At 29.3% G+C, this 72,089-nt stretch overlaps 5 protein-coding genes across 5 annotated transcripts in view; 2 read left to right on the top strand and 3 right to left on the bottom strand.

Moving 5' to 3' along the window:
* Positions 1–13,423: 13,423 nt before the first annotated feature.
* Positions 13,424–21,139, top strand: LOC114169714 (protein NRT1/ PTR FAMILY 5.4). Its single transcript, XM_028054981.1, has 5 exons — positions 13,424–13,680; positions 13,970–14,187; positions 16,834–17,076; positions 18,782–19,065; positions 20,146–21,139. Exons 1-5 carry the CDS (start codon positions 13,581–13,583, stop codon positions 21,023–21,025), a joined length of 1,725 nt encoding a protein of 574 aa, XP_027910782.1. The 5' UTR covers positions 13,424–13,580; the 3' UTR covers positions 21,026–21,139.
* A 13,467-nt stretch (positions 21,140–34,606) lies between these two features.
* LOC114170064 (two-component response regulator ORR9-like) lies at positions 34,607–36,494 on the top strand. Its single transcript, XM_028055540.1, has 5 exons — positions 34,607–35,068; positions 35,206–35,306; positions 35,391–35,471; positions 35,846–35,916; positions 36,137–36,494. Exons 1-5 carry the CDS (start codon positions 34,966–34,968, stop codon positions 36,321–36,323), a joined length of 543 nt encoding a protein of 180 aa, XP_027911341.1. The 5' UTR covers positions 34,607–34,965; the 3' UTR covers positions 36,324–36,494.
* Positions 36,495–39,736: 3,242 nt separating this feature from the next.
* LOC114170063 (pentatricopeptide repeat-containing protein At5g38730) lies at positions 39,737–44,796 on the bottom strand. Its single transcript, XM_028055539.1, has 3 exons — positions 44,556–44,796; positions 41,775–44,033; positions 39,737–40,120 (listed from the first exon to the last, which is right to left on the bottom strand). The coding sequence occupies exon 2, from the start codon at positions 43,907–43,909 to the stop codon at positions 42,146–42,148; it is 1,764 nt and encodes a 587-aa protein (XP_027911340.1). The 5' UTR covers positions 43,910–44,033; positions 44,556–44,796; the 3' UTR covers positions 39,737–40,120; positions 41,775–42,145.
* A 2,840-nt stretch (positions 44,797–47,636) lies between these two features.
* On the bottom strand, positions 47,637–61,656 carry LOC114169692 (flowering time control protein FY). Its single transcript, XM_028054955.1, has 18 exons — positions 61,223–61,656; positions 60,374–60,465; positions 60,159–60,227; positions 59,886–59,990; positions 59,026–59,121; positions 58,853–58,935; positions 58,626–58,697; positions 58,454–58,551; positions 55,458–55,517; positions 55,306–55,366; positions 55,139–55,226; positions 54,550–54,613; positions 53,188–53,266; positions 52,237–52,326; positions 51,702–51,787; positions 50,871–51,376; positions 49,116–49,352; positions 47,637–47,924 (listed from the first exon to the last, which is right to left on the bottom strand). Exons 1-18 carry the CDS (start codon positions 61,440–61,442, stop codon positions 47,883–47,885), a joined length of 2,148 nt encoding a protein of 715 aa, XP_027910756.1. The 5' UTR covers positions 61,443–61,656; the 3' UTR covers positions 47,637–47,882.
* Positions 61,657–71,952: 10,296 nt separating this feature from the next.
* LOC114170585 (cytosolic sulfotransferase 15-like) overlaps positions 71,953–72,089 on the bottom strand; it is a 1,165-nt gene continuing 1,028 nt past the window's right edge. The window contains exon 1 of the mRNA XM_028056094.1: positions 71,953–72,089. This exon is cut by the window's right edge and continues 1,028 nt beyond it. The gene's annotated coding sequence lies outside the window, so the exon portion shown is untranslated.

Here is a 72,089-nt window from a genome sequence, read left to right as displayed (position 1 = left end):
CGTCTGTGTTACCAGCCCCGACGTTGGATAACGTCAGACTCCTAAAAGACCGACGTTAAGTGACGTATGCTATTTTTCCGACGTTATTTTGACCTCACCCGATACGACGTCGGTGTTTGGGCAGACGTCAAAGGTCGAAAATGTCGGACGTTAAAAGGCTTTTTTGTGTTAGTGAATGCGAGAGTAATGCGAATTGTTGGGTATTGGGCTCCCTTCCTATGTGGAGAAAATGCCCAAAATTTGAGAAGCCCATGTCTCACTTAACCTAGTGGAGAGGAGGCTATAAAATAAAGAGAGAGGCAGAACAATAGAGTCAGAACACACTGAAAGTCCTAACACATAGAGGGAGAGGTAGAGGGAAAATTCTGTTCACGTTTTTCACAGAGCTGTCACAGTAGAATTGGCGGTGCGGATTCGTTCACCGTTGGATCGGGCTGAAATTTTTACAGTAGGTTCGGGACTCATTGATCTTCATTCTGACCGGTCGGATCTTTGATACGAGGTCTGAGTTGGGAGATATTAATTTCGCACTGCAACAGTGATTTTTAGAGGTTTTCCTCTCTTGTTCTTCTCTATTTGAAAGCTTTGTTGCTTTGTTATTTGGTTGGGTGTTGGCACTAATTTGTGCTATTGATTGAGACTCTTTTGTACTCTTGTTGATCATAGTGAAGCTATTTCTTTGGTCTGGACGACTCGTGGTTTTTACCCTTGATTTGAGGGGTTTTCCACGTTAAAAATCTTGGTGCCTTTATTTGTGCTTTTGGTGATTTATTATTGCTGCTCTTTGATTATTGCTCCTCATAGATTCTTGCAAGTTAGGGGAAATTATATCCGCTGCATTCTCTGGTATATTGTTTGTTGTTGTTTTATCCATCACGAATGCAGGGTGGATACTTCGACATGAGCGAGGCAAGCGACAAAGCGGCAAAAAGGGGAGAAGAAGTGTAGAAGAGCAACAAATGGAGGAAAGTGAAGTGAATTGCAAAAAGGGAGAGATGAATATTTAAGAAATTATGTCGGTTATAGTGTCGAACTGGCATACGAAGTCATATATACTTTATTACAAAAGTGTCATCGTTTCACTTTTTATACCGATTCTAGGTATAATCAACATTGAAAGTTTTATACTTTATTACAAACTTGTCATCGCACCAACTTTCTATTAGAATAATTTGTATATAAAGTCTTATCATCTTTTCGAAATTGCCATTTTGTCACTTATTATGACAAGTGGATTATAAACAACATAATAAGTCGTCATAAGAAACTACTGTTGCATTAGTGTATAATTAAAAAAAATAAATTCAACATTTAAACTATTTAAATATTAGTGAGTAACATCCAAATTTTTTAAAATATTATATTTTAAACATATATAATTAGAACTTGTAAATAATAATAATAAAAGATTATCAACGAAGGGTAAAAAAAAATAAAGAGTTGTTCTTGGCAGTTACAAGTCAATCCACTCTCAACTCAACTTGAACTAGGGATGACAAATAAACTTGCCCCCATGGATAATGCCCGAACCCGTCCCTGTTTTGAAAGGGAATCCCTATATACGAGTATGGGTATGTGGATGGGGATGTGGATGTACATATTTGTTCCATCCCCGTTTAAATTATTAAAATACTCATAGTCTATTAAGTACCCTCTCTATTTTTTTTATTTCTTCTAATTGTTTGACTTGTCAAGAAATTCATTCGCATCTCCAAAATATTTTTCGTCTTGTTAAACATTTTTGCAATTATGTTCAAATGATGTATATCAATTAAATATTTTTTATGTCTTACATTTGAGTGTTTCTTTTTTTTTCTTTTTTTATATTTTATTTTCATATAAGAATGTTTAACACTCTCAATTTATGTGTTCAATAGCATAAAATTTTCATTTACTTTGTAATATAAAAAAATTATCTTATTTATTTTATAATTATTAATTTTTGTTTCATTTGAATAACCTTTTTGTTTCACTAAATTAATTTTTATTATCTCGCAATTATCGACTATGTTGATATTTGAAACTTAGATAAGTTATTTTTCATTTTATCATATACCCTTAACTATACATTTATTTTCTTTTGTACGATTTCATTCAATGGTATCTCAAATTGTTTCTAAGAGAAACATTTGATCATTTTTTTAACAATTTTATTTGTTATTTATTTTTATCATGTAGAATACTATTTTGATATTCTTTATATAATTATTTTTATTTTCTAACAAATTATCATTCGTGTAACTTTATTACTATAATTGTATAAATAAAATTTATTTACTATAATATAATAATTTAATGTAATTGTCATTAATCTTTTTTATCACCATCCAACATATATTGAATTTCAAAAGATGAAAGGTTTATATTAAAATTCTATTATCATTAGTTTAATCTTTGTTCTTTGTATGATTTTGATCAAGTGATGTATTATAACTTTTTAATTTAAATATTTTTTTCCTTTCATATTTTTTAAAAAATATTTTTAAATTTTATTAACTAGGTTTCACTAGTGTTTGCAAATTTAATTAATGTTTTAGTTCTCATGAAATTTTATTTCGTATTCGAATTTAAAATGTATACAATTATAATTTTTTTCAATATATTTAATATTGAAGAAACAACCCTTATTTTAATATTAAATATTTGATAATATTATGTTTCTTTTACGTAATTTTTTTGTTTTATAAAAATTAATTAACTCATATATAATAATTAAGATTTATAGAATTTATGAATTTAAAAATTATGATTAGGAATGATGAAATTTTGTTTGGCCAATGAAAGATATTTCTAAAAATATTTATCGAGGTTATTAATTTCTTTATCATATTGAACGATTTAGTAAATGTAATATGATGTATTTTCTTCAGTAAAAGGTTCATCCTTACTCGGAGAAGTCATTTTTTAATTTCTTCCATGAAAACGTTTATCAGAAAATTTGATTAAAATGTTATATTCTAAAAAAAAAATGATCAAACATGAAAACTATACTTTTCTAACTTTAAATTCATGAGAAACTATTTTTTTTAACTTTTTGAATTTTAAACTTTCGAAAAACTAAATATCCTACTCTAAATTTATTTCCTATGGCCACTAAAAATAATTTTAGTATTTTCAACCTGGAAAATCCACCATTTGGGAAGAATCAAAATGTAAAAGAGTAGTGAGTAAATAGAATTTACATTGGTTGCTCAGAAACTTTACTACAGTATGGAAAAAAGTAAAATACCAGACTGTATTTGACAAGTGTGTGTACTTCAGAATCGATACACACGATGAAGAGGAGGGTGTACAGTTTTTTCACCAATTAATCTCTTTCTGGGTATTTGTTTTTTTATCCAAATTTTTTCTTGATTGAACAACACTATTCACATTGGTTTGGCAAAGGCAAGTTAGAAAAGTAGGGTTTGGTAAAAGAGTTGTACAGATTCCTAAAGTAAAACCATGATCAGGTCAATTATGAGAAAGTCAGTGAATGGTTAAGTTTTATTGGTTAAACCTTTAAATATTTATTATAAAAAAAATATTATTTGTGTAATAAAAATGTTTATATTTTTTTCTATATGCATCAATCGTTCGTTTGGTTCATTTTCTAAAATCAATTTATAGATTAAAAATTCATATACTTAGCGAAATCATTAATTGTAGTTTCTCCGTCCACCAAACGAATGATACAGTGATAGAAAAGATAAATAAAAATAATATTATGAAAACATGTTGATTTTTTATACTAAATATGATTAAAAAGATAGTTATGTATAAGTTAATTTTGTAAACGTTTCTTTTATTGAAATCTAAATTATCACCATACACTAAAATTATCTTAACTTTATAAAGGTAAGAAAAACGCTTGCACATGCCAACATTAATTGATGGAGTTAATGATTTTCGCACTTCAAAGTATCGAAAGATGGAACATATTGATTAAATGATATATAAGCATTAAAAATAATTAAGTTAAGTGGTACTAAGTTATTTTATTACTAAAAAGTCAAACTATAAATATAATTTTTTATTAATTGAGTTTCACTTTATAAGAATTAATATTTTTTTTTATATTTTATAATTTTTGTGTGTGTTTCTTTTTCTAATTCTTTGAGTACGTTTCTCATTCAATTAATGATTAGGGACAACAAGTAAATTCAAGATAGATAGGTCTACATTTCTAATCCATCATAATTAAAAACAAAATAAATTAATTTTTTGTTCTATTTTTGAGTTAGTTTAACATTATGAGGTACACATAGGTCTAAGATCCATACATGCAACTCAAAATAGTTGAAAGTAAATCTCTATTTACTTGTGATTGTAACGATATACTTAGATAGATAGTTAGAACATCTTGTGAGAATTAGAACTCTAGAAATAACTTTGAGTTAAAAGTGTTTTTTACAATAAGTGAGGGAATGTCTGATACAATTTGAGTTATATTATCTAAATTGAGTGTCTGATAATTTGTGATTGAATTGTTGATTTGGTAGACGTGTAGGCTATGGCTGAATGATAATATTTGATTTGATTAATGAATTGTTATGATTGTAATTTTTATTTTTGGTTGATGTGTATAAGCAATCTAAGTTTGAATGTTTAAATTAATCTCTAAGTTGGGAAATTGGGATTGAATCTATGTAATGGTATCTTTGGCTTCTAATGTCATTTTAAACGAATTGACATTGTTTTTCACTTAAATAAAGGATGCAAACACTCCTTAGAGCCAAAGGAACTCATTGAGCAAGTTCATTAATTTCGATAGATGATGTGTAGGTTGAACTTTTGTAGATAGACTAATTGAATAATTAAATTGATCAAAACTTTTGTAGATAAACTAATTCTGAATTTCACTAAAACTTAAGAATAAAAACATATTTAACCCTTATATTAATTCATTAACCGACATAAAAAAATATAAAAAAATCTAAAAGAATTGATAGAAAAAGTTTTTATTATCTTTGCGAAACTTTCTTCATCTTTAAATAAGGTAAAAATCTTTATAAATTGATTAGAAAAATAACTACTATAAAAAATAATAAATTTATTTACAGCGTTTTCTAATGTATATGATTTATATTAATCATATATATATATATATATATATATATATATTAATTGTTATTATATAAGACAGATGATGAACAAAAAAAAGACAATATTTTGTTGTAGAACTTTAATTTTATTTTTTCTGGCATTGCATGTTCTTGGCCCTCGGAATCGATTTTTAAGAAATTAGGATGAATAAATATCTTGGAATTGAATGGAATGCTCCATCATTTGATTAGCTCATTCATATATAATCTATTTTATTCTATTCTCATGTTATCTACATTTGATACACAAACACTTAAGAATAAAATTCTAATTAAATATAATGAAAACTAGCACACAAGAAAAAGCTAAACAAGCACTAGAAGATTATTACTATTTATTTTTGCAAAAAGAGTGACAAATTCTCACTTTTTAATTTTAAAAGAAGAATATTCATGTTCATTTTTTTTGCTTGTCTTTGGGTAATCCAGGACCCAAATAAAATAGAATTGTCATTCAATGTTTTAAAAGAACAAAGCAAAGAATCATCACTGTTGTATAATGCAGACAAATATGACTATTTCACCGAATCAAATGTACCCTTATTTTTATTTAGATTTTCAAAGATTTTTATTCGTTAATTCAGTATCATATTCTTCAAATTTTACTACAATAAGCAAAACATGTAACTCCAAAAATAAATCACCTTTTAACTTACATCTCTTTTGTTCATCTTAAATTCTTCGATAATTTAAACTTCAATTTCACAATTCATGAAAATAAATTTTCAAAAATTAAGTTGACTTGATCAATCTCCTTAGATATTAATACATTAATTTACTCACATATAGTACAATGACATTGGGATCTTATCAAAAGTCATAAGATCTAGATTCTCATTATAAATTAAAAGTACCATAGATCTTCATCAATCAAAAAGTATCCAAACTTTGATTAAATTGCAACTTATTATATAATGTATACATACAATATAGTTAAATAATTATTTATATATATATATATATATATATATATATATATATAACATATTGGAAAAATATTTTTCTTTTCGAATTTGATAAGATAATCTATAACAATATATAAAGAGGATTCCTTTTTTTGTGTTCACATTATTTTCAAATACCAATTTTACTCTTTAAAATATAATTATTTATTAAATTTTCGAAAATTGATCGTTATTTTTACAAGCTTTTTTAAAAAATCATCTATCTTTGCTTCTTCTGTTTTTCTCTATTTATCAACAATTATTCTCTCAATTTTTCAGATATATTTTACTTTATTTTTAATAAATATAATTTTATTTTATATATTAACTTAAAAACATTATTTTATCATCACCTACTAATATAATATTACACATATTTAAAAAATACTTACACACGTTGTACGCTAGTATTATTAAAGTGGATTATCATATTTGAAATACTTCCATATTATAAAGTAGTTTACGGAACCAAACTTTGTCTTTCGGCATGGTTGGTTAACATTTAGAACAATAGAAACATTGAAATACTTTTACACTTAAAACAAAAAGCTATCAAATAAAAAATGAAAAGCATATTAATGTTATCCCACGTGTTAGAATGTTTTTTTTTTTCTTTTTAATTGAATAAATGATGATATTTTGATTCCATTTAGTAACATGTAAGAGAGAATATTAGTAAGTAGTAAAAGTGTAGTAATGTAACTATAATTATAAAACTATAGCCTTATATGATAACGTGATTTAAAAGCAAGAATCTTAGGTTGTTGTCGTTAAATGTGACATTACATTTTGTTTGTTTGTGATGAAACAAGAAGAGTAAAATTGGGAGGAACAAAAATGAGTGAACATGCTTCTCTTCTATCATTTGTTTTTGGGTGAAATGGATAAGAAAATTCTCTAATTTTATTAAGTTTAAAGTTATATATATATATATATATATATATATATATATATAGAGAGAGAGAGAGAGAGAGAGAGAGAAAATATGTGTAAGACAATATAAAGTATGAGTTTAAGATTATATATAAAAATATCATAAGGGTAAGAAAATATAAAAGAAAGAATGAAAATTATAAAAACAATGAAAATATAAAGCAAGACATTTTTGTGTAAAAAAATTGTTTCATGAATGATTTAATTTATGTTTGTGTATGGATAGGCATAAATGTGAATTTACAATACTAAAATATTTTATTAAAATATTCGTTCTCAATCTAATAAATAAGTGAGATTCAAAAAGTCTTTCAAAATTTTAAATATTATTAGTATGTAAGTTTAAAGTGAAATCAAATCTTTTTGTCCCATTTAAATACTATTGGTTTACAAAACTAAACTTATTAAATCAAAATAATATTAGAAGTTTTCGAAGATTTGTATTAAGTATACACTATCAAATATTATCATTTGACTTATTTTAAGATTTTTGTTTACAAACCTTATTTTTATAAGTTATGCACCAAACTTATTAAATCTTCCTCAACTTCTAAATATATGATGTTTTTGATAATATTAATTTTAGTCTTTAATGTTAGTCAATTTTTATTAATAAAATAAACTTTTATCTAGTTTTTAACTTGTTTAGTCCTCAATTTTATTTTATTTTTGCAATTTATTATGTTTTAGCCATTTTAAGTTAGTTGTAACTCTAATCCTTTTTATGTGTGTCTAATAAGTGAATATGAAGCATTTTAGTTGAGAAAGACAAGTTGGAATCCAAGAAAGTATGAAAAACATGATAAAATTGTTTGGGAACCTTGGAAGAGGGTCCTAATCTCTTTTGGGTTCCATTTTCTTCCCTTGTTCTTCTTCCATTTTGTGACTAATGCACGTGTCATTTAACACTATAAGCTACAGTGTGACTAATGCACGTGTCATTTAACATTATATGCTACCCTGTGACTAATGCACGTGTCATTTAACACTATATGCTAACAGTTTAATCTACAAAATTCATACCATCATTCAATGTTATGGGTTTCCATACTTAATATTATAAGTCATAAACTTGTTCAACATATCATTCTAACTATTAGACTTATCTCTTCTAATCAAAGCATCTTCCAAACCAATGAAATAATTTTATAAAAAGTTCAATTCATCCACATGATTTTCCAAACATTATAATTTTTGTGATATCAAAATATGATATATTTCTTATAGTTCATCGTACCTAAATTTCATTCTTAACAAATAATAATTTCTTAGCACGTATTTTTTTTTCATCATTACATACATTTAAAATTCACGAAAGAAAGAGTTTTCTTGTTGTAAAACTTATTACACATAAATTATAGATTAGGTCAATTTACAATATACAAGTTGGTACAAATCTCACCTTACGAGTAAGTTTTGTAAGGTTGAGTTAAATTTAAAGTCCACTTCTTAACAATATTTATTATTTACACTATTGATATATAAATCTAAGTTTCATAAAATCAAATCAAGTCTATTTACACCATTTCAAAATATTGGACTACAAACCTAAACTTCAATGAAATTATAACAATATTAAAAGATTTATCAGAAGACTTGTGTTAAGTATATTTTATCAAACATTCTCACTTGACTCATTTTAAGAATTTTGGTTTATAGACCTTAGTTTTATAAGTCACATATATACTTATAGAACCTTCCTCAACTTTTAAATACCAAGTATTTTAATTTATATGATTAAAATCATCATTCAAACATTGTTATCTCATTTGATTAATTGGTTTCCATACCTAATATTATAAGTGGGTTAAATAATAATAATAATAATAATAATAAGGCTTAAATATCTTTTTGGTCCTCATTTTCGTAGTGTTTGTTGCGGATGATCCTCATTTTGACAGAATGTTTAAAATGGTTTTCATTTTTACCGAATGTTTAAAATGGTCCTCATTTTTGCAGTTCGTGTTTTATTTGGTCTTTTTTTGTAATTCCGTTTAAATCATTAACGGAGCATTGTACATGTGGCACGGTTTATATTAGGGTGTGTTACGTGTACGGTACATGTGTGGTAATTAGATATTTAGGGATAAATAAATGAGCTAGGGTTTTGGTAAAGAATGTTTTGGGCAGTTGGTGAGTTTTGCAATCTTGTTCCTCCATTCCCAATTAGTGTTGCTGCAATCTTCTTCTTCCTGCAATCCCATTATATAGATATGTTACGGTCTCAATCTTCTTCTTTTACCTCTGGTTGTAATCGTTGGAGACAATCGTTACAGAAAAGGACCAAATAAAACACAAATTGCGAAAATGAGGACCATTTAAAACATTCTATTAAAATGAGGACCATCCGCAACAAACACTACGAAAATGAGGACCAAAAAAGTATTTAAGCCTAATAATAATAATATATTACACAATTTCTAATAGTTTTATACTACTTAGTTAAATGACATTATCAAAACAATAATTCATTATTAATTTAATGTGATAATTAAGAACTTCCATACACCAATATCTAACTGATTCAAAACAATGTCTACAACTTTCAAAAACATCAACTCAAATTTGTTAAAATCAGATCTGTCTAATCACCTTAACCACAAGGGGATTTGAATTGATTAATAGGCTTTTACTGGTTTAAGATGAATCTTGGAAAGATCTTTAGGTTTTAAAGCTCAATTAATCAATTACACAGTTCTGGGTTAATGGACTGTTTAAATCAATCAAGAAGGATTAAGAGAGAGAAGAAGGAATCAAGACACACAAATTATACTGGTTCGATTCAAGGCGAATCTACATCCAGTCTTCTCCTAAGTAATACACTTAGGAGGATTCCACTAAACAGAAAGGTTCCAAGAATTACAAGCACACTTATGTAATTCTAACCCCCAAAACCCAAGAACTTGATTCAACAATCAAGAACTCCCCCTAGGAGCAATGCATCCACACAATTGCACCTAGGTCCACACTTCAAACACTGAAGCAACTGTAATCAAAAATATAGAAAACAAAACAAGAAACGAATACACCTAAGTTGTGCAGATTTGACTTGATGCTCCTTGAATCAAGCAAGATCCATCATGGTAGAATCAACCATCAATTCTTTTTGGATCTGTACTTGAGTTATCTTACAAAATCTTCTGAAACTTTGTGTCTCTCAGATGGCTCTATCTCAGATGAAAACTGCGTGATCTTTCTGATTTTTTCCAGACTCAAAACAGATTCCAAAACAGCTTTTATACAAAGGTTTTTGCTGTCACTAATTCGATTAGCAATTTACCTAATCGATTATCGTGAGTATATTTTCACTTACTTTGTACCATACTCACAGCTAATCCATTAGTTAAAGAACTAATCATATGCAGAATTACACAGCAGGCTTGAAAAACATTTGATAAAGAGAAGCTAATTGCCTAATGCATATCCTAACTGGACCAAGCTATGTTTTATCCTAGATCAGTAAACATCATCAAAATTGTTCTTCATTTATGGATGAAAGGCTCCCATTTCAACAAAATTCTCATTTATCTATAATTACCAATGTCATCAAACCAAATACTTTCAGAAATCAAGTTAGCTCCCACCACCTTAGATTTTTTGTTCTTATAAATTTTCCAAAACTTTGAAAAATTAAAGAAGTTTTGACTTACTTCTAAAAAGCATGATTCTCAAAAGAAAACATGTCACTACCAACTTATATTAACAATAATATCTTTATTCAACTCATGTCACATGCACCCACAAAAAGTTCCCATGTAAGACACAACAAGAAATGAAATTCGAAAATTCGAGTAAATAAAAAGTGACATATACTAGTATTATAATCGGTTAGAAATGGTCAAATATTTAATCATAATAAAAAAAAGTTATTCAAGAAAAAAACTAAAATATAGTTAGAAAGAATAAAAAAAAGTTGAAAAAAGGAAAGAGAAAGTTTGTGTTTCTAAAGAAAAAAAAAATCCTTATATGCATTGGTTAACTTTAATTCTCATCTATGTTTATTTTGTTTAACTAGAGCAATATGAATGTAACCAATATTTTGTGCGTTATACACACAAGTAACTTAATTATTTTAACAAGTTAGATCAACTATAGTGTCTATTAAGGTAATAACTAATTTCTTATATGGTGCATGTATTCAAAATTGAAGAATATTGAATAAATTTCACTTAAACTAACAATATTATGTATTTTAGATTTATTGAATAGATTACAATTATTTTGAGATAATTTAGCATAAGGTGTATTTGAATTTTAATGGTAGATTACATCTATATCATCAATATATAAAGAGAATTTCCTCTTTTGTGTCCACTATTCAAAATTCTAATTTTACCCTTTAAATGTAATTATTTATTAAATTTTTAGAAATTTACTCTTATTTTTACAAATTTTTTTTTATAAAACCGTCTATCTCTATTTTTTCTTTTTTCCTATTTATCAATCGTTATTCTCTCATCTTTTCTGATATATTTTACTTTATTTTTAATAAATATTTTATTTTATATATTAACTTAATAATATTACAATATCATTACCTAATAATATAATATCACACATATTTAAAAAAATGCATACATGCGTGATATCGCATGTGTTTATACTAGTTTGTGTTTAAAATGATTTTTGGTGTTATCAACTTTTTCTTGAAGTAGTTTAACATAATACATATGTATTTGTTATTACTCATTTTGCATTCACCCATACACAACCATGATTAAATATGTCGTGGATGGGTATGTTTCTCCACTTTAATTCATGAAATTTAATCTTTTAGATTAAAATTATTTTTTTTTCTATGTTTTAAAATTTATATTTTTGTATTTAAATAAAACATACAATGAATATTGAGAGAGTGATCCTATCCTATGTACCAAACCAAACTCAACTCCGTTCACATATTTGTCTAACAAAAAGTCTGACCAAAACCAAAGTGCAGTCGCTTCACTATAATGACTCCCACGTGGGTGTTGTCACGAACCAGATTGGCACGTGCAGCTTCCTCCACAAATGAAACAATGAACTTTTAGGTCAAATAACAACCTTTTTGCCTTAATTATTTTTCTCATATTATTTTTTGTTTACTTATATCATTCAATTAACAAAATGTTGAATAAATAGTTTTCCCAATTTAACCAAATTTTATAATTTTTAAATAAAATTAAATATATTTTTTTCTAAAAATATATTTTTAGTTTTTAAACTTGAATGTAAAATTAAAATTTATCTATATTTTAAATTTTAATATATTTTTAGTTTTTAAACTTGAATGTAAAATTAAAATTTATCTATATTTTAAATTTTAATATATTTTTATTCATATATTTTAAAAATAAATTAAAAATAAATGAATATAATTTTTCATTCAACCATATTGATTTTTTAAAATTTATTAACAATCAGAATGACATTTTAACATTTTAAGATGAAAAGTATCACTCATAAACAACTCAAACATTAATCTAAAATATATTTATTATGTCAAAAAAGTTAACCGTAGACAAATTAAAATAATTATACATATTTAATTTTAAAATTTAAAAATTAAAATACATCAAAATTTAAAACATAGACAAATTTAAATGTGTCTAATCTTAAGACTAAAAACATAATCCTAAAAAATTATATATTATCTTAAACAAAATTATAAAATATTTAACCCCGACAGCTTTACAACTATTTTCACGTAATAAACAAAATTTCATAACTAACTATACAGCTTTTACATATTATTTAGTAAAATAGTATTTTAGTAATAGAACAACATATTTGATTATAACTCATGAAACAAAATAATTTAAAATAATTTAAAAATGGAAACTTATTTAACTCCTTTTTAAGTATCTAACAGTAGTACAATTATACATTTTATAATATTATAATTCTTACTGTTCTTAAATCTCAATTAATATTTATTAACTATTAGAAATAATGTTCCGTTGTTAACAATTAAAAAATTGATCCAACTTTTATCAATAAATGAATAAATGAACTGGAAAAGAGTTAAAAATTACCAACCATTATCTAAAAAAAACATGAAAGAGATTAGAATAGTTCTGTAAAGGAAAATATATATAAAAAAAGTAAAATACACCCACTTTACAACTTAAAATTTTAACATATACTATTTTCCTTTTCAAAATGTTAAAGTATTTAGTTTTTTAGGAAAACCACAGAAGAGATTCAATTTTTTTCCTTATTTAAAAAAGCAAAAAAGAAATTGTTTATTTTTGGAAAAATATATCAGACAAACACTGAAAAAAAAGGTTAAATATGATAATTAATATTTTTTTCTTAAAAAGAATACACAAGTAAAAAAAAAGTGAGAGAGACAAAACAATAAATAAAAAATAAAAAATAAAAAAATAAAATAAAAAAGAAAGTGGTGAAAATAATATATTCCTTAAAAGTGAATTTGTGCTGCAAAGAGAAGCAATAAATAAGTAGAGTGTGTAAACCAAAGTTTTTGAGTGGTGGTGTTCACTCACACCCACAATTCACCCTATAAAAGCACCAGTCTCCTCATGGAACCTCCCCAAACCTCAACCCTTCACACCATTCTCCAAACCCCTTTCAAATTTTTCTCATCACTTTCTTCTCTTCACCATTCAATTCACCCATGGCTGATGCTACAACCAGCACCAGCAGCAAGAGCAATTCCCTCATCCACCATCCCTCAAACCACCGCGGTGGTTGGAATGCTGCCATCTTCATCATATGTGAGTTTCTCTTCCCTCATTTTCCCTTTCTCATTCCATCTCTTCACACACAAACATTAACACAAACACCTTGCACATACTTCACATCAAACCTCAATTTCCCAAAACTTTTCTCACTTCCAACAATTCCATCAAGCTCTGAAAACAACAAGAAATGAATCCAAACACACATTAACCTATGAAATCAAATCACACACTCACACACTCTCACACACAAACACACACACACAAACACTTTTTCTCTTTCATCATCATCATCATCACAAGTTTGATCTTGATGATTCCATAGTTGTGGAGTTTGCTGAGAGATTTGCGTACCAAGGATTGGCGAGCAACCTTATCCAGTACCTGACAAATGTTCTGAACGAACCCATCACGCAAGCAGCGAAAGATGTGAACACATGGGTGGGAGCTTCTTCCCTCTTCCCTCTGCTTGGAGGTTTCATAGCTGATTCCTATCTGGGTCGCTTCAACACCATTGTCTTGTCCTCGCTCATCTATCTTGTGGTAAGTAAAAATTTATTTTTTTTTTCACACCCCTTTTTCATCATTTGCTTGCTTTAATCTTTCTTTTCACTGTTGCAACAAGTTCAATTGCTTTGGGTAAAACATTGTCATGTCTCTCTTCTTCCCTGCTTGATTCTTGCCGAATGGGTGGAATCTAATTTATGTGCTCACTGCTCTTTGGATGCAACAACTTTGTCTTTTTGCAACTTCACTCCCTTACGTCTTTGGTCCCACATCGTTCCGGAACCATAATAAATATCACATTACTTTTTTACTATTTCTTTTTTTTTTTTTCGTTCAGCGGAATCTCGTAAACGCGTTATTTTATCGCGGCAAATACAAATTATCAACACCTCTCAAATAAATTTCATGCTTTATTTATCATAATTGAAAACTATTTACTTGTTATTTTATTTATTTTTCATTTTAAAAAGATATAAAATTATTAAAACTTTTTTTTTTGTTTACTGTTGATATGTCACTCGAATCTAGAAATGAATTTACAACTGTCAAAATAAAGATATTTTTTTTGGCCAATGATTTGTTGTGTTACTAAAATTTGTCTGAAATAGTCGTACTTTTTAAGGAAAGGAAAAACGTATATTAGTTTAAATGGATTTATATTGTATAGCAAGTACATTTAATTCTTTTTATAAAGTTAATTTTAAAGGAATATTTTGGTATAGGAATTTGTGTAGTTAAATATTTTTTTAAAGAACCGTGCCTTGCTTATAAAAATGGATTAAATGAAACAAAATAATATTTATTGATTCCTTAACTATTATTTTAAGGACACGGAATATTTTTTTCTTGTTCTCATCATTGGATGTTTTTGTGTATATTAGTTTCTTAATAAAAATTAAGATGACAAACATTTATTGTAAGTAAAAAATAGTATAACATTATTTATACGTTGTTTTCTTTTGGTTTGGACTCTGTTTTTTTCTTACAGTTTTGGAATGTGACTTCAAAAAAAAAATTCTTTATGCGAATAGAATACCCAAAATGTCTCTAATATTGCTTTAATTATGATTATTAGTAATTTTTGAAACTAAATTAAACTATTTAATATAGGGTCTAGATGTTTTTCCTTTCTTAGAAATACGTCGCATCTTTAACATTTTAAGCATTAAAGGATATTTTTATTATAGATTATAAATTTATGAATCAGAATCTTATAATATCTCTTAATTACGTTATCGGTATGATGATATACGTATTAAGTAAGATTTTGAGTTGTAAAAAGGAAATAACAGATTTTTGCTTTAAAGTAGTGAATTATCTTATACAATATTAATTAAAGTATTGAATTAAATAAAAGTTGTAAGAAATTTTAAAAGTGATGTGTAATAATGGAATTCATGAAAAATAAATTAATGCTTAATTTATTCAAGTTTGTTATGGAAATTATCTAATAATAAATATATTTTTAATTATTATCACTTTTAATATCTTTTTTATCACATAAGATCTTAATTTGAATGTTATGACTTTTATTAATTAATAGTATTTGACTGATGATAGAAATATATATATTCTTTTAAAAATATTTTCTTTTTATTTTTATGAGTCAAGTTTATGATTTTAGAGTTATAAATTCTATGTCATGTTTGGAGTGTAAATTCTTTGTTAAATCTTTTTGTAGTATTCCTAATATGTCTTCAAAATACACCATTTTTAACATATTAAAATTTTTTAATATATCAAAATTAGGATAAATGAATATATTTTATTTTGTAAACTTAACAAAAAGACAACACCAACTCAGAGTTAACTAATAAATATTTATGAATATCAAGTTTCGTAGTGCTTTGCATGACCATGCAATTACCCTAAAGTAGTTCAATTAATGCATTAATTAAACCTTAAGTAAAATCATTAACTATGTATCAAAAACTTAAAAGCATGTGTAATTTGACATTTCTTTAATTAAAATTGCATCGAAAGAAGGAATAATAAATAATAACATCCGAGAGAAGAAAAACGGTCATTTAATAAATTGATAACTATGGTACAGTTATAATAAATATCACAACCTGACAACTACCTGTGAATGGCGTCATCGAAGGTTGTTTTCTTCTAAACACAAACTTCATTGCATTTTGAACACTGTGATCGAATTTATTTTTTTTCTGAAAACCATTAATATAATTTAAGAGCCTTAAATATATATTTTGAAAATTCTAATAGAGATCCATTCATTTGTTAAATATGAAACCACAGTTGAATTTAAAAGAAGAAAAACACCATTAAATGAATGTAAAAACTAAATTAGCAAACTAATAATATTAGGAGACCCATTAGCCAACTAAATTATTGAAAGGTGGTGAACATAACTTGCAAAATACACTATTCATGATTCAAGTTTCAGCACTTAATTATTGAGATGTTAATTGTGAGTATTATGTGGGGTATTATGTGTTGTTATGGGAACACACTTTTCCACTTCCATGGAACACTCAAATGCTTGAGCACATCAATTGTGATTCCAATATTCCGTACAAGATTTGCATATTTCCTGTGATTGTCCACACTATACATGTCAGCCATGCATGCACTGTCAATTAGTTTAATGCATAGTTTTAGCGTTGATGGAAGAAGAATATCATATGTTATCCTCACATCATCATCATGTATATGCTACAGGGCATGATTTTCTTGACCCTTTCAGTCACTGCTCTCAAGCACAAACTCCTCTTTTTCTTGGCACTTTATGTCCTCGCCATCGGCGACGGAGGTCACAAACCTTGCGTTCAGACCTTTGCCGCCGATCAATTCGACGAGGACACGCCAGAAGAAAGAGACACCAAAAGTTCCTTCTTCAACTGGTGGTATCTAGGAATTGTTGCTGGCTCAACTGCTTCTGTGTTTGTTGTCATATATCTTCAGGTAAATTCATCAAATTCATTTGTTTTTATTGTTTCTAATTGAGTAAAATATATAATATGCTTTTATAAATTTAGAGGATAAATTGGATGCTATTTGATCGGGTTATTTTAGCAATTTTAGATATTAAAAGGACATTTTAATAATTTTAAAGATTAATTTGATGTATTACATTTTTAGCTTGGTTTTCTCATCATGGATGATAAGAAAAAAAAAAATGCTGACATCAATTTGCTTATCTAAAAATATTGGTAACACCAAATTGTTTTTTTATTAAGAATAACTCTTGCATTTATAAATTGTCTAGATATGATCTATTTAAAAAAAAAATTCAAAAGGTAATGAGAAATAATGTTATATTATTATTACTATTATTATCTTAAGCTTTTGCTGATAAAAACATGTTCGAATTTTTATTATCTCGTGGCGCTAATTTGATTCCAGTACACGGTAAGTTTGGAAATATTTTTAACTGAAAAGAATCATTCGAGAATCAAATTGTTGCAAAAAAGTCTTTCGAAAATCTGTCGAATGACAAAAGTTGGATTTCCTCTATTGCTAATTTGTTGTTTTGTGATTAATTATTTAATCGTATTTGGTAATATAACCACGTTTAGCACATACCTTCTATGTTTCATAATTAGTCAAATTTTGAATATGACTTTACTTTTTTACTCGTTTAATCAATATTTAAGACGTAACATATTAACTTATGTCCATTCCATGGACCATCAGATTTTGACAACACAACTATAGTTAACTTATTTAGGATAAAGTTGTTTTCTTAGTTTTTTTCGAAGTGTAGGGTTGAATCTTCCGCATTTGTTTCTTGGGAAAAAACCATGATTGGAAAACCCTATTCAAGATTAAACTATTATAAAAACATTTGATTATTATTATTATTTGTGTAGTCATTATCCACAAATAAGAAAGTAATTAACTAATAAAAAAAGATGGCCATGCATAGATGCAATGTACAATATAATATCCTAGTTGACATTAAATAACATTATTTTTTCTCTTATGAAAGAATGGTTTGGAAGGTAGGTCATAGGTGGGACTAGTAAAATGAAAGAAGCAATATAAAATTGAATTATTTGTTTATTTTATATGTGTGTGAGGCTAAATCAAATGGAATAGTACTATAGTGGATAAACACCCGAAAGAGAATTTATGGATCACACGCATTTCTTTATTAGAATATCAAGTTTCACTAACATGGGAACATATTCCTCACATAAGTCTTTTCCATTTATATGCACCACCCTTGGACAAGTCATAAGTGAAATGCACTCTTCATTGTAAAAAAAGGTGAGAAGAGTGCTCCATGACTTTTAATATTTTACAAAGAATGTTTGGTTAAATATAGACAAAAACCCTCTCCTTGTTATCGATGAAGTCTACTTGTTATTTTGGTGTTATTCTCTGTTATTTTTACTGAATATTAAAAATACACTGATATTAATATATTTAATTTTTCAAAATATCAATAGTTATGGATGATAAAAAAAAATTCAACGAAGAATCTAAATTCGCAAGTGATACTTAATCTTGAATTCTTAGAGGAGATTATCCAAAATTACAAATCATAATTTATGTCACTCACTCTCTTCATGTTATGGTGATAAATAATACATATTATGATGTCATGGGATGTTCCTTGATGATGTTTTGATGTATATGATTGTGAATGATGATGATGAAACAGGACAATGTTGGGTGGGGAGTGGGGCTGGGAGTGCTGGCAGGGGTGTTGGGTTTGGCATTGGCACTGTTCTTGTTGGGAATCAAAAGGTACAGAAAGGAAGGCCCAACAGGGAGCCCATTTACCAGGCTGGCCCAAGTCTTTGTTGCGGCCTCGCGTAAGTGGCGCGTGCACTCCACGCACGGTCACCACCACAATTATTGCTATGAGGAGAAGGAGCTTGATGAGCCCCATCATCTCCATGTTCAACCAAAAATCCACACTCTCCTCCATACTCCTCAATTTAGGTGGGTGCCACTTCTTTTAACTACTAGAATTCTCCACACTTTTCTTTCCCATGATTCTATAAAAAAGGACATTTTTTTTATTTATTAGAAATAGCAATCTTTTCTTAGATCCACCTCTAAATCAAAAGGGTTCTTGAATAAGATTTCTGTTTACTAAAAGTTCATAGAAAGAATCATTTTTTTTCCTTGAAAACAATTAAATAGTTCCTCCATGTGGATTATGATTAAGTAGAGGTGGAAGGAATGATGATGGATTTGTGGTAGTGTGATGATAGAGTCATTCAGCAACTAAATTGAACTTCTTTTTTCTTAGATAAGAACATTAGGTATAATCAATCAAAGTAAACAATGTTGCTAAAAAGAATAAGGGGGGTTTTCTACAAATTTCAGCCCCTATAAATCAAAGAAGCATCTAGGTGTTGATAATTTATTTTACATATTAAATGCATGTACACCAAATTTTAAAGGTGATCGCAATTTCAACCATTGTTTAAAAAATCAATGTGTTAGATGATGATAAAGTGTACCTTTCTCATTTTGAAAAAAGTGGAATCCATTGTCACACGCACATGGTGAATGCTATTATTTTATATGCATACCTATTTTTTCATATCTAGGCTATTATGGAGGTGTCTCTGTTTCTCTTTTTTTTTTTGCTTTGCATCCTTAACACAAGCACTTCTGTGAACACCGTATTTTATAATCACAAATGAAAAAGCATGGAACAATATTAAATTAACCATCACCCATGTTTCAGCACAAGACTTTCTTTAACATAGACTATGCCACTACCAAAAAGAAAGAAACATAGACTTTATCATTATTCAATGCATTCTACAAGTATCTTATTAGTTGTACCACTCATACAAGAATTATTCCCATCACTCACTGAAAATCTGATTGGAGTCAACTCTGAAACACGAAAACTGATGGGGGCCACAAGGGTTTGGTCCATGGTTGGAGTTGATACCAACAACAGATTGTGGAACAAGGACAATCTTTTTCTTTTTCCCTGTGTTTTTGTTGACACTTTGGATTACCACATGATTGCTGAGACGAAATTGGATGAAACTGAAACAGATTTTTGGACAAGGCAGCGATAATCGATGAAGTTGATGCCAAAAGCAAGACAAGAGATCCTTGGAGGCTGTGTTCAGTGACACAGGTTGAGGAAGTGAAACTCGTCCTACGTTTGATTCCAATATGGATAAGCTGTTTGATGTTCACGGTTGTGCAATCTCAAGTGCACACATTCTTCATCAAGCAAGGTGCCACAATGGTACGTTCCATAGGGCCACATTTTCAGATCCCTCCAGCATCACTCCAAGGCCTTGTTGGAGTCACAATCCTCTTTGCAGTGCCATTCTACGACCGTGTGTTTGTGCCTCTGGCGAGAAAGTTCACAGGCAAACCCACTGGGATAACAGTGCTGCAGAGAATCGGTGTTGGACTTTTTCTGTCAATTCTGAACATGGTTGTGTCAGCACTTGTGGAGGCCAAAAGGGTTGGTGTTGCAAAGGAACATGGCCTAATTGATGACCCAAAAGCAGTTTTACCAATCAGCATCTGGTGGCTGTTTCCTCAGTACTTGATCACTGGAATGTCTGATGCATTCACAATTGTGGGGCTGCAGGAGTTGTTCTATGACCAAATGCCTGAGGCTCTCAGGAGTTTGGGAGCTGCAGCATACATAAGCATTGTTGGGGTTGGTAGTTTTGTTGGAAACATTGTCATAGTTGTTGTTGAGGCTATCACATCAAGGTCTGGTGAGAAGTGGCTTGGTAACAATCTCAATAGGGCACATCTTCACCACTTTTACTGGGTTTTGGCAGGGTTGAGTGCTGTTAACCTGTGTCTTTATGTGTGGATTTCAATGGTTTATGTGTACAAAAAAGTTGATGAGGGTCATCACAGTGATCATCAGGGTTCTTCTGGCCACAAATACAGACCAGGAGTTTGAGAGTTATTAGAACACAAATGTTTGGCTTTTGCCAACCACACCAACTCCAAGATCAAAGTTAAGTCTAGATTACAGTTCTAGTTCCAATAAATAGTAGTTTCTCTTGGATTTCAATGAGAGGATTTAGTTTATCATCATATTCTATATATTTATATATAGAGAGAGAGAGGGTAATTATTAGTTATATTTATTTCAAGTTATAAATGTTTAAAGCGTTGTATAAAATCATGAGTTAATGTATAATTTAATTCTGAAAATGGCCATTTGTGTTGTTTTATGAGTTTTTTGTGTTGTTTTATACTAAATATTAAATATTATTTTCTTTTAAAGCTTTGCTTTTTCGTAACTTGAATAAATGACTTGGCGTAAGTAGTCAACAAATAGACAATATGTTCATTCATGTGAAAACAACATAAAATAATACATGTTTGATTCTTGTTCTTGTTTAAATGTATGTATTGAAACACTTAATATTAATATTACTGTAACAAGTAAAATTATATAAAATATTAAAATAAAAAAAAATGATATTAAGATTAAACATGCCTATTAACAAAACAATTTCAGAATTTAAAAACTTTAAAAAATGAATCTCAGCAACATCTTTTCTTAAGAGTCAACTCATAAGGAGAAGAACAAACATTTATGTACGTACCAAAACTTAACATCAAACCAAAGTATGCTGCTCATTATTCTTCAAAGGAATACATTCTGACACCACATATTTTTTCAATCTCTAAATTTAGAGTTCAGAGAAAAAGATAAAAAATAATATTCTAATTTCTATTTATCGTAAACAAAACTAAGTGTTTCTACAATCAATATTGACATTTAAGGAATTTTTATTATACAAATACAGTAAACACGTTTTTCACTTATTTTTCCTAAAACCTTATTATTCCTAAGTCTTTTCGATCGTCACAACTTTTTTATTTACGGTGTCATATTAAAATTTTCTCAAATTCACCCATGCATGACAGAAAAAACTCGGAGGATTTTTTTTCTTTGAGAACAAAGATAAATATTCATTTATGAAAAAGCTTGACAAAACTAGCACTACCAATTGTTGATATACATTACTTTTTGTTTCTATACATTGTTTTAAACGTGACTGTTTAAAAAAATATATATATGATTTTAGTTTTTAAATTTTAATGTGAAATTAAAATTCAACTCTGTTCCAAATTATGATAGAATTTGATTCTTAAATTTTAAAATTTAATAAATATAATCATTGTAATTTAATTGTGTTATTTTTTTAAGGTATTTTGAACTAGTATTTAAATTGTTTATACTATTTTAACGATTGTAACTCAAATATTAGTTTAAACATCACTTAGTACATAAAATTATTAACATAGTTGGGATAAAAATATTATATTTAATATTTGGAAATTAAAATATTTTAAAGTTTGAAAATGATAAATTCTAATTTTATGTTAAAATTTAGGTATTAAAAATTTAACCTTAAAACAAATATATTGGATAATATAAAGTAAAATATAGGTATATGTAGTATATTTTAAAACAAATTAAAGTTAACTTAGCCTATATTTGACCACAGTTAAACTACTAACTTTTTTTTATTCACAATTGTTAAAATAATTAGACTATAAAATAAAAAGGAATCAAATCTGACATTGGTAAATTTAAAGCAGGAGCATCTTTAAGGGATACCTTTAAGTGGCAAAGTAAGTGATAATTGAGCAAAGAGACACACCTTGTTCCCACACCTTTTTATCTATGTGCATCCAAAAGCATAAAAAAAGTTTATACATATCACATTACTTTTTTTAAATTATAAATATTATTAATAAATTCAATTTCTGTCCACAAAAGCTATTATTTCAATATCTGAACCTATTAAATGACGAGTATTTAAAAAAAACTGTCCTTGTTTAAAACTTCGTAAATTAAAATGAATTGAACTTAATAAGTTTAGAGACTAGAGTAATATGTTTTGTAAATTAAAGTTATTTAATTTAATTTCTGATTGACCAAAATATTTTATGGAAGACATCAAATTTTCTTTAGAATTACAATTATAATATATAAAGAATGAAAAAAAGATATAAAATAGATTATAACATTTTTAATCTTTATTTTATGATCTCTCTATATATATGCTAAATATTCAGTTTATTTAGTTATTTGTTTCTATAATAGATCATATTTTTAGGTAGCTTGGAGTTTATTAAAACAAGTCTATTAAAATATTGAGTAAGATAAGATTTTAAATTGTAATAATTAGTTCACTTTATTGGTTGTCTAGTTAGATGTTGATGATCTTTTATCTATTTATCGAAAAAATGGTAGACAATTTTAGAGTTATACGATTAACGGACGTAAGTAAAGGAGTTAATCATACTGCTAGAAATATCGAATTTATTGACTAAAATTTATTAAATAATGAAAATTTATTAAATAATTTATTGAGGAGAATTATAGATAGATTTTGACATTTTATTCATTGACAAAAATTTTCTTTAGTTAGTAAGTAGGGTTATCATAGATAAATTATCTCTCAATAAATTTCGTCAATAAAGTTATTGTGGTTGTTTACTGATGGATGCGAATCGTCGATAATTGAGTGAAAATATTCAATGAAATTTCTAGATTTAGAGGTGTTTCTCCCATTCTCCAGGTCGCAAGCAGCCCCGTTTTCTCCAAAATCCTCCATTTCCTTAAATTTCGCCTCAAGTTATTCCTTTCCCACGTCTCAATTTTCAGACCTTTGTTCCCCACTCAACATTTCCTTCAAAAATTCAACTTCAAGTTAAGATTTGGACATCTCAAAGTGTTAGCACGAGTGACTCCAGGTCGAGCCTCGACTTTTCGGTGGCGCTCCCGACCAAACGATTAGAACGCCTTTCCCCTTTGTCAATAAATTGGGACATTGGGTTATTGTGGACTAATTATCCGTTGGTAAATTTTGTCGATAATGTTGGTGCAATTGTTCACCGATGAATGCAAGTCATCGATAATTGAGTGAGAGAATTAAAATGAAATTCGCATATTCAAAAGGGTGTTTCCTCCATTCTCTAGGTTGCGAGAAAACCTACTTTTCCCATTCTCCTCCTCCCTAAAATCTTCCATTCCCCAAAATTTGCCTCAAATTCTTCCTTTACAATGTCCCAATTTCACCAACCTTCGTTCCCCACTGAACATTGCCTTCAAAAACCCAACTTCAAGTGAGAATTTGGGCGTCTCCAAGTGTCAACACTCGCATCTCTTGGTTGGGTTTCCTTGGCTTTCTGGTGGCGCTCTTAACCAAACAATTGATTTGTAATGTCTCGCCACCCTCGTTGGTAAATTGGGACATTGGATTATTGTGGACCATCTATTTGTCGGTAAATTCCATTGATAAGGTTGTCGCATTTGTTTACCGATGGATGTGAGCCATCGGCAATTGAGTAGGTGAATACTGTTAGTCTTTATTTTAGTAGCGTTTTTGTAGTATCCAATGTAGTCTCTATTTCTTCTTCTTCTTCTTGAGTTACTTCATATAGGGTTTGAAGAAAGCAACCAATTTAAAATTGTTTTTGGCTCTTTTTTAATGTCTTTCTTTTGTCTAATGACCTCGATATTGATGGATGCATTAAATGCACTCCATGCAACGATAAATGTTCTTTTCTTCTCTATGTATCATCACAAGATATACTTATCTATTCTTTAACAGTGTGTCCCTCCTTAAATTTGTCTAAAGTAAATGTCGTACGAAATAGATAGTTGTTCTAAAGTTGTCAATGCAATATTGTTCATAAAGTTATTGAAGAAAAGAAACTTTAACTTTTTATCCAAGAGATCTTCATATATGACTTGTTATTTGCTTAACACATTTGTTTTGGAAGATGAAAGTGAATATCTCTTGTAACATAGAATAAACATTTATATATATTTTTGTATAGCATGAGGTTAACTCACTTCCATGTGCTTATTATCGTATGACAACATCAATGCTATATTAGACTTAAGAAAAAGAAGAATGCATAGTATAATATCATTTGTTAGAAACACATATGTCTTCCATTATTTGTTGTAGAATTAAATCACCATCTTTCAAATGAAGCATAATCATATTTTGTACTTGACTGTTTTTAGCACTTAATCAAAATCATAAGGTGTTAGACTTTTACTCTGATAGTAATAGAATCTTTAACTTATTGTAAGTCTTTGACAATATATCTTTGTGTTATCAAATTAGTTTTCAACTTTCTCTAAGAGGCATGTACCAATTCTCTTCTATTCTTATCTTTTCTTTGTAACTTCATGTCAATGTCTCCCTTTTTTAAAGAATAATAAATTAATTTTATTGATTAATGAGAAGGTAGGTGGACTGCGAAATTAGTGTTTCTTCATTTGTGGACATATGGAATCGATTCCATAATTGATTCCCTCACACATGAAGATGGATTTCTCACTTATGATTGTGTGTTCTTCACCAATGTGCCATGCAACTTCACACTCGCTACACTCTTGTCATCTTCATTCCACTACTCACTAACCTCAAAAGATTAAGGACGAAGAACACCAAGTTGTCGCATGCACGTGATATGACATTATTGTAAAAATGCACCTTATCACCGCAAATCCTCTTCCCTTTGGCAATATGGGATGAGGATGTTATCCCGCAAATTGGCACTCGCCCTCTCTCGTAAATCCATGGATAGGAATATAATAATCACTCGCATATCCGTCTCTACAAATCACTCTCTATAGTAAATCTATAAATGGGAACACAACCTTAGGGATAACAATGGTGTGTATAAACTCTTTTTTTTTCTATCTTTATAATTATTCTTTCATAAAAGTGATTTTCAAATAAAGTTTGACTCTTTCAATGTTTCATCAACAGGGTTGACAACAGGTGGGGATATTTCTCATTTCTACAAATGAATCATAATTCAAGTAAAAACTCATACTCCTACCAAAGCAACACATAAAAAATTTGTCACATTTCCATTGGATAAGGTATACTCAAACATATTTTTTATTGTTTTAAATATTAATTAAATATTTTTTATAAAAAAATATATAAAAAAATGATATTATCAAATATTCAATATTAAAATAATTTATATTTTCTTTTTTCTAATATCAAATATAAAAAAATATTCTAAATTCATAAATATCATATAAAAATTAGATAAATTTTAAATTACTATAAATAATAATAATTAAACATGTTTCCTAAAAATAAGTTTCATATAAAATTAATATAAATTTTTTAAGTTATCTAATAAACTAAATGTGTTATTTAAAGGAAGAAGAAAATGAGAAAGTGATATTAGGAGGAGATGGGAGAGAGTATAGATGTACATACTCCTCCATGTGTTAATATCCAATTTAAAAATTAAAAGTTATTTATATTTATATTACTCAGTTAAGATAATAATTTTTAATTAAAATTCACAACGAATTCGAATAATATACATGTGGTATCTTTAATTATATATTAATTATTTAACTTTCATGATATTGATGAGTTAATATATTTTTTTCTCAGGTAACTTTTTGTTAATTTTTGCAAAAGGAAAAATGAAAAACATATATATGGAAAACTAAAATTAAAAAAATAGAAAACTTCATAAATTAAATTATCTATAAACTAATTTATCCTATAAAGAAATTAATTTGAATTGTTTTTATTTTTCTACTTACTAAAAGAAATGGTCAATATATTTTGAATTAACTAGGAGGAATGAGCTTGCTCACTTTTTTCCAACACAATTCCTGCTATTTAAATTCGTTTAAGTCATTTTATAAGAGAAAAAAATAAAGTAACCTTCATTTAGTATCTTGGATAATTGTTTATTATTACTAGTAAAAAATGACTAATGTTATTCAAATTTTAGGTTAATATTATTTACTTATATATTATCATACGTGAACAATAATTTTATCTAAAATTGATATTAAAAATTAATAGTCTTTAAAAGATTACTTTCTGTATTAGACAACACTTTTTTCCCTTTCTATTTTTCTCTTTAATCAAATTAAACTCATCATCCTAATTTTTTTCCTTTTCTTTTTCAAAATGAATCATGCAATGAATTGAGAGAGAAATTGAACTGCGTTGACCTATTTCTCTGCCAAAAGGTGTGTCCAAAAGCAAAGTGCAGTCTCTTCACTATAATGACTTCCACATGAGTGTTGTTGCCACGTGTCACATCACTCGTCACGTGTCACGTCACCCGCCACGTGCAGTTCTCCACAGAGGAAACAAACCCTTCATGCATGCCCATGCATCATGCCCATGCTACACCATGCCCATGCACCATCCACATAAACAAAAGTGTCATGTCACCACACTAATTTATGCATGGAGAATATTTTTCAAAATATCTATAAAAAATATTATTAAATAAAATTCTATTATATAGTCCTATATTTTATAACAAAATTTCGAGAAATTTTAGTATTATGTTATGGTTATCCTAAGATAACTATAAGAAAAACATAAAAATTTTGTTGAAAACCTCAGGAACCAAATTGTTAATAGAGAAAACTGAATTGAACTAAAGAAATATTTAACTGAGTTAAGTTATATAAAATTATTAACTATTTTTAAAAATTGTACTATAATAATATTATTTCATTTTTGAAAACTAAAGTAAATTGTATAATATTATTTAATTATACATATTCCATATATATTTATATTTGGTCTGAAGAGTACTATACCTCTGTTAACTATACACAGACAAAGAAATTCACTTAACTGCATTTAACTTCTTAAAATATTCTTTGAAAATATTTTTTTTTCTTAAAATAAAAAATACAAGGTCAACAGTTATTTAAAATTACGATATTTAAAGAAATGTTTAAAATTATTCACATTTGAAAATAAAAATAATAATATTTAAGAGATGAAATTATAGTTTAATTTGGAACAAGAAGAATATTGAAAACTCATATCTTAATTAGGGTTTTTTGTTGAATCATCCAAGTTCACATATATGTATTTCTTCCTCCAATATCCAACCTAAGCAATGTGATGAAATCTGAAAAGGTCTAATCTAAGATATTTTGATTGTGCTCTTTCTTTTGAGGAAGAACACAAATTGGTGGCAAGCATTTAGTGAATATTTCAACTTAATGATGGAAAATGTCATAGATTCATAGTGACATGTTTATGAGGGACATCCACTGAAACAGGATGTGAAATTCAATTATTCACTTCAATTCATTTAAAATTTAACATGTATTCAATTTTTTTTAATGGATTGATGAAAATAAATAGATGATTAATTTGACTCAAATGGAAACTAATAAACTTCTACAACAACAAAAAAAAGTTAGTATAGATGAGAAGATGATTGAATTCTTTGTTATAATCAATATATATTTTGAATCGATATGAATCTTTATACATATATAACACTATTTTATAATTAATTATTTTATGATTTAATTATTCTTTTGGTCTTTGTTTTTGTCAAAAAATATTAAATTGGTTTTTTAATTTTTTTAAATTTCAATTTGGTCCTAATTTTTAAAAAATTGATGCAATTTAATTATTTTTGATAAATTTCTTGAAACAAATTAATAAATTTTCACCAGAACTAAAGTTATTAATAAAATGACTTATTTTATCAATGTAATTAATATAATCATGATGTCAATTTCAATAAAAAAATCATTAATTTTGTAAAAAAAATTTAACAAAAATGACCGAATTAAATTAATTTTGTACAAATCGGGATTAAATTAAAACTTTAAAGTATCGAAAGATTAAGTTGACATTTTTAAACAAAAATAGAAAAAACAGTAATTAAACTTTATTATATTTAATGGTACGAATCAACCTAGAAATTTGATGTAAAATTGACTTAATAATAAAAATAAAAAAGAAGAACAAAAAAGAATGTGAATTCAACTCACTAAAATTTGAAAAAAAAAAGTAAAAGAAAAATCATAAATTCAACTTTTCTTGCGAATAAAATAGCAACTAACATTTATCCATAACACTAAACACTCCTATATGAAGTTGTTTATTCTTTATTAAACTCTATACTTTTTTGTTAGGGTTTGGATGATGAATTTGACTCATGGATCATTGATTGAAGGTAAGCATGAAGATTTTTGCACTATCTTCTCCAAAACTTGACAAGAAAAAAGATGAAAGTTGTGAGCAAAAAGTATATTAAAAATTTGAATAAGTGGAGGTGTCAGAGTGAGTGAGTGAAGATGTGATTTAATATTCATCATTTTGATTTGTGTCTATTGAGAGATCCTGCAGAGATATGTGTATCTTTTTATGTTATTGTACTCTATTTTTGTGTCTAAAAAGTCAAAATATGAAATCCATTATTAGTTATTGAAGGCCAATCATGGACTAACATTTACAATGCAATATAAATTGTCTTCCTCATTTTGGTAACCTTTGATTCAATCATGTAATACCATGCTTTCTTAACCTTCAATCCTTATCTCTAATTTTATTCTTACTTTCTTTAAATCATATCAAATCAAATTAACGTACATATAAAAAAGAGAAATACATGGTTAAATATGTTTTTACTCCCATAACTTTCAATAAATTTTAAAATTAGTTTATTTTAAAATTTTAGACCAATTTCATTATTCATTTCTCAAAATACGTGAATTTAATCTTTTTAATAAAATTTTTGTTAAGTTTATTTGGCATTTCAAACGTGTTTCATAATAGTATTTGACTTAACATTAAAGCAAAAATATGTCAAATAGTATAAACAACTTAAATACAATTCCGAAATGCATACAAAATATCAAATAAACTTAACAAAATTTGATTAAAATGACTAAATTCACGTATTTTGAAAGATGAAGGACTAAATTGATCTAAAGTTTCAAAATAAACTAATTTCAAAATTCACTAAAAATTAAGAGATCAAAAATATATTTAACCCAAAAATATATCATCTTATCCTTTATATACATATATATATATATATATATATATATATATATATATTTATATAATAAATTCTATAAATTTATTGTTTTAGTAAGACTTTATATCGGGATTGATAACATTTCATTTATATATTGGTAATTCATGACTTGAAATTCATGGAATCCACGTTTTACATGTTCATGCCAACTCAAGACACCGACTATAAATAATATAGTAATTGCTCACAATAAAAAAATGTAAATAATAATAAATTTAAGTGATAAAATATTTGTTTATAAATCAATTTTATAATTAGAGATAATTTTTTTGGTAACTAAAATTTTGACATAATGATTAATTAATAAATCAATTCATAATAAAAATTATTTTAATTATTAATTTTAAAATCAATTATAATATTTTAAAATTATTTTAGTCATTAATTTTTTTAGTTTATAAATTAATATTTAAATTGATAAAAATAATTATATTTTGTTCCTAAAGTTGATTATTATTCAAAGATTTTATTGTAGTGATTTTTAGTACATATCTATGAAATTGGTTTTTCATTATCATATGAAATCTCATATTATTGGAAAAGTCTATCTTGAATCGGATATATTTTTATACTATTACATATAATTTATTAAAAATCACAATATTAAGTTATCCCCATTTCTATAGCTCCATCCATCATAAATGGTTACTATATACATTAATTTACCATTGGGCCCAAACCCAATAACATGTGATGATTCTTAAACCCATGATGAAGAGGATCACTAAATCATGACTAAGATTGAAACCTTTTAAAAAAAATTAAAAAAGAAAAAGGAAAAATCATCACTAGAAGCTTAAACTTGAAATTATATTACAATTAATATATAACTAATAATGACTTAGGTTTGTGCTTTTCATTTTGAAAATACAAAACCCTATCAACACCCTCAAATTGAAGATGGTAATATGTGCATAAAATATTGTGTTAAATTTTATGTTGGTTGGTTCATTATACTAATTAAGTGAAATTCTAATACGTAAATGAGTGTTAAACTAACAATCAAATTTAATTAATCTTAATCGTATATCATTAATAACTTGTGTATAACAATCAAATGCTATGCAAACTTCTTTAATGAAGTTATCTAGACAATTAGAAATGAGAGTTTCGAAATTGAAATAAAATTAAAAATAAAGAGTTAATTTGTATTTTGCATGGACTAAATTATTTCTGTTTGTATTTATTAAAATTGAAAAGATGCATAATTGTCGGGACTCAAAGTATTTGATTTGATTTCCTTTATCAGAAAACAAATATATATAAATAAAATATTATATATTTGGTTTAAAGAAGAAGGAAGATTGAAAACTCAGCTCATTTTCTTACCATTGAAAGAAGACAAGATAATTGGGCCACCAGCCTCACAAAGTTACATTTACATATTTGAGAATTTCTATTTACACTTTCCTTTATTACTTTTATACTCCCTCTTCGTAATAATTCGTTTTAGAAGATTCTAAGAAATAATTAACAATTTCTAAGGGTTTTGCTGTAAATTTTTATTCGTAAAATATTTATATAATTAGCATGGATGTAATAAAATTGTTAAAAGCTCACAATTATTTCCTGCAAATAATATCTAGAGTTAAATATGTTTTTGTTTCTCAAGTTTCAGTGAATTTTGAAATTAGTTTTTTTTTTCAAAATTTTATACCAACTTAGTCATTCATCTTTATAAATACGTATATTTAATCATTCTTACCAAATTTTGTTAAGTTTATTTGACATTTTAAATGTATTTTATGATTATATTTGAATTAACATTGAAACGAAAATGTGACAAACGGGGTAAACAATTCAAATACTATCATGATATGCATTTGAAATGTAAACTTAACAAAATTTGGTTAAAATGACTAAAGTCATGTATTTTAAAAAATAAATGACTAAATTGGTCAAAATTTTTAAAGATAGACTAATTTTAAATATCAGTTAACTTGAAGGACAAAAACATTTTGTTATTAATTTTTTTATTTAACAGTCCAAACAAAATAATAGGATATGTGACATAATATAATGCAATAGTTGATTTTGACTTTCATATTACTAAAAGTTTAGTTCATTCATGCTTAATTTGAGAACTGTTCAATAACATCTGCTACTATTTAATAATAACTCATATGCTTCCACGATTATCTTGTTTAAATTATGTATTTGTTTTATATGAATAATAATATTGGGCCACCAAGAAAGAGAATAAAAATTGGAAACCCATGAATGGTTGAAAAGTCAATATTGACATTCGAACAAAACAACAACAACAACGTTGATTTTGACCCACGTAACGCAAATAAACATAATTTAAATTTCAATAATTTAATAATTTATTATTTTAACAACTTCATTATAATTCCCTTTCTAACTATAGTAATACTAAGGTTTTAGTTTCTCAGTCATAGAAAATGTTGGAATTATTGAAATAGTTAAAGTAGGCCAAAAACAGGTTAAAGATCGTTTCATTAAACTTATATTAAGAAAGTAATTTTAATATTTAAAAATTTAAGATAAATAATTGATATTATTGTATGAACTAGTATTGTTTTTATAAAACTTATTTGTGTGTTCGCGATAACAAAAATAATAAAATTATACTTATTAAAATAAATATAAATAGGTTTTTTAATTTTATTGTAGATAATTTTTATTTATTTTGTATGTAATATTTTATTAGAAATAGTTATTTAGTTTAAAAATGATTAAATTATTTTAAAAAAAGGTTGAATTAATAAAAATGGTTAAATTTTTAAAAAAAGTCACTTAAAGAGTAAAACTAATAAATGGTTACTTAATAAATGATAAGTTTAAAAATAAAATGGTGTACACCAGGATCTCTTTATATAATAATTAGCGTATGTGTGTATGTATTTTTTAAATATACGTGATATTATATTAGTAGGTGATAATATTGTAATGTTATTAAGTTAATATATAAACTAAAATTATATTTATTAAAAATAAAGTAAAATATATCGGAACATATGACAAAATAATCATTAATAAATAAAGAAGAAGAAAAAACAGAGATAACCGATTTTATAAGAAGCTTGTAAAAGTAACGATCAAATTTTAAAAATTTAATATATTATATTTAAAAGGTAAAATTGGTATTTTGAAATGTGGACACCAAAAGGGGTATATATTGTTATAGATACTTATTTTAGTTTAAAAATATTATATGTAAAAAAAAAGGTTGAATGTAAGAAAATAGTTAAATTAAAAAAAAACACTTAAATGGTAAAATTTGTAAATGATTATTTAATAAAAGGTAAACTTGTAAAAAAATATGTGTACACCAAAATGAAAAATCAACTAGTATAGAAGTATAGATAATATATTAATTTTATATTTTATATCTCTTTTTCATATGGTTTATATCATATTACTTTTTCATTTTGTATGCAAATTTTTTAGTATTAATTGAATATATTGTATTTTACTAATTTTACATATTTATTACGATATATTTAGAAATGATATTTATTTATATTATTTATTGAAATCGTTTAGTTGTAGTTCAACCACTGAAATCATAAACCAATATCTTGAAATGGCCTTTTATTTTTAAAATTATAGTTTAGAACAAAACTTTTAAATGGTAAATAGAATAAAAAAGCATATTTGAGATCTCATTACAAACTTAGAATATTTGGAGGATCAAATTAGAACCTTGAGATATCTAAAGTTCCCAATTGAAAATTCAAAAAATAATATGCACAATTGAAATACCTGAACAAAAAATCAAATAACACCAATATTGACATACATACTATTTTAATCAAAGTTCAAATTGCTATTTCAAATTACTTTTTATCACAATCCTTGATATTATAAGAAATCACAAATAAAATGCCACTAATGTAGCCATAATTACATTACATGAATCACACTTGCAATTTAATTTGTAGCTGCAAATCTTCTATAAAATATTGCTTATAATTGAATGTTACAATCTTTGGATAAATTTTTTCATTCAAAATATTCAATTGGACGTGTAAAAAAAACCTTTCAAAAAAAGTAACCTTATAACAAAAATATGTATTTTTCTATAATAAGGATTATTGAACCATCAAGGATTAACCTAATCATACAAAGACTAAGATAAATAAAGCATTGAAAAATAAGTATAATATTATTGAAAATTCAAGTGTGTATATTAGAAGGATATAATAAAGTTGAACACCACCATAAAATTCGTAAATTTATTGTTTTAAAATTTTAAGTTAAAAGTAGTATCATTTTTATATATGTGGTTGGATTCAGGTCTTATTCGTATTGTATCTCTTAATATTTTCGTATAAATATTCGTAAAAAATATGAATTAAGAAAAGTTGTAAAAGAGGAAATAAAAACAAGAGACATGTTTGGAGGATTGTTTTTTCCTTGAAGAATTGCATATGGTTTTACTCAAAAACTCCGAATTGTCCTTTAAAATTTGTGAAAGGACAAACAAGGCAGTAGGAAAGTGAGTAGCCCTAGCAATGGAGGTTAAGGGAAAAGCACTAAACAGTTGATGCACATGCATGGATATGGAATTGAGATTTTTTATGTCTATGAACAATGTCTTTTAGGCACCATGAAAAGCCAAATGGAATAAGAATAGAAGCATTATTAATACTATTAATTAATTTAACAAACCAACTCACTCCAACAGGTGTTTATCATTGGCAAAAGAGTCAAACCAAATAATAATGAACAAGTCCAATTTTTAAATTTGGTAAAATTTCAGCACCTCCTCCTTTGCTTCATTCTGAATTCAAAAATTCAAAAATTCAAAAATTCAAAAATAAACTCAGAAGATCCTTGAGATTCTGAATGAAATCTGTGGGATATCGCTTTCCAAACAGTCAGATTTTCTATGAGGATTGTGTATCTTCTTGATCATGATAGCTTCCCATTTAAAATCTCACACTCTTGTTCTTCATCACACATCACACTTTAATCTTCATCTTCTCTGTATCTTTTCTTCATCTGTTTGTATTCTCTTCTGAGTTGTTATTAGTTATGGCTATGGCTTTAGAGACTCAGTTCCATGTTCTGGCTGTTGATGACAGTCTCATTGACAGAATGTTGATTGAAAGACTCTTGAAAACCTCTTCCTTCAATGGTACTTTCTTTTTCTCTCTTTTAATCTGCATTTTTGATCTGATATGAACATTCATGTTTGTGCAATCATTTTTCTTTTTCTGAAGGTAATGAATTTGATTACTGATACTTGGTTCTTGAAATTTGTTGAAATCACAGTTACTACAGTTGATTCTGCTACCAAGGCCTTGAAGTTTCTTGGTTTGGTTGAAGATGAGTTGAGGAATTTTGAATCTTCTGTTGCATCAGAAATTCATCAGGTAAAATTCTGTAACCAATTATGCATGACCTAAAATGTTTTATCAATGAGTTTGAATTGATCATTGATTCAATTGTTGATGCAGGATGTTGTAGATGTTAACCTGATTATAACAGATTACTGTATGCCAGGAATGACTGGTTATGATCTTCTGAGAAAAATCAAGGTATATATATATGATTCTATGGATATATTTTCTGAGAATTTCTTAAGTTTGTGTCACTTTTTTCTGCATAATCTGGCTTCAACTTCACTCAGTGAGATTGGTCAAACCATGCACTAGGAATTTGATTTATGTTTTTTTCCTTTTAGGAAGCTATTTAAAAGTATATGATCTCATATCTGAAAATCAAATCATGTGAATTTTTCAAACAATTTTCCTCTTTTTTTAATGAAGAATCTTTTCTGACATCTGAGTTGCATTACTTGACAAATTTTCAAACAAATGTGAGATCAAATTTGGTCATGGCCATGGCCATCACAGCATGTGCATTCTTCTGTATGATTTGAAAAAATAACATTAAGTTGATTGATTTGCAGGAATCTAAATCACTTAAAAACATACCAGTTGTGATTATGTCCTCTGAGAATGTGCCATCAAGGATCAATAGGTGAGGGAGTTGAACCTACAACCTCTTTTTTGACTTATATATATATCGTCCAATTCTTCATCTTACTGGATGTGAAACTTTCAACTCTTTTAATTTATATATCATCCAGTTCTTCATCTTATTTGATGCGGGACTTTCAACTACTGGAATTTTTATCAGAAAAATGTTATGAAATTCAGATTTGATGTGACTAAATTTGAGTGATATGATTTTGTATCAGATGTTTGGAAGAAGGAGCAGAAGAATTTTTTCTGAAACCAGTTCAACAAGCAGATGTGAATAAGCTGAAGCCACATTTGATGAAATCAAAAAGTAAAGAAGAAAATGAAGAATCATTGAAGAACAAGAGAAAGGATATGGAAGAAATTTATTCTCCAAACAAAACCAGATTGAGATGTAGCAGTTAGAAGAATTGGTTTCAGATTGATGAATAAAGCGTAGGTAGTGCTTACAAAATTTTCATTTCTATGTCTCAGTTGATTTGAAAATTTGAAATGAGTCAATTATGCAGAAAAAAAAGAAGGATATAGACAGTAAAAGTCATTGATGTAAATATTCTGAGATAGAATTTTATTCAATTTTGGTTAAAAAATAGTGATTTATTTTAAATTTTTTTGTTTGGAATTTTCCCTCTCCTTCTACACTCAAAGAGGATATTCTACTAATCTTATTTAAAGTTTCATTAAATTGATTAAAATAATGAGATTATAAATTTATAATACAAGATCTGATGAGAACTATTCAAGCTCTTCCCCATTTGGTCAAATTATTAAGTTTAGTTTATCAATGTTTTTAAAATTGTCCTAATTATTGAATAAAGACATAAGTTCAAAGTATAATAATTTAAATATAGTCGAAATAGTAATATTAAAATAACATAATATCAAAGTCATATAATACTAAATCTAAAATAAAACCTTAATTCTTAAATTTCTTAACTTTCAATTTGTATATGTAAAGGTCTAAACCAAGTAAATTATAATTTTTAATAAATAAATATAATAACATTCATTGAATATATAACAACGTTGCATCCAGAACTAAAAAAATTAACGGTGAGTTAATTTTAAAATTTAGAAAATCAAGACATAGAACTTATAAATTAGTATAAATGAGTAAATGATATCTTTTATAAAAAGAATTAATAATGATTGATAAAATAATAATTTTCTTTTGTTTATATTTAAAATGATTATATTCAACTTAAAGATTACAAAGTCTCCATTTTTGACCAGTTAATATTTTTTCAGCACCCTAAAATAAAATTAAAAAAAGTTCTTATACGAAAATGTTATTACAAATGTATTAAAAGATTCCATACTATGGAAAAACGTATACAGAAACGAGGATTCTAGAATATGCAATTTTTATTTTTATTCTACACATTTTTTATAATACATTTTAAATATACTAGCGCATGACGTGTGTATACACATTTTTTAAATATAAATGATATTATGTTAATAGGTAATAAAAATATAATGTTATTAAGTTAATATATAAAATAAATTTATATTTATTAAAAATAAAGTGAAATGAATAGAGAAATTAATTGTTGATGAATAAAAAAGATAAACAATTTTGTAGAAAATAAGTAAAAATAACCATTAATTTTTAAAATATTAATAAATAATTATATTGTAAAGGATATAATTGGTATTATGAGATGTGGACATAAAAGAGAATCTCTTTATATATTGTTACGTTGTTATAGATAATCTGAAAATTTAAAAAATATATTTTTATCATTTAACTAAAAGGTACTGGAACAAATTATGGAAATAAAGAAAACCATTCCTAAAAATAATTTAACGGTATTTTAGGGTCAATAGACCATATTACAATAAAAAACGTTGCGATGGTATTTTTTTAAAATTGTGATTTTTTATGAAATTTTACCTGTATTTTTTAAAATTAAAATATAGTTTTAGTACAATAAAATTATAATCTAAGTTTATTTGGAAACATAAGATAAAAATAATTCTAAGATAGTTTAATTGATTTGGATTGTTTAAAATAGTTACTTTTATATTGTAACATTATGAAAGAGAAATACAATTGATAATTATAGTTTATTTTATATTAAAATTAATCAATTGTTGAGAATTCTTTTTTTTTGTAATCTATTAAATTTCAATCAAAATTCTAAATTTTGGTATACTTAAAAAGGCATTTTCTTTTTTAAAATTATAATGGAACTAAGACCAATTTGATTTGTAAGAAGGTAATTTTATATATTCTATATTTTTGGAACTATAGCTAGTTAATATAAAAACTATTTCCTCTTAATTATTAGGTTTAGAACTTTTATTAGCTTCAGTATTAACAAGAAAGTCAAGTTAATTTTATGTAAAAAAAAAAGACATGAAAGTCAGGTTTGATAGAGCTACTTGATACCAAAGAGTTACTAGGTCAAAAATATAAAAATTCCACCAAAAACATATTATTTTGTTTTTTAATAATTTTAATTATCCAAATAAAATACTTTTTCAGTAAATATAGGTTTAGTTTTCACAAATTTTCAATTCTTATAGCCTTTTTCTGAACAAAAAATAATTTTTGAAAATTGTAAAAAAATTGTAATAGCTCAAATATTAGTATAATATTGATCTTGTCAAAATAATTAGTATAATATTGAAAGTAATTCCAAAATATTTAATAACAACATATTAATTAAAAAAATATTTGTACTACTTTACTTGTATTCATGCTTTTGAACTGTAATGGTGAATATTTGGACATTGTATTTTTTTTTTCATTGATAAGTTGAACATTATTTGCCTTTTTTTTAGGCAATAATTCGTGTTCCTAGAATTGCATCATAAATGATATTAAAATATTAAATTAAATAACACAAATGAAAATAAAAAATAAAAAATTTAATATATTTTTTTAAAAAGACCATAGTAATTAAATGTTATTGTGTAATCCTAATTACATTTTATTTTATTATCCTAAACTGATGGCTAAAAATTGTGATGTTGTAGAGAATTTCTTATTTATCAAAATGATAGTGTTGTTTGTTTATAATATATAACAAATTCTCTTTTTTTAGTTATACAACATAAAGTCTCATGCTTCAATTTGTTTAGAAAGAAAGAATAAGTTTCTTAAATTTTATCCTTTAATTATCATTATTTAACAATTTTTATCACTAATTTTTTATAGTATATCATTAATTTGTTTTATTTTACCAATTAGTTAGATTTGCAACCGAGTAGTAACACACGGTAGACATAAGACAATATTATTTTACAAAATTGGTAACAAAATGACATTTTGAGTTTTTTTACTTTTGTGTAACACATTATCACTTTGTAAGAATCACTCAAAAAAAAATTATTACAGCTTAAATCTTATTATGAGTGTTATCGTTTTTTTTTTTCATATTCAATATCTTGATAAACATTTTCATCTCCTGTTCCTTTAATATTAATTACTTAAATAAAATTGTATTATTTATGTTAATATTATAAAATATTTTATATTTAAACAAACAATAAAAAGAATTAAAAACTAAATAACACAAATCTTACCCAAAAAATAGCACATAGAACTATGATTATCGAAATAGTGCTTTAGGTTCTCTATAATGTCTTCTTTTTTGGGTGAATCCAAAATATTCCCTGTATGTAAGTCAAAAACTAATCTTTTAAAATCTTAGATCTAAAGTTGATATCTGTCAATAGCTTTTAATATACACTTTAAGTTTCTGACAACATGCTAAAAGAACAAAATTACTTATCAATACAGATACACCTTTGATCTGAGGTGATTTCTAGCATTTCAAAAATAAATTTAAGAAATAATATCTGTTTGCTTTTGTCAACAATGTTTCATTAAAAATGCATATTATGACACCAAACTTGCACAACTGTAATCATTGAATCTGATAGGCAACAATATTCAAACTAAAGTTTTCAAAATAATGTTGACAATTATATCATGATATGTTACATCACAATCAAGTAGATAATGCAACACCCTGAGATACATTGAACGAGGGAACAAGTGGCATACTGTTGATGCAAACTCTTTCAAATTGAAATTCTGAAAAGCACAATGAGTTGATTTTGAACGTGTGTTTGTGTCACCTCTTTGATTTTTGGACGATCAAGCACGTTCCACAGCATTGTAGGATCCAAAATTGTATGACACTCAAGCCAGTAACCTTCACAATTCGTTGAAACTCCTGTTGGTAAACCTGCGGAAATGTCTAATCTATAAATATTGTCCACATATGTAAACAATGTCTATGTGCATTGAAAACAAAGTGCTTGATGTTTGCCACAATTACATTCAAACAAACATTTCATTAACTTCATTTGTCATTGTCAATACGGCGTGTGATGTTGCAAGATCACAGACAAAGTGGGAGTGTGCTCTTCTGTTGTTATCTGCTATCTAGCATTGCCTTCATTAACTCTTAGTTTGCATGTAATTTTCAATAGTTTTTCCCCAATAGTAACGTAGAGAAGCCAACTGATAATCAATGGACTTAAACCAAAGCAACATTATGAAGTGAAAACATAAAGAGAGGTTGTTGGAAGTTCTAGATCGACTAGAAATAAGTCCAATTTACAATATATAAATAAGTACAAATCTCAACTTACAAGCTGATTTTGTAAGGTTAAGTTAGACTTAAAGTCAACCAGGTTCCTAGTATGTCATTAGTTCTGTTCTTACTCATTCCCTAGTGTTATGCTACCAGCTTCAGTCCAAAAACCTAAGGAGATTTGTTTTAATTTTCTTGTACAGAAAATAAGTGGGCCCAACACCACTTCTTAAGCCACACTTTTTTTGTATAAACCTTTACTGAATTTTCAACGCCAGCGTGCACCAACCTCTCTTGCAACATACCTACCAATGTGTAGACACTAAGCCCATCTTGACCAACATGCTAGTGTTTAACCATTTGTCACTTGTATCAGGCCATGTTCTTAGCTTATCTTTTTCCTTAAGAGCCAAGTCATATCTTATTGCTCACCAGTCACCACGAGGCTGAGTGATCTGCTTGTACCACTGCTTATCAACCACAATTTCTCGAATGATTGTCCAATTCCAATCAATTCAACTCCGATAGTAAGGCCATTAAGAGGAGTCCAATGTTCATCGGTCCTTCCACTTTAAATGGTCCTGAGGTCCTCACCTTGTCCATTTCTATCAGATTGTAAGACTTCTTCAGTCGCACCCATGTTGCACTTCTGAATTCCCCACATCCAAATGGAAAGAGAATCCTTCTTGAAAGACTCTTTTGAAAATCAAAAGTTCCAGCCAAACTTTTCTTATATGATGAGACTTGATACTAGTGAACTATTGCAGATTTTTAGTGTCATAAAATACTCTATTGATATGGGTCCCTGGCTCTCCAACTAAGAAACAACAGCACACTTATTCGTACGACACTATTAAACCATTTAAAGATGGAGTAAGATTTCTAACATTTAGGTAAATCCTAGGATTGCCTTTAAAACGTGGATTAATTTCTTCCTTAAATTTACTTAGGCGTGATCTAGGATGGAAGAATCATATCTGTGAAGATTTTGGTTTGTTTGTTTGGAGTGGAGCACTCAAGACTTTAAAAGGGAAATATCTAAACTTGGACCTTTCACTAGATATGTTCATAGAGTGCAAGCTATTCTAATGTCTTTTTCTTTTTGCTAGATTTGTCTTTGTTGTACCTTTCTCCTGCCTCGCCCAACCCCACTTCAACCGTAAGAAACAGAGAAGGAAACTATCAATATTGCAGTTCATAAGATAAGCTATCATTAAAAGAAATACATAAATTATATACGACATGCATTATCATAGCAAGAAAAAACTTTAGTCCCACGATAATCCAAATCAACACAAAATACCTGCTCAAGCTCCAGCTTAATCATGATGGCCTAATCCCATATATTTGAAGGATATGTGCTTCCTCCTAATAAGCTGAAAATGATGTTCTTCTGTGATATAACCTTTTAGAAGAAAAACAGCAGTGACTGTTCCCGGTCCATAAAGAGTTGTATCTGTTATGAACATGATGCATAAATGGACTCTAAAACAAGATAGTTTATGACGGTTAACATGCAAGGTTGCAAAGAGGTTGGCCTGCATCATATTTTCCCAAATCTCAGTGGTTTCCAAATTCCAATGAAAAGTGAAAACATGAAGACATTAACAAGCAGAAGTAATGCATTGCCCCTCAAACAGGTCTATGAAGAATACTCTAGATGTGAGGGTTCCTTCATATCAACATTTGCTGTATTTTATTCATTGAATTTCTCGACATCAGACCCCTATCCACCACATGATTCCAGAAGATCAGTGACATTTTATTTTCACTAACATCAGAAGTAATAAAGCATCTATACAGTTTGACTGTGATCATCAACCTTCTCCTTGTCATCTCTTCTAACACACCCATGGAAGCACTTGCATTCCCTGCTTTCCAATAAGCATATGCAAGACTGGTATAGATAACACTGTCACCTGATATACCCTTTCCTTCCATTTCATTGAATAACTTTTCAGCACATTCAACCCTTTCTAACTTGCATGACCTTCTTATCAATGCCCTGTATACTGAAACATCTAGACAAAGACCTCTACTCAGAAACTCATTTGGCAGTGCTAAAACAGCATCCATATTGTCTTTCTTACAGTAGCAATCTACAATCCAAGTGTATGTACAATAACTGAGTGTAAATCCAGCATCAAGCATGCTGAACATTGCCTCCTTTGCAGTTTCCAACTCATTTGTCTTGCAGAATCCATGAATCAGTGCCTTATATGTATATGAATCAGGTTTTAGTCCAGATTCTAACATCTTGTTCTTAAATTTCAAAGCAGATTTCATATCTCCAATCTTGCAGTATGCATTAATAAGTGTGTTACAAGTGATATTGTCAGCTTGAACTTTCCTTTCACTCATCTCAGTCAAGAGTTTGTTGGCGTCCTTTATCCTGCCATCTTGACAGAGCTTTCGCAAAATTGAATTATAAGTTACAACTCCAGGGTACAATCCCTTAGACTCCATCAGCCCCAGAATTTTCAGAGATTCCTCCAGTTCATTTGTTTTACAGTAACCATCAATCAATGTAGTATATGTCACATGATTGGGAGTTGCATTTTTTATTTCTCTAAACATCCTTATAGCTTCTCTCATCCTGCCTTCTTTGCAAAATCCATAAATAAGAGAGTTATAACTAACAATATCTAGGTTTATCCCCTCTCTTTCCATTCTGCTCTGGATAGATAAAGCCTCATAGTGCATACCTTTCTTGCAATATAATGATATCAAAGTATTATATGTGAAGATATCAGGAAGCATACCCTTTAAATCCAACTCATTTAATAACTGTTCTGCCCTTTCCACATCTCTTGCTTTTGAACAGGCATGGAATAAACAATTGTAAATGTACATATTGGGAACAACCCCAACTTGAACCATTCTCCTGTAAATTTTCCACACCATGTGAGTAACCCCGTCCTTCAACAAGGAATTCAAAAGAACAGTGCAAGCATGCAAATGAGGTTTGACTTTATGTAACCTCATCTGCTCAAAAACTTGTATTGCATCATGTGTCATCTTTGACTTAGCATAATGTATGACAAGCCAACTCAACACTTGAGAATTGACTTCAGGGTTGTCATGAGTCCTCACCAAAGTTCTCAAAACTGAAGATGATGGAAGAAAATCCCTGTCCGCAATTTTTTCAAGCATATGTTGTGCAGTTTTGAAATGCTTATGTTCGGTGAGGATGTGAATCATGACCCATGAACATTGCAAGGAATGGCTATAATTTGGGATGGAATCGAGCCATTTGAAGAATGGGAAGGAATGAGAGAGCCCATAATCATAGAGTGAGAGTTGCAACAGTACCTGGTGAATGGTAGAAGAAGTGAATGCAGAGGCATTCTTCACCTTCAACAGATTGCCCCAGTTACCCTTGATCACAATTGTGCACACACTATCAATAAATTGCTTATGACTCCCAATGAAAACCATGTCTGGCAATATGATCAGTTAGGAAGCCCATAATTTTCATTTCACAACCATACTTTGGTGCTACGCTTAGTTTTCTTGAATTTGTTTTCTTGCTATGAGTTGTGTTTCACATTTCTTGAAAACCCTGAGAAGTAAAATGTCTCATTAAAATATTATCCAATAAGAAAGAATTAAACTATTTTGAGAACGTTTATAATAAATTGAATTTTTAAATACGTTAGTAAAATATTCTAATGCATTCTGACATTAGTAGAAGCTTTGAATGTGTCTAAACTAGTTGATGGTAAGTTTGGAATCTGTAAATGGAGATAAAGCTTATAATTGTTTATAAACAAAGCTTCACATTGTTAACTTTCACATGACATTTCATCTCCTTCATCTAAGTCGGGGCATTAACCAAACACAAGGTGTGCATCTTATTCAATATCTAAGTCTAAACAGAAAGGTAAATCAGTACCCTAAGAATATTTGCATTACATTAATATCTTAAGAAAACAAGCCATTAGCCAAAACCAAGCGAAAAATTGAAACACCCAAATTTGAATAATACTTATTCACTGAGCAATCCAAGGCACAGAAATAATTTGAATTGAAAAATGGGTAAAGAAATAACGAACACTAGAATTCAAAAAGACAAGAAAGAAACCTCAAAAAAGAAAAAAGGACTTTGCGGTTGTAAGCTGTGGCAGGAACATGATAGTGTTGTAGTCGGACAGTGACGCTGCTACGGTGGGATGAACCGAGCACGGTAGACGTTGAGGAAAGCCTTCGCAGATGGTGGCGGCGACGGCGGCGGAGTACGACGTAGGTTAAGTTTGAAATATTTTGTTTGGGTTTGGGCCGGGTCATGTGGCCCAACCATTTATTGGATGGGGTTGGACCCGAAACTTCTTCCTTCGAGCAAAGTATGTCAGCCGTAAAAGTCAACCAGAAGACTTAACGAAAGCTAACAGATTTTTTTTTTAATAATTGTATATTAGTTATAAGCATTATTAATATTAAAAATATTAATATAATTGTTATAATTGATATAATACTATGAAATAAGGAAAATAATGATAGTTCTAATTAGTGATAATAATAATCATTATTATAAAAAGTGATATATAATACTATTAATGATAACTTTATTATTATAAAATAAAAATATTGTTAATATATAATTATTCCTTTAAATATTACATTTGAAAAGAGATTTAATATTCTACTTGTACTGCATAGTACTGCATAGTAATAGATTAACAAACTTATTGAATGATGTATCTTTGTTATGATGGTATAAAAAATATATATAATAGAGATATTTAAGATTTTTGATAGTTTCAAACAATTCAATAAATGTTAGTCTAAATATCATATTTAATATGAAATAAAGTTAATTAACATTTAAAAAATAAGATACACATTACTTTTAAGGTTTTATATCATGTCTTATTATAATTGTATCGATAAATATTCAAAATTGTTGAAAGAAAAACTCGCATAATATATCATTAAAATATTATTCACCAATTTCTTTCATATTCTTAATCGGTTGAGGGCATTGCAAACAATTTTCACTCATTTATAACAAACATGAAACCTCTTTTTTAAAACACAATCTTTACGGAAAAGGAAATCAGAACATGTAAAATATTTTAAGATGAGAACGAAAGTGCTAATAGTTGTTAGAAGTTTCATATCGACTAGAGATAAAACTAATTCACAATATATAAGTGGATGCAAACATCACCTTACAAGCTGGTTTTGTAGGGTTGAGTTAAGCTTAAAGTCCACTTTTTCATATGATATCAAAACCTATTTTAACGAGATTTGTTATTTATTGGGCATATCGTTCCACTTGCTAATGTTGGCATGACTAGGGAAGGGGGCATGAAGAGAAGGATTTCCAAATCAGCCCAACAACCACGACCGAGTGAGTGCAAACACATTTTTGTGTTTTCTTTTATTTAGGGTTTAAATCTTGTTTAGTAGGACTTTTTTTAGGTCATTTGAACCCCCACTATAAATAGGGGGTTGACCTTCATTATAAAGACAAATTTTGAATATACATGAAGAGATATTGTTGAGTGATTCTCTTGTGTATGTGTGCCTGAGTCTTATCTTGAACAAGTGGCTCAAGTGGTGACTCCTCCACTTATGTCATGGAGCCTATTGAATGGCGTGGAAAGGAGCATAATTCCATTTCTCAACAGCATTCTTCACTTATCTTGCAAACGTATGAGTGGTGTGAAGATGCATTCAATTATCCTAAGGATTCGGGTGGCATGAACTAAACTTATCTCGATTCAGCCGAGTAGCGTGTGTGACATATTGTATTTCAATTGGTGAAACACTACTTATCTTGCAAGCGAAGCAAGTGACATAGTTTCTTTCGTATTCCCTTTTCAAGTTTATCAATTTGCATCCTCCATCCTCCCATTCGCATGAGATTTTCAATTTCGGTCAGTTTTTTCGTCGAACGGTTTGTGTCTTGTTTATCCAAGGAGAAACTCATATTACTTAATATTGGACCACCCATTAATGTCAAGTCTCACGCACGAGATAGATATATTTTAGCATGAATGGATGTATTGGAAGTCTCATATCGACTAGCGATAAGGTCAGTTCACAGTATGTAAGTAGGTGTAAATCTCACCTTGCAAGCTGATTTTGTAAAGTTGAACTAGGCTTAAACACCATTTTTTACATGGTATTATTAGAGTCATTGTTAGAATTTATCATAGCAAGATTTGTCATTTGTTGGACATATCATTCCACCCGCTATTGAATTCCCATTAATGTCAAGTCTCATGCACAAGATGGATATACTTAGACATGAAAGGGTTCAATTAAGCCTAAACTTCAGTTCTTCACAATAACAGACAGAAATAATACTGATATTCTCTTTCACTATTGTATAATTCACTCATTGTCACAATAGTTAATTTAATTGAAGGAATATACTTTTAAATAAAATATAAACTGAATTAAAAAAAAATCCGATTAAATCAACCTTACAAATATCGAAACCAAAATATCTATTAAACCTAATTGATAATTGTACGATCTTTAACTTTTTAATAAAAAGTTGAGTACTCATTTAGTCCTTTTGTTTTGGAAGTAGTGTTAAAGGTTGTTAAGCATGTTTTTGAGAAATAGAGTTTATATCATTATTAACAAACATGTTTATTAAGAAAATAAAGAAAAAAATACTGTTTTAGAAACGTGAAAAAACGAACATATAATTAAAAAATTTCATGACCAAAATTAAATATCCACAGAGGTGTACACACTAAAAGTGATATTAGGTTAAATGCTTTTGAAAAATTTTGGAATGTATTTTCAAGGACTAAGAGAAGGAAATAAAATATTGAATATTAAATTAATTGTTAACTTCAATTTTTGGTATTTGTTGCAAAGAAAATACTACTTATATATTTTATGACATGATTTTAAATGCACTTTTTATTAATAACTAAATGTTTAAACAAGTAAATTTTATTTGTGAAGGTTGTTTCTCATATAATTTATTTCATGACCTTATTATAAATTATTAACTTTAAAATATAAATAGCATGCCTTCTTTTGCTTAGTAGATTAAGAAATTATATCACTCTCGAGTGTATACTTTTTGTTCATTATAAAATTTTTATTTGGTTAGATCAAAAGTGCCGTTGAATATGACTAGATTAAAGAGTAGAATTCATAAGAAATTTACATAAATAAAAAAATTAGATGTGATTAATAATTTGGGAATGTAATCTACGTCTTCATAAATTAACTGTAAACCTTGACTAAAATACCAAAGCATTCACATCAAAAGGGAAAAGTATAAATAATTAACAGTAAGAAGAGAGAACTAACAGTAAGAAAATAGAATACAAATTCCTCTACATGAAACTTCAGCAGCAGAACACAACATCAATTACACAGAAAGACCGAACTCACAATGGATAAAAATTACAGCAATAAAAGGAAGAAAATTCCTATTCTAGGGTTGTGCGTTTGGAGGCATCCCAGTTTGATTACCAGACTGCAAGAAATAAAACAGCAATTTATTCATCATCAAGAAAAACAGGAAATAAAACAGCAATTAATTAATGATCATGAAAAACAGGAGTATGATCATGTAACCATTGACATCACAACATATCAAACAAATTCATCCAATTTATGTATTAAACAATACATGTCACAGTTTGGATAAATACATAAATTCTATTTGGTGCAATGTGAAGTCAGTTGAGAATCCATGTGAAAGTAAATCACAATCTCAAAACAGGTAAACACCAAGAGAATCAGAAAAAAAAAATGAAGAGTAATTCCAAAAGGCTAAGTGTGCTCTCTTTCTTTAGAAATTGACCTTTTTTCATCCTTCAATCCCTTGTCCTTCAGAATTTTTCTGCATTTTGATTCGAATGTCAGAATTTTCAGTTTTCTTACTATTAATGTGAATCTGAAACGTGTTCCAGCTAAACTACAATTCCTTTCCCCCGGTCAGGAAAATATCTATTGACAGAATGAATTGGGATCCTAGTTGTCTCAAAACTCAGAAGGCAGATGGCTTTATTTACGTTTATTACAATTTAAAGTACTAACAGCACTAAATGAAACATCAGCAGTGTTAGAAGTTAAAATTCGAACTTCGAATTGTATCATTGCTGAAAAAGTCACTAAGAAGAAACAGCCCTGTGTGATGCCTCATCAGATAGAATCCATGTGTCTTAATCTAGTTGCAGACACAAACCATATGTCTAGTTCCTCCAATATATCCAGACATTTTCCATCCAATGTTCCAGTGGAACTAATTAATTGACTATCAAAGATATTGCACAAATCAAACCTAATTTAGTTATGCCAAGACCATGGTGATAAACGGAAAATTTCTCATTGACAGATGTTGAATAAATTTTATGATCAAGTGGAGCAGAAAACAAATGCATATACCAATGCCCACTGCTCAGTTATCCATCAAGAAAAATCTCTTATTTGTGAAAAAAACCGAGAGAAAGTAAAAAATGGAAAAGGTGAGTGTGGAGATGGAAGCTATTAATGTTGAGAATAATGCAACAGAGAAATATTTTTAGTTTGACATGTGTGTTATTTAATAGCTCTATCAAGACAAGACATGAGGAATAGGATCATAAACAACAGAAGTTTCAACTTTTGGAAAACCTAGTAGCATGAAGTAACAAGTAGTTCAGAAAGCAACATGCTAACTTACCTGGTAAGGATTATACCCTTGCATCAAAGGCATTTGGCCACCTTGAGGTCTGTTAAATGAAGCACCTTGAGGATAATTGCCACTTGATGGGCCTTGCATATTAGGCATGTTGCCTGGAAAACCACCAAGTGGTGGCCCTCCACTCGTAGGCAAGGATCCTGAATGCATTTGATTCATGCCCACATAAGGACCTTGTGGCATTGGAGTACCCATCTGATTCATTGCCCCTTGCATCCCCTGAAATCAAAGGAGAAAAAAAAGAAATGGTTCTGTTAAATGTGCATCAAACTTAATTACAGAGATCTTGTACAACCCGATATGTTAAATTAGCATACAATTAAATGGTTTGATTTCTTGTTATAGTCTCCTTCAAAGAATGATGTCTGTACTGGCTAGCAAACATAAATATTATTCTCCATTGATTAAATCATCTTCGTATCACACAAAAGCCCTCCAAATAACTTGAACTCTTAATTTGTTATGGTCTGAATGTGGAAAATATAAATATTGTAGTCCGCACACAGCAGCATGACACCATAATTACAGGAAGACGGTTTCTATTTCCTATTTGTGCAAAAGATAATGCATCTCTTTTGTCCAACTATGATAAAACATTTTTATTTTTATTTTAAAGAAAAGCTTGTGGTAATATAAAAAGTTCAAATTAATGGGCTAAGGCAAACTGGAAAACATAAGAACCTAATTAGGATAAGATGTTTTCTGTTACATCTTTTTTTTTTTTAATTTTACAAATAAATGCAGTGCCAATCAGGATATAAGTTTATTATGATAGATGGAATATTAAAAAGGGTTGCTTAGTTGATATAAACAGTAGAAGGATAGGAGAGATGCAGATTTGTTAATATTGTAAATTGAGCATTGGTTCTTTGAGAAAAGGAGAAATCTTTTGTGAAGGGGGAACCCTCAGGAAGATATATCTCATATTCACTGATATTTTCATCCTATTACAAAATACAGCTCCATTTTAGCTAAAAGATACATCAAGTATACAACTTCATGATGTAGATTTGTATTGGCATGTTTATTGTTAAAAAAGTTTCTTTTGCATTCTAACTTTGGCATGGAAATTGTTATTTTGTGACATTTATAGTACAAAAAAGTATATTCAAATATGGGTGAAGGAAAGATGTGTAACTCTCCTTGCTATAATCATAACTGTATTTTTAAAATTGCAGTTATATACTTGACAATTTTTATGTTTATGTACTGATGTGTAATCAGTAATTTGAATGTTTCTTTATAAATATAATGCATGTGTGTGGAAACAAATGTTGAGGGTGTTGTACTTTGAATTTTTTAAATATCCTTATCCACATCTGTACTGTATCATACTATGTATATTGACTGTCTAGGTTAATTCCAATACAAATCCTCAGAAAGAAAGTAAATATGAGATGGCACATTTCTAATCATTTCTGAAACAGAAATGAAAACAAAAAATTATTTCTCAAACAAAACAAGCCCTAAGAAACACCAAAACATGGGGAAATCTTTTATCTTCTTAAAAGTGTACAAACATTTTCCATCTCCCTTCCACAGGATTAAGAAAAGACACATTTTATCATGCTAATCCTATGAAAGATCAACAAAAACATCAATATCTAGCCCAATACAGCCACCACTAATACAACACTCAAAACAATCTATCACGTCACGAAGAAGTTAAATCCACATATCTTTACAATATTTTATAGGAAAAATCAGAATACAAGAAAAGTTCCAAGGAACTCGTACCATAGGGCCAGGCATTGGCATCGGATGTGAAGTAGGTACTGATGAAATCCCTGGTATAGATCCTGGCAGGCCAATAGGCATTTGTGGAGGAGGGCGAGGTAAATGCTGGTGAGGGACCATGGGTGAATGTGAAGGATGCTGTAATTGTGGCATGTTTGGAGGCATTGGCAAAGGACCCATCTGCTGTGGTAGACCCTGGTGTTGATGTTGTGGCGGCATCTGCTGAGGATTCTGTTGGTATGGTTGCTGTTGGTTGGCATTAAGAAGAGAGGGATGTGGACCTGGGGGAAGAGGTGGAGCACCCATTGAAACAGGATGGGGCTGCTTCTGCTCCCCTTGAGGCATGTCAAGAGAAGGAATAGATAAGGGCATTGCAACTCCAACACCTGGAATGGTGCCCTCGTTTCGAGTTAACCCAGGGGCAAATGGTCCTGGAGTTGTTGGGCCTTCGGCCATTGGAAAATTACCACCCACCCGACCAGCAACAGGATTTGGATCAGCATATCCTGACAGATGAATGTGTTCAAACTAACGTCACACTTCATAAATAATGTCACTCAAAACAGACATCGTTTCTAACTAAAATTACCAACCACAGTTCTCTCCATCCTACAAAAAAGCCTTGAAATACTGCAATCTCTACCTCAAGTTTAAAGCAAAATTTAAGGGATTCGCATTACCATGAAATGTTGAAGAGTAATACAATCCAAAACCTTTCAAACTATACAGTTCAATATTTAGATGAAAAATGATACTGAAAGGTTTAGTGATTTGATTCTGAAGAAAATAGAAATATATGCTCTTCGTTTGCCTTTAAGGGATTGAACAAACCTTGCATGCCAGGGTTAAATCTATCACGAAGGGTGTCTCCTGGCCTATTTCTGCACCAAAACTTTGTTGTATGATCACTGCTGCCACTGTAGAAGAAAATATGGTCCAGTAACTTAGGTATCAGCAATCACATTCTTTACGTTTATCAACAGGTCAATAAATGGGCTACCGAGAAAAAACCATTTCAGGAAAATTTATATAATTGCAAAACGTTATTGTAATTGTATGAACTGAGAACTAAGGTATCACAATTTTGGATATTATTACAGAAATTGTAATATAAAACCAAAAGCTTCGAAAGAATCCTCAAACAAATCATGATATCTGTCAGAGTTTCTTCCCAAATTCCTTTAGAATATAATACTTTTGATTTCGGAGAACATTTGAAAAACAGAAGGTTATTGCTTTAGTATAAAAGACAGGCAGTGTAAATGGAACACAACCTTTCGAATATTGGTAATCCAAAAAGCTAAGAGACAGCAAGAATTCAATTATGTATTAAAGATGCTATTGCAGAAAGAAATAGAAAGTTCACCTGCACAGAAGGTATCCAATAGGATGCCATGCAAGATCCCACACGTTATTATCATGGGCATTAGAAATTTCAATTTGGGGAGTTTCATGCCTGTATATACATTGGAAATGCAATAATCAGAAATTACGACAAGACATAACATATAAAATACAAGTAATTAATTTTATAGATAATGTGGAAAAAAATCTGAACTACGAAACATCTGTTTTTCCAAGTTGAACCTATATAAGCATTTGCTTTCTATACATATAAACTGAAAGACAAAAAAGAAAACAAAAATAACCATTTATTTCAGAAGCTGTAATAATAAAAATTGTGATAAATCAACTCACTGGTGCTACAACTAAAAACAATAGCTGATATTTTTCACCTAAGCCCAGTGTGTGAAGCAATAGCTCAAATTCAGCAAACATTTCTTATGGAGCAAAACACACAAACTTTAATTCTATGACAGTAACTAATAGTTTTCCCCAAATTTAATTTAAAAACTTGTAACAACTAATTTGAATACATATAGTACACTCCACCAATGCATTTTAGGCATAAGAAGACCCGTTACTTTAGAATAGCTTATTAACAACTTATTTAGACATATCTTATGACATAAACACTCGCGTAAGTGTTTGGAAGAGCTTATGAAAGCAGCCTTTGATACGTTCATAAGCTGCTTTCGAATTAGTCCAACAGAATAACTTACGAAAACAGCTTACAAGTTATACAAAAATTGTTTAACATTATTTTCTCTATAATTATAAAAACATAAATCCAATTGCTTACATGATAAGTACTTATTTATTAAGCGCTTCAAAGAATCCAATCATCTTCAAAAATAACAGAAAAATCACAACCAAATAAAACTGATATAGACAGGGATGACGAGAAAAAGAACATTGTACAAAATAATGTAAGCACTACAGAGAGAGAAGACAACAACTGAGAAAACGAATTTACCCAACAAGCCAATGGAAGATGGAACCATCATAACTCCCACTCACAAAGTACTCCTCATGGAATGGATGCCATGCCAAAGCTAACAAGTGTCAAAAGTCAGAAAGATTATATTCCATTTTATCACAGTTGCAGAAGTATTAGAGAAAGTATCATTTACCCTACATCAAACATTAAGCAACAAGTAACTTTGTGCGTGCATTCATAACGTGTGGAACTACGAGTTTCTTTTCTAGGAACCCAAAAGCTTTCAAAGTTGCATTAGTTGTGGACAGTCTCAGCCACCCTTAATTTGCAATCTCATGCACATTCAATGTTATAGGTGAGTGGGTGGATATAAACCCTCGTCTACTAGAGCTGAGGCTTCTGTAATGCTTATAAGCTAGGGCAATCTTCCTCTTACATGTCAATTTTATGAGGTTAAGTTAGGCCTTAAACTCAATTTCTAATAAAAAAGTGGCATATCAATATGCTCACTGCTGCATACAACAGCAAATACACCACTATATTAGGAAAACCAGTATAATTAATCAATAAGAATACACAGAACTTAATTTTAAAATTGGATGGGGTGCTCAAAGTGTTCCATAAAAATGTTATTTGGGGTTGAGACTAAATTGTTGCATCATTTAATTTAACCATTTTTAGCTCAAGTTTTCGATAAAGTATTTTTGTTGACTGCAATCTAACTTTGCTAACTGTCATTAACAGTGTTAGGCATAGTCAAGGCATATATGGAAAGGAAAGATGGTAGCCAACAAAGCAGTTATTGAGATTAGTAGACTGATGACATGATCTTAATAAAAGAAGAGAACATATAATACTTGAACTAAATAACTCAGCATTAACCTGCTAGGATTATTAACTAAACTAAATCCAAGTCATACAATTAGTCACATCTAGCAACATAAAATACCCAAACATAAGTATAAACAATTCATAGCACTTTGAGGACATTTCCACCAATTAAAATCAATCATTCCAATCAAACTTCAAATCAAAACTTAAAAAGCAGCTTGAAGTTAATTGTGTGTCACATATCATTCTGACCCAACTCGACTTCAGTTTTACAATGACCTGACGCATTCCAAAGCCAGGTAACACAGCAAAATTCCATATATACTAATATAATCTCAGCTGCGTGACAGATTTTCAAAAAATTTATGAAAGAGCCTATATGTAACAATGAACTTTCCTAAATGTTTCAGAGTCACTTTTAGGTTGTTTAGGCAGAAGAATTTCTGGTGACAATCCTGTTTTTATCATCATACACCTTCTGAGCAATCATTATTTTTATTGCAAGATATATTAATCTCAATGAACTATACTTTCATTCTTATTCCAAGAGAAAGATACACCACTAACCAGTAACATCTTTGCGATGTCCACGGAATGACTCAAGCTCCTTCATGGCTCTAATGTCATAAAGCTGTAAATACAAGGTAAATATGAATATTGGTACTCTGAGATAGGAAATGCATACGATGGAGTTATAAACAACCGCATTACTATCTCACTTTCTATTAGATTTAGTTCATTGTATTGAGGGAAATTAAGAGAATTTAACTGTTTATTTACTCTTCATGCGAACTGTATCCGTATTAAATATCTGTTTAGATATCATTTAATTGAATGTGAATTGTGCACTCAAAAATATTGCCTCAAAATCACTCTTCTTATTTTATCTTAACTGCATAATAAGCCAAAAGCGAGAAAATAAGTAACAGAGCAGGATTAAGTAAGAAAAAAATGGGAAGCAATGAGCAATAAAGGTAAAGTTACAAAGAAATAAATCAAAGTGCAGTGCTACAGTAAAAAATGACGAAAGATTGATCGGTGGATAAAATAACTCGGAATCCTCAAAGGTTTACTTAACAATTCAAAATATAAATGACAAGCAAATGCATATTAAGGATCCAATAATTGGTAGCATCACGAAGATAAATTTACCAACCTTTATTATTTGATCCTTTGAAGCTGTTAACACCCAGTTGCCATTTTGGTTCCACTTGACACATAGCACAGTATTTTTGTGCCCATGACTGCATGACAGAAGTATGAATCTATAAAAACAAGCAAACACAAGAAACAATAGAAATCAGCACTAATGTTTACACTCACAATGAGCAAAGCTCTTTCCCTGTCTTAGCATCCCAAAGTTTCACAAGATTGTCTTTCCCGCCTGCATTGTGAAAATCAGATGGGACATATAATCACTTCATTGAAATTGACAATCTTGAGAAATTTGTAAAAGAAATATTTAAAGCACCTGCCTGATACCAAAAGGGATTTTGTAGGATGCCAGTCAACACTCTTCACATCCCAACCATGGCCTGGCTGAGTTCAAATGCCACAAAGATAAATCTAAGGTTAGGCCTTCAAAACAGACAACAAAACAATATAATGAATGAACACAACTAAAGATGGCAAGAAGGCTGGGCAAAAGCGAGTTTAAATATACCCGTCCCTGTCCCCATATTAAAAACTCATATCCATCCTTGTTCCTAATTCCTAAGGAGTATGAAATTTGTATCTCATCTCCATTCCTATCATTAGTGTTATCTCTTTTTCTGTTTGTAATTTATAATTTTACTGTTCTGTACATTACTGTTACTGTTATATTTTATATTTCTCTGTTATGTATCTCTAGGCAGTTACATTAATCTGTAACTGCTCCTGACTTCCTACAACTGCTACTTCAGGAAGTTCTTCAATGTATTTGAAAACATGACAGATTGTGACAATATAGACGTAGATTTCATTTTGTTCTTTCACAAAACCTTCCCTTTATCTCAGTCACACGACTGCATTTCTATGTTTATCTCAAATTCTATTACCTATCAAGTATTACTCATACTCATACTCATATCAACATTGAGATAGATTCAAACAACACCCGTGGGTATAAGTTCATTTGTCATCCATAAACACAACATAGATTGTAAGACTTTTGAAATATAAATCCAGGAATTAATTGGGTCCTATCAAATTGATTGGTTTTAAAGAAAAACTAATAAAAGGTAACATTCTAGAAGAACAATCGAGTGCCTAGGAAAATTTAAAGACGTAAAACTTTGCATAAAAATCTAAGCATTTCTTAGAAAATAGAATTTAAACCAAACTCAACATAAAAAAAACCAGCTTATAAGATGAAGTTTGCACTCACTTATATACTATAATTTTATTATATCGGGATTTTCAACACACCCTCTCAAACCAAGAGTTGGACATCTCAAGTGTAAGAATACATATTTGTGGGTGGTTTGAGTGCAAGCAGCATGATAATCCCAACAAACTCGCAAGAATAGATTCTAATATCACCTTAAAAAGTAAACTCTAAGCTTAAATCAACTTTATAAAACAGGTTTGTAAAGTGTGATTTGCACTCACTTATATAATATAACTTGATCATATCTCTAATCGATATAAGGCATTGAAAGACATAAGAATAAATAGACATGGTGGGATGACTCCATTATATTTGGAACTTTTGAAGTTTCCACATGCACTTAAAGTAGAACATTAATGACCATAGTAGTATTTCACGTATGAAAAAAAAAATCTCTAACAAATTGCACAACAAAGTGTTGTTTTTCGGTCCCCAACATGTTATGGTATATTCTGAAGGCCATAATGGTATGTACATGTATACACATAATGCTACAAATCCAGTCATTATCTTCATTTAAATTTGTGAAGTTCCAGTTATACTCTAAATCGTGGATAAATGATATTTAAAAATCAGCTTAGATATGTTTATTCCCCAAAACATGTGGCATACTTTTCCTGGTCCCCGATAACTTTCTTAGATATTGGTTTCTGAAAAAAAAATGTAATTGGCATTATTAACGTATGTCATCATTTCATGGAAAACACATGATGATTTTTTAGTGACCAAAAATGTTTCAAGGACCGGTTAGCAAATCCAAAAGTTTTAAAGGAAGAAATACAAAATTATTTTTTGGGGGCCAAAAGTAAAAAATATCAGGGACAAAAAAATAAACATATTTAAGCCTTAAAAATAAAATTCTTCATCTATGACCCCTTTTAGCTCAGAAAAAAGAAAAAAGCCACAAGCACTTTTACTTAAAACAGTCGAATAACAGTTTAAAAATGAAGGGGTCTTATTGCAAGATGTTGAGCAGGGAATCATTTTTTTTAAATGAGCTAGGCACCAGAATTGGAATGATAAATCTGAAATATAATTGATACTGCATTACAACTAAATCAGAGGGAGGCCTCTGTTACAATGAAAAATCTAGAAGAATAAAAGCACTGACAATGGATGGAGCAAAGCTTCTGGAAAGATTGAAAATAAGACACTAGAAATTATAGCACCCTTTTTATGAGGAAGAACCAACTTCTCCACTCCGCCTAACCAAACAATTCTAACTCATGTTGCCTCATGCCCATCTTTGGTTACTCACCCCTCCAAATAATCATTCTCCTTTTCATCCTTCTGCATGATTCATATCTCCCTCTTTCCACCTGTCCGTTCTGTTTTGCCCTCCTCCTTATGTTTCTTAGGTCCATTTATTCCCTCTTCAATTCCCACGCCCCCTCTTCTCCCTCCCCCTTGTATTGTGGGCCTACCAAAATGGTTGACTCTACAGTTCATGATAATTCCAAACAGATAATAAATCTTAGAGAAAGAAAAGAGAGAACAAACATCAACTCAAATGTGCAACAGCAAGTCCTACCCACAGGTCCTTCACAAGTAACAAGCCAGCAATCCAAATAAATAAACTAAATCATTGAGAGCAACCCTAAGAAAGCAAAATGGTAAATTAGAAGGCATTAAACCAACAACAGTAAACAAGTATCCCCATCAAAATATGAAAATAGTCATCCACAAGGACTTGTTCCACAACAAATAAGATGAGAAAGAGCTGTAATAATGAGAATAATCCAACTCACACCAGCACAAATAGAAGGAGGCAACTGGTGGCATGTATTACTTGAAAATTGAACAGATACTCCTCTATTTTAAAACTTACAATTCCTCTACCATAGACAACCCAACATCTAGAAACACAAATGATTATTTAACGTAAAGAGATTCAATTTTAAATGCACAAGCAACACAATTTGTAATTAGGAAGCCTAAAAATATAAAGCAGACATAAACCAGAGAATAAGAAAATACTACTGGAGTAAGATCACAACAAATATATTAGACACAATACTATTTAAGATTCAATCTCAAGACACCAAGTTGATTAGAAAGAGGTAACTAATTTTCAGATATGGTCCATCCAAAGCACATTACCGGTTAATGAGCACTCTTCCTGACAACGTGCAAAATCCCAAACCTTAACGGTGGTATCATCAGAGCATGAACAGAACTTCAAATCTGTCCTACAGAAACTGTTTATAAAAAAGTTACAGAAGCCATCCCCTTCAGCATGTTACAAATTTGTTTTCTCAAATAAAACATCTACCTTAAGTCACGGACTGATTCTTTATGAGCAGATTTGTTGGCTTTAACATTGTTCATGTTGTTCTGCCAATACCTAAAAATACGCCACACACATACAAATACATATAATTAGATATACAGTAAGAAAAATATCCCATTACACATATGTTCCTTTTACAACCAAAATCTGCATAAATAAATATATGCAATATAAAGCTTAAAACATAATAGATTAAACTATGGATATACTTTATTGCGCCTCCATCATCACCAGAGACCATCCAGTTGTCATTGTGACTCCAGACCATGGACCTGATTGCTTGATCATGAGCCTGCATGTGTTTCAAAATCCACATTTGACTTTTAGTTTTAACGACTAATGACTACAATAATATATTGAGACAATAATTCAAGTTATGTACCTGAAGAATCATTTCAAAATTAAAAGATTGTCCATTCCAAAGAGTGAATTCCCCAGTCTGTGAGCCAGTAATAAGTCGCCGGCCTGTTGGAGTCCACTATTTTTGAAAATCAAACAGCGATTCACATAACGAAGTCAAATGCAATTCAGTGGCACATTCAGAAAATAAATATGCATTAGTTTTATCTTCCTAAACCAATTGAAAGGCCTGATAGAAACAAATGTGTCCAGCTGTAACTTAATATAATACAGCATTCAATACAAAAGTCTCACAATAAAAATCCAATAAAATAAAAGAATGATATCACAATAAAAATCCAATAAAATAAAAGAATGATATGGCACACAGATTATATAGTGTATACAAGTTGCCAAAAGGAGCAGGCAGACTGCAATTTGTAATATCAGCTAATCATGCAATTGTAAAGGTGTAAACCATTTCTATGTAGCAAGACTATCAAGGAATCAAAAGGAAACATGTGAGTAACACCTATAAAATAGAACAGGAACCACATTCAACATGTCATTAACTTATTATTTTACTAAATAAGTGACACTAAGTAAACAATATTATTTGTTATTCAATCCAATTTTTGAGAATAAATTAACAGGATGCCTATTTCGTTTAAAACATGGTAACATTTGAACAAAATTAGCAGCAAATTTTACCATTGATATACACAAGTGAAAAAGCATATCATACTACTCCAGAACCCTAAAATAGCAAAATCAATCCAAATGAGAAGCAGCTTCAATTCAGAAATGTTTGAAAGAATAAAAACATACAGCTGGTACATCAATAACTGACAATCTGCATAACATATTATATCATGCCATTCACAACATTTCCATCTAACTTACAAGAACGCGATTAATGGGGCAACGATTTTTATTTAGAGATGTATGAACAAATTTAGCAGCAAAGCTTGTGGATGGGTTGTCTGGATAGCCAACTGCTGGCAACATCTGCACAAAAAATAGCATAAGGTGTTTAGTAAAAGGAATTGATCATTAAAATTAAAGATTAAAAATAACTCTTAAAACCTATCAAGCTATGTTAATTGAATAAAGGAAAGAATATACAAACTTAAAACAAATTAAATAAGTAGAAAACCAATAAAGAGGCTCACTGACATCAATTGCTGCTGCTGGGGTAGGCTGCAATACTGTCCTATCCCTTGAATCCCGCTGCCACATACGAACCTGAAGGCGGGTACAGATTGCCCATAAATTTCAAATTGTAATGACACAGATGAAGATGAAAAAGTAGAAAATTTGAACAATACAGTTATGGGCTTGTATTGACGAATAATGGGCAATTCCATTAGTTATTAACGAATAATCATTACCTGCATATAACGCACGACTGTGCTTGTATAATCAACTGCTTTCCTTTGAGTAAGCTTTCGTATTCTTTTAGCACCATGGCCATCACTGTGAACTGAAAAATTCATCAATGTTAAATTAGAAAAGTCACCCTCTAATTTTGACGAATTTAAATCTTAGAGGAAATGAAGAAGATTTAAAAATTCAAAACCTTGAACTATAATAATATGAGAATAGACATTTTTCAAAAACCACAAGCATCATCTTCTCTTCTACATGCAATAGATAATGCAATTTTCACTCAGAAGTAAAAAATAGAAGAAACATTATACACGGGAAAAAACAATATATCCACACAAGTACTAAACTGAAGTATAACAATATATGGAGAGATCCACAGAGAAACAAACTATTCATTCCATCAAAAGAAAATAAGGTCACAAAGAATGATTCTTAATTCCATATCAAACCCACTAAATCAAATTATTGCAAACATTTCACATGCCATATCTTTAGAAGATTCTAATGAGCTTTAGAAGTTAAAATTCAAGTCTTAGTTGTTCATCTCTTCGCATGCCCACCCAGTCCATGCATTAATTAACCAATCAAACTCTTCTTTGACTAAACTTTAAAAGAAAATCTACTTAAAAAGTCTCTTTTTCTCAAATCTTTTCTCTCAAAACACCTCTCTAAAGATTATCTCTCTAAAATCTCTCTCTCTAAACAATCTTTCTCTCCAAAAGCCCGTCTCTCTCTCAGATACATACCTAATAGCACCACATTTACATGAAATCACAACAACGTGTAAGTTTTCATGTTAGATCAACCATGATTATAAGTAGCAATTGGAGGAAGAACAAGCAAAATCGAACCATCGTAATGAGGAGGAGGGGGTCCTCCGGGGCCGGGGTGGTGAAACTCGGGAGCCAGGTTCGTCGACGAAGCGGAGCCTTGCCGCATCACCGGAGGCGCCTGTGATGACGGCGGAGGTCCGCGGTGGAACTCCTGACCCGGCGGCTGGTGGTGGAAATGCGGCGGCGGCTGCTGCTGCTGGTACTGGTGCTGCTGGTGCTGCGGATCATTATACATCATTGTCACTGGGTTGTGGATAAAGAGAAACAGAGACTGAGCAATGCAAGAAATTGGATTGCAGAGGGCAGAGGACAGAGGAAAACCCTAAACCCCAAATTTTGGTTGGGATTAGGGAAGAAATAACCGATAGCGCGGCGCGGGAAAGAGAGAAGAAGGGAACGAATCCAGGAACGACGGCGTTTTACTCAAATCTAAAGATTTTTCAGAAAACTTCTAAATCCTTTGATAGGTGTCAACAGATATAGTTTACATAAGATCTTATTTTAATTTTATATAAAGTTTTAAAACTATATTTAATTGGAAGTCGATAATATTACACTAAGAAAAAACACATCTTATTTAAATAAGTTATTATTTAATATTTTTTATTTTAGAAAAAGTGTTGCTATAAATTATTTTTTTAAGAAAAATACTTAAACAACTTTGGTCCTATTTTGTAATTTGGTTATTTATTTTGTTTTGAACATATCTCAATTTTCGTTAATTTTATTATTTTTGATAACGATGTTTAAAAGTGACCATGTATCACGTGTTAATTCATGACTTTTTTATTTTCTATTTATTTATTTTTAATTTAAAAAAATTGTACATGTGTCAAGTTAACATTGTATTGCACGTGAAAGTGTCTCACATAACAAGTCAAGTCAATATATCCTTGTGACCTATGAGTCACTTTAAGTGTCACCACATGTATTATATTTAATTTCATCACAATTTTTGTTAATTTTGTTAAGTTTAGTCACAATTTTCATTACTTTTATTCAATTCAAACCCAATTTTCATTAATTTTGTTCAATTGGGACTTAATTGAAAGAAGGAAAAAAACTAGTACCACATTGAAAAACCTGATTGAAAACATAGGTCAAATTAGTTTTTAAGCCTTTTAGTTACATATTTATATTAAGTTAGGTGTCTCTAACATCATTCATATTTATTTATATTAACTCTAGTTACACATTTGTCATATTTGCTTATTTATTTTTACCTAGTTATGCACTAACATTGTTTATTTAATTATATTTGTCTTCAATTGAACATTGATCCTATTTATTTATTTATTTTATTGTATTGTTTGATTTCAAATATTTATTTACTTATAGCAAATAGATATATAAGGATAATGATTATTGTGAAAATATAAAATGTATGATAAATAATGAGTTGATCATTGTAATTTGAAGTGTGATCTTTGAAATTGAAATAGGTAAATTTCATTCACATTGAGATATTCTTGAGTTATTTTGTTGGTAACCACAACAAAATTAATTCAAATATTTTTAAAGTATGATAAAAGTAAAGTCTTTGAATTTTACTTTTATCCTATTTTGGTAAATTATGATTTTACATGATATCTATATAAATTTTCTATTTTATTATATGAAAAACAAAATTCCACAATCTCATCTAAAACATATGGTAGCTCCAAATATGCCAAATCCTTTCATTATAAACATCGTAGCAGTTTTTTAGGAACCACATGGCAAACCAATATTGTTGTAACTGTAACATTCCATTTAACAGTTTTAAACTACTAAATAAAACATTATATATGATGATAGACCAAAAATAGATAGTGAAAGACTAATATAAAAATATTAATGCAGTCATCTCATAACTGTAGTCATATATTTATATACAAGATTTAAACAAAAGACGTTTAAGAGACTGTTATCGCTCAAGCCAAAACTACTAAACCAACTTAAAACAAATCCTACTCCCGAGCTCCACGGTGGTCCAAAAGAGGAATATCCTCACCTAAAATCTCATATGCTCACACAATTCAGTGATCATTGCAAAAGAAACAGACAAACACAATAACACAAACAACAAAGGGTAAGCTAATATGAAAAAGAGTTATTCAGATAAACTAAAATCAAGTCACAAACATTCATTAAGTAATTAAATCACATACCAAGTTAATTGTATCATAAAATCACAAAACATTGACTCCATTATCCGGATACATGCAATAAACATCAGATCCCCTAGCGGTCTGCACATGTGTGTGGCTCCCAGACTTTGCAGAGTTTGGCCTCAAGGGTTATCACCCAACCATTCACAAGGTAATTCCCCTTCACGCCTAGGATTTGATCGAGTCTAGTGGCTAGGACATCCTTTTTCTCTTCACCACATAACCTACTATACTCAACTTAAGTGTGAGTAGTTATTAGAGAAATGATACTAACCAATAATGAACCTTTATGTTATTGCATACACTAAAGTACCACAACTTAGAACTTCCCTTGAAATTCTAAAAATAAATTCTCACACCATACTCACATATAAATACACAGATATACAATTATTCCAATTAGCATTTACCATCAAATTTATACAAAGCACATATTTCAGTATGAAAGAGGAACCTTGAGTTCTAGTCCTGATCCACTCACTTAGCGAGCACATCTTCTCGTTGGGCTAGACGTACATTCTCGACCAGAGAGCCATTGCTTGCCTAGCGAATTTATCATTGGGACTCCAAGGAATTAATTCACCCATTAATCGCCCAGCGAAAGGGATTCGTCCACCAACCCTATAAAATAGGGAACCCTTGATTCATAATCTGCCAACGAGCTCCTACTCGCCCGACAACTCATGAATCAGGACTCCCCTGGTTTAGTAGCTCGCCCAACGAGTCTGCATAATTTTGCATATAAATAATTATTAGTTTGCCTTACATGGTAACTCAACCTCAACTCTAAACAGCGGAAAAACCCTTTTTTAGTTTTCGAACATATAATTCAACCTAGAAACAATACAAACATGATCAGGGAACAAAAATAGAGCCACTAATCAACAAAGACTCACAAAAAATGATCAGAAGACCGATGCGACTCACCAATCATCACATGTATCCCTAAGGAGAATTGACAGAGAAAAGGCTAGAAAATCAACTTACTCCGTAGAGAAAACTAATCAGACAGAATCAGAGAATATGTCGCAGAGATCTCTCCAGTAATCTCTGATCGTGGCAGAGAGTTCCTAGAAAAGGTTTATAGAGAGATAGAGTGTTTTTAGGTAATGAGATCCTTTTACGAAATTTATATTTTTATGTAAGCTTTTTATTATTAAAATAATAATAAGATCTCATTTTCTAACACACTACAAATTTTTAAAATAAGATTTTATAGGTTCTCACACTAAGACAAGTTTCTTTACCTTTACTTTTTGTGTCAACACCAAACACACCTCTAATTTTAGAAAGCTAAATTGGAGCTATCTTTTATATGTCTGGTGGAGGCGAACCCTCTCATTAACTTCTTTCCACCAACTCCATGAAGACTAGTGATAATAATATATAAAAAAAATAATAACTAAATAGCATTCCTTCTCATTCTCCTAGTATTAAAAATGTATTGGATGTAATAATGTAGACTTGAGTATGTTTTTAATCCCTAAACTTATACATGAAATTGAAATTCATCTTTCTCTCAAGCTATGAAATATTTTAGTCTCCAAACTTTGAAAATGAATGAATATAGTCTTTTTAACCTAACGAATCTATTTTTTTAAGTGTTAAATGATATTTCATGTTAACATTTGAGTTAGTGACACTATTTGACACATTTATACTCTTATATCAACTTGAAACATCGTTTAACACATAAAATATTACTTTTGTTGAGTTAAAATGATTATATTTATTTATTTTCAAAGTTTAAATGCCAAAATGTATCAAAGTTTTAGACAATAATGAAAAATCCTATTTCACATATAAATTTATGGACTAAAAACATATTTAATCCTAATATATTACATAAAAATCCAACGTGTAAAATATGATGTAAAAATTATAATATAAATATAAATAAGTATATATACATCTTTAAAATTATATTTTTATTTTATCAAGTTTCAAGTATAATATAATTATCTTTAAAAAAATAAAAATTAGACTATCTTATATATATTTGAGAAGAAACGTCATTGGTGTAGTTTTAAGAAGGTTTTGTACCTGGATTTTGTTTTATTTTTTATTTTATGGTTTAATAGAATTTTTAGTTTTAAGATTTGTAATACTTATTTAATGTAATCTTTTTGATTTTCTTTTTCTCGATTCTTATTTGGTATAAAAGAGTGAATGATATTTTTTTTTGTTATATTTATGTTACTAAGGATGTTAAGTAGGTTAAGTTGAAAAACAAAATTCAACTTGAATTTTATAATGTCATATTATAATTACACCATCATATGTCTATTAGACCTGTCAAAACGGGTCACCTGACCTAACCCGGCTCGACCCGCAACGGGTTGACCACTTAGTGGGTCAACCCAACCCGGCTCACTTATTAGCGAGCCAATAAAATTAGAACCCCACACGACTCACTACGGGTTGGCGGGTTAAACGGGTTGGCTCACTAACTCACTTAATTAAAAAAAACACATAATTTTTTTCTTCAATCTAAAAAAAAAACTAAATTATAATTCCGATTAAAAATCTAAATAAACTTCAATACAATCCAAATAAAATCCCAAATTATGTTAAACTCCAAATACAAACCAAAATCACAAAAATGTAAATTACTATCTAACATCAAATCATTATTGTCACTTATCAAACTATAGTATTAGAATCTTGAATGAATAAATCCACAACATTTTCATCTTTTGAAACATCTTCTTTATCCCCATCTACAATATACATATATATATATATATTATACATATATAATATATAATATATGTATATATATATAATATATATATATATATTGTATATTAATATATTAATATATATATATATATATATTAATTAATTAAATATTTAAAATTTATTGACGGGTTGATGAGCCTACCCGGCTCATCAAAGGTTCAACTCGAATGAGCCGGGTTCTTAATGGGTTGGGTTCATTTTTAACATGTACTGAAATTTGTAATTTTTCTTCAACCCAACCCGAACCTGTGATGAACCGGGTTGGCTCGCGGGTTATAACCCATTTTGACGACTCTAATGTCTATAACGTGAACATGTATATAACGGAAAGGATTGGATTGACTAATTTTAAACAAAATGTATATTGGATTCAAAAAGAAATAAAAGATTAGATTAAATAAACCTCATATATATTGAACTAAATATTTTTTATTAAACCTTCTTTTATTAATGAATTTATGATGCATTGTAAATTATTGACAATGATATAAAATATGATGGGAAACTAGTTAATATAATTTTCTCATTATTATTTATTTAAAAAATTAATATTATACTAACATATATTTGAATTCATATATTTTCTCAAGGACCGTAATGTTTGGATAAAAAAATCACGAGAGAATTTGTGTTTATTGGGGTCTCAAACTATATTTGAAATAATATTTAATTAATTGATAATTGATTAAAACAATATTTTAAATTGATTTATAACTAAACTAATATTTAAACGAATAATTGATTAAAATAGTATTTAAAAATGGTGTTGTATAAATTAATTGTTAACCAAATTAATATTGAAAATAAATTTATTTTAATTATTTGACTGAATAAACTTTATGTAAATATACATTCGACTTTTATTTGTTTCGTGGCCTAACTTTTTAAACAATAATAAAATTTTAACTCAATAAAAAAAATAAGATAAAAAAATTATACTTCATACCTACCATTAAAAACACGAATTCCTTTTTTATATTCAAATTTTAAACCATTGCACACGGTTTTAAATGGTTTTTAATGTAAAAATAAGGTATGTTAAACGTCATTGTAAAACTCATCTATGATCACTTACAATCACATGAACTTTGGAGAAATAAGGTTGGTTTAGAAAAAGGGGAGAAGTTGTGAATTCAACTTCCTCCTAACAAAAACTAACAACTAACAATTATCAATAAAAAAAAAACTCACCATCACATGAAAACTATCAACAAAATAAATAAATAAAATAATACATGGAGACTACACCAAAATTTATGATAAAATTATATGTAACATCCCAAAAACTGAATAACCTCAAATTGAATCAAACGCCACATACATGAATATTCAGAGACTTTAAAGTTAGAGTATGAAGGTACACAGAACACCAAACATGCCCCTTTACATGGAAAGAGGTCTCACACGACCTAAAACAAAGTACACAGGTGGAAATAATAATTTTATGCCTTGTATAGACAAGACCCTCATAACTAATGAAACTCCTTCCGCGATGGGTCCCACAACGGGCCCAATATCCGTCCATAACCATCAAGTTGCTGCATCTCTACTATCATTGTCACTCTCAGGGGTTCTTACATTTGATCACATCAATAAGATTGATGATCATCGCAAGGAGGAAAACCACACACAATCATACAAACCAGCGAAAGGGTAAGCTAGAGTACAAGGTATTTACATCAGAACATACAACGTCAAATCACATAATCAAGCATAAATAATGGAAACCACACAGGAGATACCGAACCACTACCATTCCAAAACTAGACAATCTGGATACGCGTAATGAGGCACCACCACAAGACAGTGGAATTAAGTCCTAGCAGTGAGGCATCACCACGAGACCTTCGCGAAATTACACCCTTACAAGAGGCACCACCACGTGGCCTACGTGGAATTACGTCCTGACCGTGAGGCACCACCACAAAACAGTGGAATTACGTCCTGTTGTGTAGGCACCACCATGAACTCTTACCTCGAGGTTCATAAGATTAAGTCCAATAGCTGAGGCACCACCGTGGTCTCCCCCTAGGAGGGTCCAAGGAATTACGTCCATTAAGTGGGGCACCACCATAAGCTCTCCCTTCAAGAGCCCTGGGATTACGTCCTACTCACGCTTTATACGTGTTTCACCAACCAATCAAAAAGTCCCCATAATACCAACATCATGCATAAACAACAATTCATATATTTCATGCTTCCCAATTCATACAACAAGCAACCATACCAGTGGGTCATTCACATCGTAGCACAAAACTGCCCCAGTCTCGCTCAGGCTAGAAGGCCTCGCTCAGGCGAGAGATCCTCTTGCTCAGGCGAGCTCCTCCTCGCCTAGGCGAGAACTCAAGTCTTTGAAAACCATTCTCGCCTAGGCGAGATCACGTCTCGCTCAAAATGAAAACCAGTCGCCTGGGCGACAGTTTGCACACAAAAGCATGGGCGAGCCTCTGTTAGTCTCGCTTGGGCGAGACACGCTCGCTTGGGCGAGAAAAACAGTGCCCACCACTACACACACGTGAAAACACAGCACACAACATCAACAGAAATCATCTATTCACCACTATCACACAATCAACCATGAGCATACATCACGCATATGATTCGGACCCAGAAACATACAAAAGTTACAGGCAACTATAAGTTCAAGCTTCCCTTACCTGGAAAGGGTTTAGCAAACAACTTCAACTCCTGACTCAACGAACCCAACAGCTTCGAAAACGGACTCAAGAGCTGTGACTAAAGACACAAAAATGGCGAGGTTGCTACAGTGAGCCCAGCAGAACCATGAGAACCAACTTAGAACGCGAAGAGTACAATTCAAGAACCACTTGCGTGACAGAAGAACGAGGTTTGGCTAGCTTGAAAGGGGCGTAGGATCAAACCCTAGCAGAGCTTCTAGGGAGAGGTTAGGGACTTGACGACTGTGTTTTGCAAATGAAAAGAAAAGATTAGCCTAGGGCAGACTTAGGGTATGGTTCCCCTTTTTGAGCCAGCCCTAGGCCCAACCAACTTTGGGGCAGCCCTTAAGGATTTAGGCAGAAAATAAATGGGCCTTACATTATACCTATTATAAAAAATATATATAAATAATACATGGAGATAAAACATTAAATCATTTATATTGTTCTATGTGAATAAAAGCTAAATTAGTAATACACAAGATAAAAAGTTTAAAAACAAAAGAAAATATAAAAGCACAATAAATATATATAATAAAATTATATTTTTATTTTTAATTACAAATATATTACTTTATCTTAATTCATCTTAAATACATTTGAATGTGACAAAGGGATAATGACATTTATATGCATACTTTGAAGGTAGAAAGAAAAGTAAACAATCATATGAGTAACTATATCAAATTAATGGACAACCATTAATTCATAATACTCCCCCTTGGTGTCATTGATAGAAGAATGTGTCTCGTTAAAACCTTCCTAGAAAAAATCCTTTGGGATAAAAACCTAGAGAAGGAAAAAGAGTACACAATTCTATATAATATTTTTCTTTACATCTTCTATTTCTCCCCCTCATATAAACTTACCATCATTAAGGTGACGAAGTCCAATCTTGTGAACCAATTGCTCAAAAGTTCTCCTTGACATAGACTTTGTAAAATAAATCTGCTAAATTTTTGCATGAACGAATCTTTTGGATCTCTACATCATCATATCAATTGAACAATGCACTATTGTCTTCATGTATGGTTGTTGATTCCATTCTTCTCAAGGATAGACTACAAGTTTGTCGCACATGTTGAATTATAAACCTTAACTAAACATATTCACGACTTACCTCATGTAATGCTAAAAATTATGCATGATTTTGATAATGTTGATGTTATGGTCTCTTTCACATATCGTCATGAAATCATTTTGGTACCACATGTAAATAAATATCTTGTTTGTGATCAGTCATTGTGCAATTGTGAGAATATAATAAATAATATGCATAATCCATTAGATCCAATTTTGAAACATTTGGATAAAATAATTCCATATTAGTAATACCCTTAAGGTAACATAGTATATTTTTTTACTCCAATCCATTGTCTTCTTGTAGGTGAAGAATTATATCTTGCTTAACAAATTTACAACAAATAATGTAATATCACGTCAAGTATAATTAGCAAGATACATTAGTGTTGTTATAACACTGAGATATGGTACTTTTAGAACAAGAAGATCTTCATCATTTTCTTGAGGTCTAAGAAGGGCATTTATCAACATCTAACGATCTCACAACTATTAGATTGCATAATGGATGTGACTTGTCCGTTTAGAACATTTTACGCACCTTAATTATATAAGTCTCTTGATGTATAAAAAACACCTTTGTTTAAATACTCAATTTGTAATCTCAAACAAAATTTTTGCCTTTTCAAGATCATTCATCTCAAATTCTTTCTTTAAGCAATCAATTGCCTTTGTGAGCTCATTAGGAGTTCCAATGATGTTTATATTATCTACATAAACAATAATTATGGCAAATTCCTTTTTTTGATCTTTTCATATAAATACAATAACAAATAGGATCATTTCTATATCATTCTTTTAATAAGTACTCAATTAGACAATTATACCACACACATCTTGATTGCTTTAATCAATAAAAGAGCTTGTTCAATTTTATTGAATAACTCTCTTCAAAAATTGCCTTGTTGGGCAAATAAAATCCTTCAGGGATTTTGATATAAATATGATTCTTAAGAGAACTGTACAAATAGGTTGTAACATCATTCATTAGATGTAAATGCAAATCTTGTTGCGCAACTAGGATAATCAAATATTGCAATGTTGTTGCATACAATACCAGAGAATGTCTTTTCACAAATCAATATTAAGTTTTGTGAAAAACCTTGAGCAACCGATTGTACTTTGTATCTAACAATTTCATTATTTTTAATTTGATTTTTGCGCAAAAATCCATATGTACTCAACGGGTTTCACACCTTCAGGTGTTCGAACTATAGGTCCAAAAATCTTTCGTTTAGCAAGCAAATCTAATTATGCTTATTTGCATATTTTCATTTTGGCCAATCATGTCTTTGTCGACAATCTTCAATGATCATTGATTATTGATCATCATTGTCATTTATAGCATTTATCGCTATATTATATGTAAAAGTTTCGTCAATGTTGACTTCATTTTGGTTTCATATTATATGATTCATGACATAATTTATTGAGATCTCATCATTTTCAACAATTTCAAGTACCTGAGGTTCTTCTGGAACCGAATCATTAATTATGTCAAATGAATATTTTGGGATTTCCACCTTTTCGATTAGGTCATCTTGCATTTTAGCTCATTTTCTCATTCAAGAGTTTTTATCTTTGGAACCAATAGACCTACCACGCTTCAAACGTGTCTTTGGATTTAACCGGCCTACCACGCTTCAGGCGTGTTATGAATTAATATCAAATATAATCGGAGGATTAACAGTTGATATATATGATTTGATTACCCTTTCTGTTAGTAAGAACATTTGGTAATCGATTGACTAATTTTGTAAATGAATTATCCTTTAAACTTTCAATTCATATTCTTTTGTACGAGGATCAAGATAAGATAATGATAATTCATTCCAACCAATATTCTTTTCCAATTGTAACATTTGATACACACTCAGTGATATACAATCCACTTACTCATATATTTCTTTATTTTCTACAAAGATAATATCACTAGTTACTTCTTTTTGGCTTGATAAATAATTATATCAGTTAAAAACTCCAACTAGAGAATGAAGTTTGCAAAAGATAAACCTTATAGAATTCAACATAAGTAGAGACATGAAACAATAAAACCTTTATTTAACATAACATCCATTGAAATGAACATGTATGCTAACAATAACCATTTGCTTCTACAACTTATTATGAAAAACCTCAACTTTATTTAGCAAAAGGAAAAGCTACAATACGATTTGTAATAGACATTGAAACTACAATTAATAGTTTTTCCTTTGTGTAGGAGGTAACCCTAAA

The sequence above is a fragment of the Vigna unguiculata genome, chromosome 11 (genome assembly GCF_004118075.2).
Source record: "Vigna unguiculata cultivar IT97K-499-35 chromosome 11, ASM411807v1, whole genome shotgun sequence".
Lineage (NCBI taxonomy): Eukaryota > Viridiplantae > Streptophyta > Magnoliopsida > Fabales > Fabaceae > Vigna > Vigna unguiculata.
This window is presented reverse-complemented; position numbering and strand designations above follow the sequence as displayed.

What these genes read in the sequence shown, in the direction of transcription:
- LOC114169714 (XM_028054981.1), top strand. Translation starts at nt 13,581, where the DNA reads ATGGCTGATGCTACAACCAGCACCAGCAGCAAGAGCAATTCCCTCATC. An exon ending in TGCTGCCATCTTCATCATAT is followed by an intron (nt 13,681 to 13,969) that starts GTGAGTTTCTCT and finishes ATGATTCCATAG; the next exon opens with TTGTGGAGTTTGCTGAGAGA. An exon ending in CCTCGCTCATCTATCTTGTG is followed by an intron (nt 14,188 to 16,833) that starts GTAAGTAAAAAT and finishes TATATGCTACAG; the next exon opens with GGCATGATTTTCTTGACCCT.
- LOC114170064 (XM_028055540.1), top strand. Translation starts at nt 34,966, where the DNA reads ATGGCTATGGCTTTAGAGACTCAGTTCCATGTTCTGGCTGTTGATGAC. An exon ending in GAAAACCTCTTCCTTCAATG is followed by an intron (nt 35,069 to 35,205) that starts GTACTTTCTTTT and finishes TTGAAATCACAG; the next exon opens with TTACTACAGTTGATTCTGCT. An exon ending in GTGCCATCAAGGATCAATAG is followed by an intron (nt 35,917 to 36,136) that starts GTGAGGGAGTTG and finishes ATTTTGTATCAG; the next exon opens with ATGTTTGGAAGAAGGAGCAG.
- LOC114170063 (XM_028055539.1), bottom strand. Translation starts at nt 43,909, where the DNA reads ATGGTTTTCATTGGGAGTCATAAGCAATTTATTGATAGTGTGTGCACA.
- LOC114169692 (XM_028054955.1), bottom strand. Translation starts at nt 61,442, where the DNA reads ATGATGTATAATGATCCGCAGCACCAGCAGCACCAGTACCAGCAGCAG. An exon ending in ATTTTGAAATGATTCTTCAG is followed by an intron (nt 58,936 to 59,025) that starts GTACATAACTTG and finishes AAACACATGCAG; the next exon opens with GCTCATGATCAAGCAATCAG. An exon ending in TGCCAATGCCTGGCCCTATG is followed by an intron (nt 49,353 to 50,870) that starts GTACGAGTTCCT and finishes CTTTGATTTCAG; the next exon opens with GGGATGCAAGGGGCAATGAA.